This window comes from Puccinia triticina, chromosome 17A (genome assembly GCF_026914185.1).
Source record: "Puccinia triticina chromosome 17A, complete sequence".
NCBI classification, from domain to species: domain Eukaryota; kingdom Fungi; phylum Basidiomycota; class Pucciniomycetes; order Pucciniales; family Pucciniaceae; genus Puccinia; species Puccinia triticina.
The window spans coordinates 2,556,581-2,627,370 of record NC_070574.1 but is presented as its reverse complement, the minus strand read 5'-3'; the positions used below and the strand labels follow the sequence as shown (position 1 = coordinate 2,627,370).

At 46.7% G+C, this 70,790-nt stretch overlaps 9 protein-coding genes across 9 annotated transcripts; 3 read left to right on the top strand and 6 right to left on the bottom strand.

Moving 5' to 3' along the window:
- Positions 1-2,717: 2,717 nt before the first annotated feature.
- On the bottom strand, positions 2,718-3,219 carry PtA15_17A224 (uncharacterized protein; the record flags this gene model as incomplete). The annotated part of the gene is made up of 3 exons (XM_053164318.1): positions 2,718-2,768; positions 2,838-2,947; positions 3,018-3,219. 3 exons carry the CDS (start codon positions 3,217-3,219, stop codon positions 2,718-2,720), a joined length of 363 nt encoding a protein of 120 aa, XP_053028297.1.
- Positions 3,220-4,222: 1,003 nt separating this feature from the next.
- PtA15_17A223 (uncharacterized protein) lies at positions 4,223-6,372 on the bottom strand (the record flags this gene model as incomplete). The annotated part of the gene is made up of 9 exons (XM_053164317.1): positions 4,223-4,448; positions 4,582-4,856; positions 4,931-5,153; positions 5,236-5,508; positions 5,606-5,701; positions 5,776-5,847; positions 5,961-6,064; positions 6,127-6,152; positions 6,303-6,372. The coding sequence occupies 9 exons, from the start codon at positions 6,370-6,372 to the stop codon at positions 4,223-4,225; spliced, it is 1,365 nt and encodes a 454-aa protein (XP_053028296.1).
- Positions 6,373-7,802: 1,430 nt separating this feature from the next.
- Positions 7,803-9,174, bottom strand: PtA15_17A222 (uncharacterized protein; the record flags this gene model as incomplete). The annotated part of the gene is made up of 8 exons (XM_053164316.1): positions 7,803-7,935; positions 8,043-8,155; positions 8,251-8,345; positions 8,446-8,554; positions 8,630-8,682; positions 8,793-8,870; positions 8,966-8,993; positions 9,145-9,174. The coding sequence occupies 8 exons, from the start codon at positions 9,172-9,174 to the stop codon at positions 7,803-7,805; spliced, it is 639 nt and encodes a 212-aa protein (XP_053028295.1).
- An 11,740-nt stretch (positions 9,175-20,914) lies between these two features.
- Positions 20,915-21,583, bottom strand: PtA15_17A221 (uncharacterized protein; the record flags this gene model as incomplete). Its single annotated transcript, XM_053164315.1, has 2 exons — positions 20,915-21,083; positions 21,396-21,583. The coding sequence occupies 2 exons, from the start codon at positions 21,581-21,583 to the stop codon at positions 20,915-20,917; spliced, it is 357 nt and encodes a 118-aa protein (XP_053028294.1).
- A 4,800-nt stretch (positions 21,584-26,383) lies between these two features.
- Positions 26,384-26,758, top strand: PtA15_17A220 (uncharacterized protein; the record flags this gene model as incomplete). The annotated part of the gene is made up of 1 exon (XM_053164314.1): positions 26,384-26,758. The coding sequence occupies one exon, from the start codon at positions 26,384-26,386 to the stop codon at positions 26,756-26,758; it is 375 nt and encodes a 124-aa protein (XP_053028293.1).
- Positions 26,759-29,008: 2,250 nt separating this feature from the next.
- PtA15_17A219 (uncharacterized protein) lies at positions 29,009-31,494 on the top strand (the record flags this gene model as incomplete). The annotated part of the gene is made up of 5 exons (XM_053164312.1): positions 29,009-30,155; positions 30,218-30,468; positions 30,547-30,898; positions 30,969-31,022; positions 31,097-31,494. 5 exons carry the CDS (start codon positions 29,009-29,011, stop codon positions 31,492-31,494), a joined length of 2,202 nt encoding a protein of 733 aa, XP_053028292.1.
- Positions 31,495-43,627: 12,133 nt separating this feature from the next.
- Positions 43,628-45,641, top strand: PtA15_17A218 (uncharacterized protein; the record flags this gene model as incomplete). The annotated part of the gene is made up of 4 exons (XM_053164311.1): positions 43,628-43,697; positions 43,802-44,537; positions 44,640-45,164; positions 45,236-45,641. 4 exons carry the CDS (start codon positions 43,628-43,630, stop codon positions 45,639-45,641), a joined length of 1,737 nt encoding a protein of 578 aa, XP_053028291.1.
- A 9,420-nt stretch (positions 45,642-55,061) lies between these two features.
- PtA15_17A217 (uncharacterized protein) lies at positions 55,062-57,848 on the bottom strand (the record flags this gene model as incomplete). Its single annotated transcript, XM_053164310.1, has 2 exons — positions 55,062-55,138; positions 57,734-57,848. 2 exons carry the CDS (start codon positions 57,846-57,848, stop codon positions 55,062-55,064), a joined length of 192 nt encoding a protein of 63 aa, XP_053028290.1.
- Positions 57,849-67,222: 9,374 nt separating this feature from the next.
- PtA15_17A216 (uncharacterized protein) lies at positions 67,223-70,588 on the bottom strand (the record flags this gene model as incomplete). The annotated part of the gene is made up of 8 exons (XM_053164309.1): positions 67,223-67,268; positions 67,368-67,570; positions 67,668-67,840; positions 67,936-68,403; positions 68,478-69,508; positions 69,643-69,964; positions 70,025-70,165; positions 70,243-70,588. The coding sequence occupies 8 exons, from the start codon at positions 70,586-70,588 to the stop codon at positions 67,223-67,225; spliced, it is 2,730 nt and encodes a 909-aa protein (XP_053028289.1).
- Between the last annotated feature and the right edge of the window lie 202 nt (positions 70,589-70,790).

The window sequence follows — 70,790 nt, the reverse complement described above, 5'->3', positions numbered from 1 at the left end:
ACGTAGCTCTTGGCGAAGATGGGGGTTTGGCTGGCGACCAGGCAGGTACTACATCCCCAGACAAGGCCATCAATTTTCATCATGGACTGGTTGGCGCGGCTGAGGAACCAACTCTCAATGGCGCCCTTGAGGCCTACCTGAAGCTTCTGCTGGAGCGAGAGGAGTGGGGCGAGGAGGGCAGCGCGGACCCCCTTCCAAGCCATCCGTCCATCCCAACGCAGGACCATCTGAACATCCGTATCCTTGGCTTGCAAGACCCAACTCACCTCAAAAGTCCCCTTCTCCTCAATTACTGTCAGGTTGTGGTTCTGCTACTCTTAGCTTTATCATACCTGCTGGTGTCACTCATTCATGACCTGTCATTTACGGGTCTTCCCCTCAATTAGGGATCTTCATGTGACACCAGTGGATGTTCTTTCACCCACCTGCAGCCATTCATATCCAAGCGTCCTTAGTACAGTGGTTAGTACACTTGACATGGATATAAGAGACATGGGTTCAACTCCCATAGGACACATAATATTTTATGGAGTTTCACAGGTTATGAGCCCAGCGCTACCGCGTGATACCTAGGATATTATGGAGTCTTGGTATGATAAACCCCTTTCATAGCACGGGGGGCTGTCAGGTTGTGGTTCTGCTACTCTTAGCTTTATCATACCTGCTGGTGTCACTCATTCATGACCTGTCATTTACGGGTCTTCCCCTCAATTAGGGATCTTCATGTGACACCAGTGGATGTTCTTTCACCCACCTGCAGCCATTCATATCCAAGCGTCCTTAGTACAGTGGTTAGTACACTTGACGTATAAAGGCCTCCTCGTCGATCCCGCAGTGGGATTTCTGTCCACCCCTCCATATTCCATCTTGCCTAAATCAGAGAAGATGAGACCCAGCCACCCCGATTCAGTATCTCTCACAACAGGATTTTCTTGCTGTTCATTTGATGCCCCATTGCAATACATATACTCCCCCAGGGTTCCAAGTAGAGTCCCCATAGATACATTGTGTAAAGTAGCAAAATAACAGTATCTGCAAAAAAACTCACAAGGCTTTTCTTAACCACTAAATTTCACCAACATATCCTTCAGCTGTATTTATCTGAGTTAATTAAGATATTTCCTCCTCCATGGTATTTCAACAAATTATGTTTGTCAATAGCAAATTCATTGAAACACAATCAAACATAATTCCAGATGAATCTGCCAAGACATAATTTTCTTTTTATTTTCAGGTCATCCACCAGGACAGGTTTTTTTTTTGCTATATTATAGGCCCTGTTTGGCTGCCGTGTTATACGTGATAAATGGGCTTATTTATCATGTGCAACCCCTGGGGGGTCAAAGTTTTTGGTGGAGACGGGGGGAGTGATGTTTATGGTTTGAAAATGCATTCTTTTTTTCAACTTTACATGTCCACCTGTGAACTTGGGGTTGCTCCATGATTAATTTGTCCCAACTCAGTGGTTTGACCAAGAATGCTGAATTTCCTCTTTTGTTACAATTTTCATTACACCAAAATAAGAAAGTAACAAGAACTGTTTGTTTATTATTCTGTGCCAGTTTCATCTTTTGCGGCAGACATGATGAGTTAATTTTCTGCGGCGCAGCCGCAAGTTCCCTAGTCATTATATAACTTTACAGACTCAGTTTGTGCACTGCAAGAAACTCTTCACTCACTGTGCAGTGTGCACAGTTCCAAACACTTTGCACACTGCAGGTGAAGGAAGAAACTTTTTCAAGATTTTTTTTACAGATCAATAAATTAGAAACCAGTCAATTAGCCAAAAATCAAATTCATCACCAATGGATCATGAACAATGAAATGGGGTAAATGAAGGAAAAACATGTTATACAAATGGTGGGTTTTTTCAAACCTGCCAATTACATAATGGTGTATTTGGTCATATTTGATACCCCCTAATAGACAGGTATTTTGTTTTCCTCTCTGAAATTTATGGGAGTTTTTTGAAGCTTTCTTGTATGCTAAAACAACCCATGAAGAAGCAAAGCCAGCACAGTCATTTGTGGACCTGTTCACCTGGAATTCAAGTTCCTGAATTCCAAAATCTCTAAATAATTTAATGTGTATATATGCAGCCCCTTCAGAGTTTTTTTTTGCTTAAGAATAACACTTTCAAAAAACAGGAAGTCACACATGAAATCTGCCAGTGTGCCAGTAGGTGGTAAAATTTCCTAATTTTTCAAAGTGTTATTCTTGCAAAAAGTGGCCAAAACTGAAACAGTTAGATATATATCTATCATGATCATCTAAATTTATTACATTTTTTGGCATGTGGGAATGTGAATTCCAGGTCCCCAACTGACTGTACTTCTTTTGCTTCTTAATGGGTTTTTTAAGCATACATGAAAGCTTCAAACAACTCACAAAAAGTTCAGAGGACAATAAAATACCTGTCTAATTGATTTGTAAAAAACAATCTTGAAAAAGTTGCTTCCTTCACCGCAGTGCACAAAGTGTTTGGAACTGTGCGCACTAGAAAGTGCGCAAAATAAGTCCGTAAATTTATGGTGTCTGGCTAGTAGACCTTGCTCCGCGTCAAACATAATCATTGCTTAAATAATATATTTCTGAAGTTTTTCAATGTCTTATGCATCTATCAAATTGTAATCTTCAATACGTTGCTCGTGTATGCTAGTAGCAAATGGTTACACATGGCATGCTATGTAGATGGTAAATCCAGCCACGCTTTTGAGTCAGGCAGGATAGCAATTTTGAGTAACCTCTTGATCGGTAAAGGCCACGTACTGTGCAGAGTCAAAAGTTCATCAGTGATTGTGATCACTCGCAGCAAGCGGTCCAAGTCCAAAACGCACGTTAAGTGGGGGAATTTTGAGGTTGCAACAAAATAGTGCCTGCCCAAAAGGGCTGCCAAACTTCACTCCTTGACAGGTGTAGCCTCGGGCGCTAGGTTTGGCAGAATAAGCTAGATTAAAACGGAGGCATTGTCAGCTTAGCTGTTGCTCTGAAGGCGAAAGGGGGTGCGGAACACTTACCAATCCAATCACTATTACGCAAAAACTTTGGATCGCTGTATTTTATAAGGTCATTTTTATTGATCCTCGCCATACAGACGCCCTTGGCGTTTGGTTTGGAGGGTCTGTTGCAGAGGAATTTCCGGTTTATGCCCAAAGCATGGGCAACTTCACTTTGGATGTATAGCAGCGCGATGAGGAAAAATAAGCTGGAGTTTCGCATAGTTGGTTGAATGAATTTGTGACTCGATTGATGGTGTGGATGAACTTTTCTGAGAGGATGTGGCGAGTGAAGAGGACTGGTCATCATTTGTCTTATATCCACCTCGAATTCTTCATGCACACGTGATCCTGTCTGGTCCTGTGCACATACAGTAAATTATTCTTCAGCCACACATCGTGTCTGAATTCATCCAGGCGCCATGATCATTGTGGCTATGTATACATAGGTCGATCGAAGCGAAGAAACCCAAGTACATATGTAGATATTTGGATGGGAAGTCAAGGAAACTCAAGGAAACCGCTCCAGAGCCATGCTTGTTCATTGTTTGTTCTTCATTGGAAGAATACAAGGGCGCAAAGGTTGGGTGTTTTTGGCGCTGCCCCGCGGGAGTGGCATCTGCCGCGCACGTGTTACCGAGTCGGGCGCCGTCCGTCCGCCCCTGCCGCGCATTCTCAAGCGGGAGCGAGCAGCGGGGCCGTCCACCACAGTGGAGGCTTACCTGGTATCCGGGCAGCTTTTCAGAATTGGCCTGGACATGTGTTTTTTCTACTCCACACTTGCTGAGCTTGCCGATGCTTGGACCATGAGTCATTTAGCGGGATGGGGTGTTTTTTTTTTGAGGGGGGTGACGACATCATGGGGTGTAAACGAAGAACGCGAACTAATCATAACAACATCAGGTGACCAGAAGACGACGAGTGTAGGAAGTAAGCAGTCATTAAAAAAAAACAGCGTTAATTGTTTTTGTTATGGAAGTAAGAGAAGATCAGGATCAAACAAAAGAGAATGGTACAATTGTCAACATACACGCACAACCAACTGATTTAGAATGCGCCTCGAATCTTAGATGAAAAAGAAAGATGTTCCCCTATAACGTTTCTATATATATGTGTATATATATATATATATGTATATATATGTAAATGCATATATTTCTTGAAAGGACAAAGAAGAAGAGGAAGACACAAAGAAAAAGGAAGTGATGATGGGGTGTGAGAGGAGATCAACCGGACGCAGACTGGTCCAGATTTTTAGCGGCAGCCGGAGGAGGGGAGCTGGCGGTTGTAGAGCTGCGTCGATCGGGCTTGGGGCAATGTGTCTGGGTGGGGGATGTGGGGGGCGGGGCTGAGGAGGCTTGGTCGGTCGGGTTGTCTGGTGGCGGTGTCGAATGGTAGTCGAAGATAAACTTCTCGACCGCTTTGATTCTTTCTTGCTTGTCTTCAGGCAATCTGTATCGGGGTTGTTTTGGAGATCCAATCAGCATTTTCATCTCCCAACGAGCTACACTTCTCTAGGGCCCCATCCATATCCATCCCTGGATTTCTGGCGCGGAAGTGAGTGAGTGTATGGGTAAACACTCACGTGAATTTCGGTTTCCATTCGTCTTCATCTCTCAACTCAAAAAACACCGGTTCCCATTTCTCTTCCTTTTCCTCGCGCAGCCGGGCGCGGTCTCTCTGAAAGTCTTCGATAGCGGTCTTCGCCAGGGTAGCCGCATCAAGGTCCTTCTTCTTGATCGCCCGGGTGACTTTCGACCAGAGTCTTCGGGACTCGTTCCAGTCCTGATCTTGCTCGGGCTGGACGATCTTTTGAGTTACTGTTGCTTTCGAGGCATCAAAGATTGTTTCTGTCTTGCCCTATCAATCAACGTCAACCCATCATGACACGCACAAAGAAAAAGATCGTCGAAATATGCTAATTTTATTCGTACCTTGGTCCTCTTCAGCTCCATCACCTCATTCCACTTGCCAGAGATCTCACCAACTATCCCAGTCTGATCTCGAACTCGGCCCCCGATCGCATTATAATCTCCGCCGAAAAAACCTTTGGTCTTGAACTCCACATCGCAATAAATGTCATTAGCCGCGGTTTGAACACGCGACTCGTCTCCTAGTTCCAAGATCATCTTCCCAAACAAAATCCCGCGTGCATACCTGTATGGTGTTTCCCAAATCGATCATCAATGCACTGGCGAATGAAAGCAAAGACAGAAAAGGGTGGGATGATGAGACAAACATGTTGGGCATCGTGATTTGGTAATGTCCGTCTTCCTCCCGGTCGACAAACCTTAGGTGACTGACGCCCTCCATGATCGTCGCCGCGCTGTTCCCGAGGAATTTACTTTTGGGTCGTAAATCCCCCCAAATTTCGATTTGATTGGTCGGAGAGACGTAATAGAATGCTGAGATTGGGGGGTGATGGGAGACTTGTTCTGCGATGTAAAAACCTTGACTTCCGTCTGGGTATTCATATCTACATCTAAAAAATTCTCCTAGGATCGGATTATATCTTTTTGTTTTACAAAAGGCAAACAAAAATAATGATGGTTGATGTTAATGATCAGTTTAACCCGGGCAGACTAAAAATCATGAATGACTGCTCGTACGGTTTTTTGACGCCTTTGGGTTTGATGTGCCATCCAGCGAGATAGTAGCGCAAGACCTGGATGAATCTTTCGGTGGGATCTTCTTGCTGACTGACACTGTTTGTTACGAGCGAAATGTGGAGAGGTGATGGGTCGATCTGATCTGGGGAGGCAAAAGAGCCCGGACATACCCGAAGATGAGATCAGGATGACTTAAGAAATCTGTAATCCGTTCGAGCATGCTTCTGGGCTCCAATACAAACCTAGAAAAAAGGACCCAACAGAATTTGCGTCCGTCAGCATCCAGGTTTGAAGTACCATCATTATGATTATTAGTTTGCTTTCATTGAATTTTGGGCGAGAAGGGCGTTCTTACGTGGGAAGGGTGACTTTGTGAAGGTCCATTCCGACTCTGAGCTGTGAGATCAATGCCAGGAGCATGTGTTTTGGCTCCTCGTCTAAAACCTCTTCGTCGCTGGCCTACAAGAACAGAAAACACGGTCAGTCTGTATATGGGAAAATTGGTGACATCATATGCTGACCTCTTCATTTTCTTCCTGGGTTCCTGCTGACGGAGACGGGGCATGTGGGTGACCAGTTGGTGTTTGGGGTGGAGGGTGGGTGAGATAATTGTCAGTATATGTATGTAGGGTTGAGAGGCTTATCAGGATATGTAGGAAGAGAGATTGCGCGAATGGAATCAGAGGTAGAGACTTACGATCGTTTGGTTGGGTGGTTGGGTCCTTGATTCCAGCCCTGGCCGCAACGGCTGAGAAAACGCCCATCATCTCGTCGACTGGTGAGGGGGAGGGTGTGACTTGAGTCTAGCTTGTGGACTGGCGAAGGCGAGGATGGAGTGGTGGGCCCGTTTCCGCTTTTGGTGGTTTCCGGTGGATCCGAGTGGCTACATGCAAATGCGATGGTGTGTGAAGTGTAGGAAGGTGGCTTTTATTGGGCCAGCCTCCAGCCGGGTCTTGTTTGGCTCTCCCACCCTTTTGGGTATTCAATTCGATTCCCCGAATCTCCGACGTCTCCCTCCGCCCTCCCAGTCAGCTGCCTGCCTGTCCGCCTGCTCTTGTTTGGCTCCAGGCCTCGGCGGGGATGTATGGCGGTCCAGACTTCGCCGCTCAAACCCAGATCCAATTCTTCAACCCGCCACAACACCGCCGGCCCCAGCCGCCCAGCGACTCTGGCCGGACGGCAAGCTACGCCCTCTGACGTCATGCAGAGCCCGAACTGATCAGCATGCAGACCCGAGCAGGGGGGCCGTCCCGCAGGGCCGCTCCGAGGAGCGGCGTCCCCCGTCCACCAACAGAGGCACTTCGCCGACATACAAGATAAGGTGCTGACTGCTGTTTATGATTGGCTGCAGAAGACCCCGTTTGTTGCGTCATCAACATGTTTAGTTGACAGGTGATCAAACTTTTCACCGCAATCGTTGAGGTTTCAGCAAGCTTTCGCTTGACTTCATCATGCTCAATTCATGACGCTATCTAACCTGGCTTCATAAAACACAAGGTCAAAGATGATGTGAGCTGGGACCCCAGCCAATATTCAATCACGATTTTCATGAATTTAGGCATCAACTGCCAATACCCCTTCTGTGCCACATTCATTTTCAGCGCAAAAGTATGCTCCGCCAACTCAATACATAATGGACTTTCCTATCATAGGAGCTTGAGAGCGGGATGTTGGACAACGATGATGGAACACATGGCCTTTCTTTTTTTGTTTACATGGACTACATCTATGTGGAGATGAAAACAGTTATTTTTCGGTCAATTTTGTCTGCAAATGCATGGACATGATATATTGATAGTGAACAGGACACACAAGAGTTAATCACCCTTACACAACATGATAAAAAGCAGGAGTAGAAACACAAAACAAGAGAACAACTACACAGAGATATGTGAAGAGGAAGAAGATGTGTTGATTCAAAAACATTTTATCTTTCTATGTATCATATCCAGCCTTGAATTCCCTCTTGTCTTCGATAATCAGCTTTTTTACTGGTTCTTTTGTGTACGAATTTGATGAGAGAGATAGAAGGAGGAAGAGAAGTGGAAAGAAATGTGAAACCACCATCGATCGAATTACAACCAAATCGACAAAAAGGGAAACCTAATATACGGAGTAATACTGGGGAAGAAAAAAATTAAACGGATGGGGGCAAAGTGAAAAGAGATATGGCATATGCAATTACAAAGAAGAAGAGTCAGCAGCATCCTTTCGAGTTTTGAAAGCCAGGTTGAGCGACTGAAATCGAGCCATTTGGGCCTGCTTGAGAAGACCCCGATCCACCGCCTGTGCCCTCATCGGTATTATCGATCAACCGCGTCTTAATATCACTGTTTATTTTCGAGCGGTGTGGGATTCGGTTTTTTGTTTTGTTTTAGACGCTAGGTTAATAACACTCCAGAAATACAGGAAGCCTGGCATTTTTGTGGGGACCTACCGGGCAAGTGAGAAAAAGGCTTCTTCGACGTTCGTGTTGGCTTTCGCGGATGTTTCCATAAACGAAATCCCCAATTCAGCTGCCAATTCCCGTCCTTGATTTTCTTGAATGATCTAACAATACGTAGACAAGGTATCAAGATCAGTCTCACGTGGGTCTTCTTGAAGAAGTCTCGCAGATTTGGAGTGTAAGAAAACAAACGAATAACCTTTTTGTCTACTGAATCTGATTTGTTTCCGATCAAGATTTTGTTGACTCCCTCGGAAGCATGTTGATCGATGTTTGAATGCCAGTTCCGAATATCTTCATATGTGTAAATAGAAAAGTCGGCACAAGATCGAGGATGGCGTTTGTAGTGAGAGCTGATGTGATTGTAAGAGGAGGAGAAAATATAGGAACACACTTTCGAAAGATTTCTCGTCTGTGACATCGTACACGAGTAATATCCCCATCGCTCCCCGATAATAAGCCGTAGTAATCGTCCTGAACCTTTCTTGTCCAGCAGTATCCCACTGTCAAGGTTTTATTTTTGCAAGGCTTCAGTCAAACTGCTACGAGAGGAATGAATAATCGTGAACAGGCCCAACTATTTGTAACTTTATTCTCTTCCCATCTAGTTCAATCGTCCGGATCTTGAAATCTACAACAAATTTTTCGCAACGAAGGATATTCATTCAGTTGATTTCATCCGAGAGTATCATAGGACAAGCGATGACTTTCAGGCGAGGAAAGAGGAAAGGACCAACACACCAATTCCAATTGTGGTAATAAAGCTGGGCGTGTAAGCATCGTCGCAGAACCTCAAAAGTAAGCAAGACTTTCCAACGCCTACACATACAAAACAGACAGACATCAACCTGCGTATAAGGGAGCATGAGAAAGTCCGTAACATCTGCGATATCCGGAGGGGGCTGCAGACTGACCCGAATCACCAATGAGCAATAGCTTGATCTGCAAGACACGTTTCGAATGGCCGGCGGATTACAGAGGTAGGAATAAGATGGGTTTCGGTTAGTGATTTCTGGTCTCATTCGACCGACTGATTGAGCTGGACCTCTAGAAGTAAAGCTCGAGATGGAGTGGCGGACGGCTGTGTACCCACCAGGAAGTCATAATGTGGATTGGCCGGCATGATCTCGTGTCGATGGGTGCTCCTATGTGTTCTTGTTCTTCTAGGGGCTTGCTTGGTTGGATAGATCAACCCGTGACCAGATATCCCGTGCGGGATATCCGGTAGGCACTCGGGCTATCCGGAGGAGGTATGCGCATCAGGGCAGATATTTGCGGTCCGAAGATCATGCCTGGCGGATTTCGGCGGATCTCCGCTTGATGTTTGTGGATCCTGTTGTGACATAGATGTCACACGCATCTCCCGGACTCGCCGCAGCACGACCAGTACTCCTCATCCCGGGACAATCCCGGGTTGAGGAGAGATACTACGTGGAATACACAGACTTAGTTAGCCATACCCTGAATAGGTTATGAGCCTCTAATCTCGACTACAAGGCACACGAATCTCGACCAAACAATCTATCTACCTCCTCACCTCATAAGCCGGCGATTCGACCCGACGGTTTTATTTTCTCGACCGGTAGTCCAGTCTAGGGCGTAATCGACCGTCATCGGGAAGATCTGCGTTACTTTGCCGTAACGCTGTGGGGTGCTCCGGGATAAGTAGATCCGATTTTTCCCTTCTTCCTCTCTGAGCAGTGACAAAAAGCCTACCTAATTAAGCTAAGCGGACTAGCCATCCTGCTTATTAAGGTGTGGTGGCCCCATTTACCTGTGCAGAAAAGGGAAAGCTTGGAGTCGCTGTTCTACTCCCTCTTTTCTCTTCCTCTCTTATACTGTGGGCATCCTGTAGCGTTGCGGTGAGTAATCCATTTCTTCGTCCCTCGCCTTACGATCCCAGATTTTTTCCTTCTTTACCTTCTTTTTTGATCTACAAAAATGTCTCGACAAAACTCGACTTCCGACAATGGACTGGACGATTTTGTACCGGACGGCGGACTGCGGATGAGTAATTTGTTCGACTTGGTTACAGGATCTACGGCCGGGAACAGGGGAGCCGACGACACCATCCGAGCGTCGACATCTGGACCTCGGCCGCCCATTGTGCCTCCGACAACTGGCCCGGCAATCAATCAACCGAGGAACGTACCTCCTCACATCAACCAAGTCCAGCCAGCTGGAACGAACAATCAAGCGATTGCAGGGCTAGGAGGCGATCTGAATTGAGCGCAGCAAGATTTTCTGGCCGCCAAACTTCAGCTCGAGCAAGCTAAGCTGGTCAGTCAGACGGCCAAGCTCATCAACGACCGCTGGACCGACGACAAACACTTGGCAGCCAACGGCAACAACATGGCGCAGTGGCTTCATGAATTGCAAGAAGTTGGAAACAGGCATATGTTGAGCGGGGACTTCTTTTTCAAACCGATCGACAATGTCATTTTCGAAAAGATTGCGCGGATGGTCGTTCTCGAAGGGGTGCATCAATCGCTAGTGTCAGATCTACAACAGATGAAGACCGCCATTGAAATGCTCTCGTACCTCAAGAAGAAGTTTTCGGTCGTGTCTCGGGCGGCCCAGTACAATGTCTGGAACAAATTCTTAAACTTCTCGGTTGACGACTTGGACGGCGTCGGCATGTCCTCTACGATGAGAAATCTCTATACGGAGTGGAACAACCTGAACGTCAGAATTCACTCCGATGTTTTCTTTGGCTTTATTTTTCAACGAGCCGTCATGCGGTCGTCTGTCCCGTTCAAGAAAGATTTCGAGCAACGAATCGAGAATGCGATGCAAAATGACGAATCGAAGAGTGTTCCAAAATTCAACGCGCTGGTCAACACTTTTGACATCTGTAAGAAACAACATACAGACTCAACAGCGTTGGAAGCCTCTTTGACAACTGCCGCGGCACCGTCGGTCCTACTGGCGGCGAACGGAGATGGAGACTTCGATTTCGAAGCTTTCTTGGCCGATGTACCTGAAGAAAATTGGCCGGATGCTTTAGATTTCTACGCGGCAACTGCTCATCGCTGTTGGCAATGTGGAGCCGCCGATCACTATCTTCGAGACTGTCCTCAACGCCCGAAACCGAATCAGATCAACAAACGCCTCCGTGGACTGGGTGTCTTGCCTTTTCCCATGCCAGCAAATCGCACTCAAGCCACTTTTGTGGGTTTGCTCTACACCCAACCGACTCAACAGACAGCAAACGGCCCTCCAGTCTCCAGAGCCCTCCCCCCCATGTCTCAACATCAAGTCCAGGCGAAAAGGTTAGCCGATCTCTACCGCCCAAGGTATGCCAGCTCCAAAAATCGGCAACAACATCCTCCCAACTCAAATGCTCACTCCGCCAACTCAGCCGGGGGGGGAGAGGCATCGGCTCAGCTCCTGGAAATTGGGGACGTCCCAGACGATCTGGATCAGATTGATTTCAGAAACATGGCTTTGGGAGAAGATCTGGTAAGTCCTCCTGCCATATTTGATACTGGTGCATCCCATCATTTCACTGGGACGCGCCAGCTTCTCCACAATTTCAAATATCTGTCTAAGCCAATGCCACTGTTGGTAGCTACCGCCGCCAACCGATCCTTCATCACGGTGTGGTGTTCTGTGCCTGTTGCAATGCCAAAAGGACATATGCAAAGGTATTGGGATAGTACAGTTACATACTTACATACATACACCCTTTGGTCACCGCAGCGGATTGGACGGAAGAATACACGACGTGGATACGAGGACGAGGGAGGAGGAAGGAAGGAGGACCAGAGAGAGGCTTTGACCCCCAAATCGTGGAAAGGAGGAGTATTCTAGTTGGGTGCAGCGTGCATGGAAGGTGGCTTGGTTACATAGCAACATATTCTGAAGGATATGGAAGGTGGCTTGGGTACATAGCAACGCATGACATCAGGCAGCGCAATATATGCAGGCAGATAAGGTGTACGAATAGTGTCACTGCAGCATAATTCCCTCATTGTTTGGGAGGCTGTGCAGTACAGGTGTACATATGCTGTGCAACTGAGATCCCCTGCAGCTAAATTCCCTCAAACACATTCCCCTGGAGCTAAAATCCCTCACTCTTCAATATAAAAGGAGCTCTTCTCCCCCCCATAATTTCTCTTTTTCACCATCAACCTACAGAGGTCTGGTCACATAAGATAGTTTAGCAGTAGTAGTTTAGCAGTAGTAGTCTTGAGTAGCGTAGAGTCAGTCAGTCAGTAGAGTGTTAGTGCAGTAGTAGAACCCACAATCAACAACCAACCAACCAACCAACAACAAACCAACAACCAACCAACAAACCAACAACCAACCAACCAACCAACCAACAACCCATTCTCCTTATTAGCATATTAGGAGTAGTAGTAGTAGTAGAAGTAGTAGTACAAATTATAACAGCAACAACAGTAGAGGAACTTCACCATAACAAACCACGTTATCCTTAGTTATAACCGGTCTAAAAACACATTGAATTAGATATTTAGGTCTGATAGAGATTACTATATAAAAGTAAGAGCTATCTTGGAATCTGCCACATTTTCTTAAATATTGATTACAAGACTCTTGGTTATTTGCATAGTACTATTAGAGGGGCAGGTCTTTCAAACCACCCGTAGATTGTAATAGCCTTTCAACCTATTCATACAATTTATTTCCCCCTCAAAAGGAACTTCGATTACCCATCCATCCCTGGAGTCCTACATCTGGTGTCCCAACAGTGGCCGAAACCTTCATCAATATCATCAATTCAATCAATTTTTTTTTAGAACAACTATAACTTCAACCAATCGTGGAAAACATACCAGGTGTGAATCAAAGTGCAAACGGCGAGGATAGGATTACGAGCGGCAAGGATAGGATTACGGACGGCAAAGATAGGATTGCGGACGGCGAGGATAGGGTTGCGGACGGCGAGGATAGGATTGCGGACGGCGAGGATAGGATTGCGGACGGCGAGGATAGGATTTTGAGTGACAAGGAGAGGACTTTTGAGGAACGACGGCTGCGGGAAAGAGAACTGATCAGCAAGGTCTTTCAGAAGCACTTCCCAAACATCTGGAATAAAGGAACACAAGACAACTCAAGTTCAGTAGTCATCATGGATCCACCAATCGAAGATCAGTCAGCAATAATTCAACAACAGCGAGCGGAGATGTCAGAAATGAAGGATGCAATGAAGGAAATGAGGGAGATGATGGCCACACTATTAGGACAGAAGAAATCACCACAAGACGTACCAATACCTGAAACTCCAGTTCAACAAGGACCATCGCCTCAATTTGCAACATCAACACCATTCACAGGAAGAACAGTTGGCTGGGACACGACCATTCAAGGAATCACGGATAGCTTGGGGGAAACACCTGGATCAACACCAAATTCAAGTCAGTTCAGATCACGAGCCGAAATCAAGTTACAGGATGAAGAAAAAGGTGTTGTCTTAGATACAAAGAAAATGAACTTACACTTTGATGGTACTGAAGTAGAGTTGTTCATCCAACGAGTGGAGAAGATAGCATCAGTACAAAAGGCTGGCGGGCAAGATGTGGCGTTACAGCTACCATTTCTTATCAGGGATCAGAAGATTAGTGAATGCATCGAGAACATGGAAGGCCATGAGAATCGGGACTGGGAGTTACTGAAAACGGAGCTTATTCGTAAATGGGGACGGGCTACTCCACGGAGACGATTTAACAAGGATTCAATACCAACATTGGTTGACCGGCACGTGAGTAAGGGCGGAATTCAGACAAAAGAGGAATACCGGAAATTTGTTGGCGAACTTGAGGAGATACTGGCGTACTTGAAGAAGATGGGATACGAGAATTTGAACGCGGAGAGCGGGGAACCACTTTGGAAAGCAATTTCGATGGAAATACGACGGGACGTGGCACGGGATCTGGCGCACAAAAAGGAGTTACGGAAAACGAAGGACGGAAAGGCGTTGGTACCTAAGCTGGAACAGTTGAAGGAATACATGGAGGCTTCGTTATCGGTACTGGATCTGGATGTAGGAGCTGTAAAAGGAAAGAGTATAAGCAAGGATCCAGAAATCAAGAAGGAAGTTCAAGTCAAACCCAGGGATGATGCTTCCACAGACAAGGTCAAATTACTGGAAGAGGAAATAAAGAAATTACGTACCGATTTGAATACCAATCTGAACATCAATCCAAATTCTAGACCATTTCCACCTCACTTATCACCACCAAGACCGCCAAGCTCAGGATATAGACCGCCAGGACCAGGAGGACCACCATTTCCACGACCTCAGATTCAATGTTATTATTGTAAGGAACTGGAACATACAGTAATGTTCTGTAAGCATCTTAACGAGGATATTACTAATAGGAGGGTTTTCAAGTCTGGCCCAAATTATTATTATCCTAATAGAGAAATGATCCCATCAGATACTGGCGATTCAATTCGAGAACTGGTTAGGCGGTATGCGGAGAGGGCTGAATTGAATGTCAAGGAAGCAGAAAAGCAGGTGAATATGGCGGTTGGAGATGGCGAAATGGAACCTCGACAAGAACCAACGGCAACCGTGATATCGACAAATCGATGGGAAGCTTGGAGTCCACCAACGGTACACTACGGCGAAGACGATGAGGAAAACTTGATTGGTTTTGGGTTGAGAAGATCCCAGCGTATTGGCGACAAAGAAAAGGATAAATCACCGCCGCAATCACAACCTAACCCAGAAGCAGGGAAACCGGCAGAGAAAAGTAGCAAAGCACCACCAGCAAATCAGGAAGCCAATAAAAAGCCGGCGGAGGGACGAAAAAGACGATCAAGTTATCCTGGAGCTTGGGTAGAAGGTGAATCGGACGACGAGAGCAAAACTGGAGAAATACCGCAGCCAACAAGCAGTAAATCCAAGGAACCTGAGAAAAGCAAGGAAGACGAGTTAGCTAAGGAAATGGAAGTTAAAACGGTTGACAAAACCAAAGTTGGGGGGGGATTGAAAAGGAAGATTCTGAAACAAAGCTTTACACTCACCTTGGAAGAGCTTCTCCTCATTGCGCCTAAGTTTTTACAGGAATTACAGAACCTGGCGGACGAAGAGAGTAAACCGGTGGCCCGGAGTCAGAACTCGGGAAGGTGCGACCATGAAGATTTCGTGATAAACAAGCATCAAAATTTCAACTTCAAGGATACCGTCAGGCCTTCATTAACGTATGCGTGCCCATTAGGATTTGTCGATATCTGGATTGGAGGACAAAAGGTTAAAGCGTTAGTCGACACGGGAGCGGAGATGAACATTATGCTGGAAACCTTGTCAATCAAATTGCAGTTAACTACCAGGGAAATCAGCATGAACATCACGGGAATAGGCGGACATTCAACTCCAATTGTAGGATTAGCGGAAGGTATTCAATTTTGCATTGACGAAGAGGACGAGAAAGCAGCAAATTTCTTCATAGCTCGCGGAAAAGTCTACACCGTCTTGGGTAGTCCATTTTTGGCCGATCATAAGGTTCGTTTGGAGTTATCAAAATCACAAGGAGAAATTCTGAGCTACGAGCTTGGGGACGGCGAACGATTATGTATACCAATTTGCTCTCCAAAGGTTCCAGGATGGGAAATGGCGCCACCACGGAGAATTGTGGATCGATGTTTTAGCATACATACGGGAAACTACGGGGATACCTTGGGCACTTCAGCAGGTAAGGAGGAGGTTTTAAACCAGGACGTAACTGACAGTGGCAAGTGGACGGATGACGACGGCACGACTTTGGACAGTAACAACGGAACGGACGCGGGGGGCTATTTGGCAAACGAGAATCTAGCTAAAAATGGAAGAAATCAAAATTTAGAATTCGGATCAGTTTCAGCATTAGTTACCTCTGACAAGGAGATTCAGAAAACAGATAACTGTGAAATTTATACGGACATCTCTTTCCAGGATAAAATCACACCTTGGTCGGACAAAGATGGCTGGAACACACCTGCAAGACAGATACCAATAGATGGTTGGAATGACGAATGGACCAAGTTGGACGATTCAGGACCAGCGGAAATTGGGTACGGCTGGTGTATGAGTGTGGCGGTGAACGCGGATTATGTCGACCAAGGATGGCCAGTTGCGGAATTTCTGATTAAATACCCCGAGAATTAATTATGGCTCGCTGGCTGAAGGATTGTGGGCGGAAATTCCAGGGTACACGGCCGGTCGGATAGGATTCATGAAGCTCTTGGACTGGGGCGGTACACTCGGATACATAAATAATGATACGATCTGGCCGGAAGATTGGTGGATTTGGAAGGATCAGCGGTTGGGCTTATATTTAGGCACTGAAAAAGGAAAAGACTTGGTCAAAGAGGAGAAAAGGTGGGAGGAAGTTAGAGAAAGAGATATAGAAGAGGAGGAATTCCTAGCTAGTGTGGTGTCAAAAATGGTCCTCACCTTTGGGAAGCTTGATTGGACTACCTTCCAATGGGCTCTGAAAGACGAGCAAAATCGATTAGGCTGGGAATATTGGACATTCTGGAAAGACTGGGAGTATTCAGCATTTCTTTGAAAAAAAGAGGCACACTATGTGTGGCTATGTAGGTATAGAAGAAGAAAAAAAAAAAAAAGAACCCTTGCTCTACTGATGGATTTTTTTTATGTTTGCTCTTTTAGGGTCCAGGTTTTTTCTTTTACTCTCACTCATATTTCATCATTTTTTTTGGGCAAGTCAATTTCAGGTGGAATCTCAAAGGATAGGCATTTATAAAAAAAAAAAAAACAACAAGGAAAACAAAACAAGAATAAAGAGGTGGGAAGAAAGGGTCAATAATTAAAACAAAACAAAAACAAAAAAAACAGAAAAAAAAATAAATAAATAAATAAAGCTGGAGTCAGTCGTGGAAGTGTATCACCAAGAGTCAGCAAGAATAGGGAAGCTTGGTGTAGGACAGGAGAGTCGGAAAAATGGGGGGAGGATCATCGTCAAAGATAGTGGAGGTAGCCGGCGGTTGTTTTTTTGTATAGCAGAAGAAGCAATCACAGGAGGAAGGATATAATATCCCAGCTTGGGAGGTAGCCTTGAATGAGGAAGCAAAGCAAAGCGGCCGCTAGAAGATTCGTCAGATTTTCAGATCGGGAATACTAGGATGGGTAGTGGATTGATCGCCGTTGGACAACAGCTTCATCAGAGTTATCCAGTTCTTTTTTCCTTCAGTTATCAGCGTTGGAGGCGAGAAGATCAGGAGGAAATAGAGGTCACTATTCTTCTGTACAGGCCTATAGCAGCGAATGGAGGTCGGTGATGGAATGACTATAACCACAGGCATCATTAGCTCAGGTGAATCTGCGGTAGTGGCTCCTCGAGTTTATCAACCCCATCAAAAGGAAGGGTGGCAAGGACTAATTCAAATGACAAGAGAAGAAGCAAGAATCAGTCCTCAAACAAAATACAACGGAAAAGCGAGCAATAGTAAACGAAAAGAAAAGAAACTGAAGCTCACTTCGGCAATCAAAATCAACAAGCATCAACTCATTGGATCAGCGGATCGGCGAGGGCGGCAGCGGCTACCGGTTTTTTTCTATTTCTCTCTTCAAATGATGTCGCGATGGGAGGAACTAGCGAAGGCAGCGCGGGCAAGTTGAAAGGAATCAGGCATCGCCACGGGGAGACGGCAACGACGACGGAAATTAACAACAGCAAGGGCGACGAATTAGCAGCGGTTTTATTTATTTATTTTCGTGATCGATCGGTAGGACAGGCAGACGATAAAGACTAGGAGGTTCAAAACAGGGAGCTTGCAATATTCAAAAAGGGGCCAACTTCAACAGCAAAGTAGAAGAGGAAAGCGGAATAACTCACTTGAATAGGCTTGTTTTTTGGCCCAAATTGGGTACCTAGTACCGCACCTGGTACCGCCTGGCGGGTGCGAGGGGGGTGCAAGCGGTATCCCCCAGGTGGTACTTGGTACCCGCCACAGGTGGTATTTGTGGGTGGTACCTGGGTACCACACCGCTTTTGGGCCAAACCCAAGTACCTAGTACCACACCCGGCACCGCTGCGCGGGTGCAAGGAGGGTGCAAGCGGTACCTGCCAAGCGGTACTAGGTACCCGCCACGGGTACCGATCCACAATCCCTAACCGGGAGGGACTCCTCCCGGTCGGCTAGTTCATATTGGGGTTGACCGGGAGGGACTCCTCCCGGTTGACTGCTCGATATGGCTGTTGACCGGGAGGGACTCCTCCCGGTCGGCTAGTTCATATTGGGGTCGACCGGGAGGGACTCCTCCCGATCGACTGATTTATGTGACTGTCGACCGGGAGGAGTCTCTCCCGGTCGACCACAATATAAACCTGTCAACCGGGAGAGTCCCTCCTGGTCGACAACTATATACAGCAGTTGACCGGGAGGGACTCCTCCCATCCTCCCAGTCGGCTGCTCGACATGGCAGTCGACCGGGAGGGACTCCTCCCAGTCAACTGCTTGATATGGCAGTCAACCGGGAGAGTCCCTCCTGGTTGACAACTATATACAGCAGTCGACCGGGAGGGACTCCTCCCAGTCGACTGCTGTGTATGGCAGTCGACCAGGAGGGACTCCTCCCAGATGACTGCTCAATATGGCAGTCGACCGGGAGGGACTCCTCCCGGTAACGTATTGACTGGGAGGGATTGATTCCTCCCGGTCAAAGTTGTTTTATATAGCTTTTGACCGGGTGGGATTCTTCTTTGTCAACAAGGGCGCTTACTCTTGTTGACCCGGAGGGATGGGGAGGTCAAGCATGTACCCGTGACCTCCAATGCGGGGGACTTTGGATGAGTCAGGGGCAGCTGAGCATTTGCCTTAGGGATTGTGGATCGGTACCCGTGGCGGGTACCTAGTACCGCTTGCACCCTCCTTGCACCCGCGCAGCGGTGCCGGGTGTGGTACTAGGTACTTGGGTTTGGCCCAAAAGCGGTGTGGTACCCAGGTACCACCCGTGGCGGGTACCAAGTACCACCTGGGGGGTACCGCTTGCACCCCCCTCGCACCCGCCAGGCGGTACCAGGTGCGGTACTAGGTACCCAATTTGGGCCAAAAAACAAGGGGGTACCCAGGTACCAGTTGGTACCAGGGTCTAGATCAACAATCCCTAATTTGCCTCAGGACTGAGTCTGTGCACCTCAGACCAAGCTTCCTGTACCTCAGTCTAGTGCATTTTGCACTATAGACTTAAGCTGAGGAAATTCCAAACTTTCCAGGGTGTACCACCCTGGGATTCATTTGTATGGGCCTGGTCTCAACTAGGAATGAACTCAGGTATGCTGCATGTCAACTGACAGCACTTTCTTGAGTTTTTTTCATAGTGAATGACACCCCAGTGGAGATACTACTCGTAGTCCTACTAGGTTGTGTCAAATATCTCATGGCTGAACTTACGACAAATAGGATACCCAAGAGCAAATTGAAAGAAGTGGAGGCCCGCTTGCAATCATTCAACACCGACGCCCTCAATTTTCCACAACTTCAGGCAACTTACATGATGGCCCACTATTGATCCTTCATTGGTAAAGATTTCAGAATCATCTTGCAGGTTGCAGCATTTGTGTTGTTTCCTTACATGACCAAAGACATGAAAAATGTTTGGTATTCAATGTGCTTTATGTCAAGTATGATTTTTCAGACAGTCATTCCTGACATGGACACCTATATCCAACAACTGGAAGGGGTTAAACAGGAGCTCATGTATCACATATCAAAAATGTCTGGCAGGTGGTCAAATAAACCCAAACTCATTGTTGTCTGAGAGAGGGGCCGGAACCTCATTGCGGCAAGGCTGCGATTGGGCCTGAGCTGGGTGCTGCAAGCCATCAGTGGAGGGTGTGTCAGGGCCCAAAAGGATACAAGTGGTGAGGGGAGGGACTCACCTTTTTGGAGTCACCACTCTGCTCCTCCCCTTCTTGGTTGTCATGGTGCAAGCTGGGTTCCTGGTTTTCCATAACGTGTGAGGTGTCCATAATGTGTGAGGTAACTTGCAAGGTGGGTTGGAGTCTGCAAGCTGGGAGGCCAAGTTTGGGATGGGGAGGCGAATCACAATGACTGGGTTGATATCCATGTCGGTGATGTTTGACTTCTGATTGAATATTGCTGGCAATGATTGAATTTTGTTCGAAAATTGCTGGCAATGTTTGATCTCTGTTCGAAAATTGCTGGTGATGTTTGATTTCTGTTTGATTATCGGTGGCTGGGGAAGAAAGTCGAAGTGAAATCAAATTGATTTCAAAAGCACTTGGGAGGGCAATCCAATGATATTCGAATGGCACTCGAACAAGGATTTCACCGGAGTTTGTGCGGCAACTCCCTCGGATATTTGCCGGATTGGGCTTTCACTCGAGTATTCCTCGAGTTATTTCCCAATTATTGGGAAACAAATCAAGGAGTATTCGAAATCCCAATGAGTGGGGCCACTTCCAAGTTTTTTCGACAATTTTCCTTCACTTCGAACGGCATTCGGAAACGATGCAAGGAGGTGCGTCCGTGGTGTAGCTTCGGGGTCCCCTCGCAGAGACTCGGATAAGTTCGTGCTGGAGTGCACACCTTTTTTGGTGTTCGCAGGGGATTTTAATGGGTGCAAAAAGGCAGACCATTTTCATTTTACTGCTGGAGGGGAAAAACAGCGCGATGGATAAGGAAAGGAGGGGTACAACAGGTGAAGTCCGGAGACATCAGAAACGATCGGGCACAACACAGGTCGGAGAAGGTCAACCGATGAATCCCTACGATCCATGGGTATCAATTTTCCGTGTCTGAGAAGTGAGCCGATGATCATCAGTTGACTCCGACACATCGACACAACGATACCAGGACAAGAAGAAGTTGAGTGGCAACCAAATAGGTTGTTCAAGGAGAAAAGGAGCAATCATCAATCAAGCTGATCACCCAGACCACTCTCCGAGGAGGCTTTGCCAGACCAAGAGTAGTCCGAATTGAGTTGAGCGAGCAGTAACTCGCTCACCGCGGATTGCACTAAATCGAAGGCTGTCGGCCAACAGACAGCCCTCGCTATCCCCACCCATCGTTCCCAATCTCGCCTCGTGGAGCTGACTGGAGGATCGTAGCCAGAACGGGCAGTCAACTAGTATGTTGCAACAAATCGACCGGGAAACTTGTAGGAGCGAAAGGTCCTCGTCGAGGCGGCTCGATGTCTTCGGACCGATCTGTTTGATCTACGAGTCCGGTCAAGAGTAGCATGACAATCCATATGAAGCCGTTCCAACACGATCGATCCAGTCAGACAACTCGAGAGGAGAGTGATTTCTGATGATGAGCCCTGCTCGAATGTTTACAAGAGCAAACCCCTTGAGAGTTTAAGGAAGGCCAAGAAACACGTTCCTGAGGGGATTGAAAGACTCGGACCTTAACCCAGTCACGAAAGAAAGGACGACCACAGCGAGTGTGGGACCTGAAAGTATGAATGACGAGCCGCGGTCTTCAGTCTGGCAAGAGTACGCCTGACTCGGAGGGTGGTCTGGGTGATCAGGATGATCGAGGATGGCTGAGGGAAGGAGTGCGGGTGGAGGCAAGAGCAGAGTTTCATAGTCCATGAAGCTCGGTTGGACTTGTGGGTTAGGGCTACATCGAGCTTAACAAAGCCTCTCTGGAGGAGGGCCCCGCAGGGTCTCTGTCTCACAGAGAGGCTTGCCCCCAAGCGGCGAGGTTTGGCGTGAATCCAACGGGCCCGAGGCTCGGCCAACCCCCAAATTTCATTAAATCCTTTGTTACACATCAACCACTGCCGGGATAGGCCCATGAGTGGCATGGCCTTGAAGCCTAGCTTCTTGCGCAGGCAGCCAGCCAGCCACCATCCATCAAGCCCCTTGGAGAGCTGCTGGACATGCTTTCAAAAACCATGCCGAGCTTGTCCCAGCGAGCAGAGCGTGTTTTTTTCAACTCCTGTACACATTTTATGTGTGGCCTGCATACCAAATGTAGTTCATTGTTCAATTCAAACAATAAACATACTTCATGTACTTATTAGAAGTAATTGAAACTTTCATGTACTTATCCAATAGTATGGTGTAAGATCAATCCTGGAATCATGATTCCATGACTTCACATCCTTGTAGTTTTAAGGCCATTCAAGGCATCAAAATGTGGCCTATGTAATGTAGTCTTGAAGGCCAGATGCAGACCTTCAATTTGGCACCTGGGCGGCCCATTTGGCCACCAGGATGCTATAGAAAAGTGGTGCCAAACTTTCACACCAGCCAAATGGGTGAAAGCTGTACTCAGGACTCACGCCAAATTTTGCCGCTTAGTCCCAAGTCCCTCCTTTGGAGGCTTGCGCTTCGCGCGAGGGGCCCCTGCCCGCCCCTCAGAAGAGGGACTGACTAAGTTTGGGGCTACACAGCCAGCTTTGCGGGTGGTCCGGGTTGCTTGCTAGCTCCCGCTGTTTCAGTGGCCGGGGGACCCGGCGTGCCAAAGTCGCCTCGCAAAGCGAACCTCAAAAGGCCATGCTTAACCAAGCCTCTCTGGAGGAGAGCCCCGCAGCAGAGAGAGGCTTCAGAGCAGTGCTAGACATCCTTTCAAAAAACACAATGAGCTGTTTTCCTTTTGTCAAACTCTTGTTTTTTTCACTCCTGTACACTCCACTATCCAATAAACTTGCTGCATCCTACCTGTCAGGCTGTACCGTGACAAAAACATAGTACAGAAGCCACCATAACTGTACACTTTGGCATGTGTATTCAGCTCTTATGTACTTGCCTATTGTACAAATGTATGGACAATCCAAGAATCTTGGTAAGATGATGTTACAAGCTTTGTAACTTCAAGACCGCTCGAGTTAATGACATGTGCATGATGTGATCTATGTAGGATTTAAGGCGAGATGCAGGCCTTCAATCTGGCACCAGGGCGGCCTGATTGGCCCGCAGGAGGCAATTTTAGTTTGGTGTCAAAGTTTGACACCAGCCAAATGGTTGGAGGCGGTCCTCAGCGCTCACAGCAAATTTCCCGGCTTACTCCCAAGCTCCTCCTTCTGAGGGTTGCGCTTTGCGCAAGGGGCGCCAGCCTGCCAACTTGGAAGGAAGGACTGACTAAGTTTGCCAAAAGGCAGGCTTGTGAGTAATGTCCCAGCCATGGCAGGAGAGCTTGGGCTTTTTATGGATTCTTTGGCCTCTTTGCACTTATAGTTCACAAACCATCCGGCCAATCAACATGGCATCCACTTTTTCATGTAGGCAATAATCTTGGATTTGGGGCCATTTTTCTTTTCACAGAAATTTCCAAGGATGGGTATCCCTTCTCTCAGGTGGTGACAGAGTCTCTCTTGGAGCTTGGATTTTGCACCAACTTGGATAATTCCCTCCTCCTCAGGGGAGCAAAGCCGTCTCCAAAGGAGGGACTTACACGCTATGTTGACTCCATGGCCTGAGAGAATTTCAACTTTTGGTGGTCACTTTTTTATAGGGCGGGTCTGTGACGGCGATCAAGGGCTCAGAGGCTTGACTGTAAGTCAAAAAAAAAGTATATATATATAAGTATGTGAGGGATCTTCTCTGTTACTTTAATTCAGTAAACTCCAAGGTTTGGTTGACTTTGATAATTTATTTAACTTTGAAGAAATGATGTAACATAAATCAGATTGTGTGGGATGACGCGCAAGAAGAAAGGCTTTGTGCCAAGCAAATTTTTAAGGTATAAGGTTTTGAGGGCAAGGAACTGTGATGGTTTGAAAAACCCACCCAGCCAAACTCAAATTCTAGGCTCTGCAAAAGGGGGTGATAGCGCCCAATTCCTTCCTGCCAAGGGCTATTGGAGACTTGCTTTGCAAGACCAGAGGCCCACAGCAGCCAGGGACTTGAATTAAGTTTGACCCAAGCTGTCCCTATCTCCCCCCATCCCTTTTCTTTAATCTCCCCCCTCCACAAAGAGAGGGACTTGGTTAATTTAGGATTTTGCAGGTATCTCATAATCAGTGGTTTCCATTTTACTATGGGTTGTACCACACAGATTGAGCATTTGCAGGTGCCTTGTTCAATTTTTACAGTGTATGTATCAAACAAGTAGTAGCTACTAGAGGGCAGTATGGTTATGGCTTAGGCCTTGTTTGGCTGCCGCGTTATACGTCATAAATGGTAAAATTTATGACGCGCGACCCCCAGGGGTTTCAAAGTTTTGGTGGCAATGGGGGGCAAAATTTGGGTCGCGTGTCATAAACTCTACCATTTATGATGTATAAAATGGCAGACAAACAGGGCCTTACCTATGTGTTTGATAATGTTTAAATATAGGATCTATATTTGGCATAGATTTTGAGCTAGTCACTTTGTTTCCTTTTTGTTCTGTGTGCTAAACACAAAAAAGGGTAGTTATGCTACACATAACATGTAGATAATTGTAATGTAACAGAATTTGAGTTGTTATCAACACATTACACGTAAAGGTGGTGCAATTACGTTATTGCACCACATGATGGCCCTTCTTTACATGTTTGTTGCATTATTGGGGCACGCAGGGCCCCTGATAAAAAGCAAGTATTGAGGCTAAAACAGCCTTAAATGGTCTGTTATTGTGTTATCCAGGGGATAACACAATAACAGGCCTCTTCTTTGAGGCCCGTTACATTAGGCACGGGGTTTAAAATGAACCCATTATTAGTAAAGTAACAGGGAGCCCTGGTTAACAAGGGTAGTTACGTTACCCACATTGCGTGGATAAAACAATGTAATGTAACTACCCTTTGTTGCTACATGCATTTCACTCCATCTTTTCTTGTGTTTCACATACCTTTCAGACTCCACCTTGTATACCTGGTATCAGCGGACGTGGAAGGATCTTCTCCTCATCCTTCCACAACCACTCTTCCCAGATTGCATTGTGTCTGCTGCTCCCAAGGACAGTTCCACCTGTTTTATTTTTCCTTTTCCTTCCTTTCTTTCATCTCTTCCCTGTTGTGAAATGATATACTGATTCTTCCACAACAACTCTGCCCAGACTGCATCATTCCCGCTGCTCCTAGGCCTAGTACATCTTATCAATAGGAGGAAAGATTGTGAAAGAAGAAAGAAGAACCCTTGGGTCCTCTCTTCAACAATTGCAAATTTCAATATTTGACTGAAGGAAAAGTAAGCAACCCCTGGCTGTCTGTCTACTGCAGAAAGATGAAGAAAAATAAAGCCTTTCAGTCGGTTCATTCATTGGCATGACAATGCCAAAATCACATTGCAGAGGTATTGGGACAGCATAGATACAGCTATCATTCATTATAAGAGGAGGAAGGTATATATAATACAAGCAGGGTATGTGTACATAGGAGGGATGGTGTCATTACAGAGGGAGGTAGGGCGGATGGATGATGGATGGTGTTATCACGGATGGAACCACAGACTAGGATTATGTAGGATGGCTGGCGTGACCAGGGATGGAATGGAGGACCAGGACTAGGTAGGATGGCAGGGAGGTGGAGGGATGTTATCAACAGAAGAGGTGGAAGGTATTGGGAGCACATGTATCAACCAGGAATTAAAAGGAGGATGGTGTGGTGTATCAAGGAAGGTAGTGTTATAAGGGTATATTACTGGTATAATGGTATATTATCTTTACTAGAGGCCAAGGCGGCTTCGCCGCTGCAGATCTTATGTTTAGTTCCTTCAGTCCTGTTTTGAATCCCCCCTTCTAGCCAGATTTCACAGCTCACATTCTGGCCCATGCCTACCTGAAATCTCTCACAAAGACTTCCCATTATTTCTTTAGACAACTCCTTTGGTTTTCCTCCCTGGGGAAAGCCCTCCTCTCCACCCACCTACTTAAACCAAGTTCAATAAAAATAAATTTCTCCATTTAGCCTCTTGATGTCTTTTAATCCTTTTAGATTAGTCTCTGGGAACTTCCTACTGTCATCAACTCTTAATCTACAAGTAGTTTTCATCCAGCTATGCATGACATGAGGGCTTATCAGGATTAAATTATGTGTTGGTAGCTTATTTTTACTCAGCTGCTGAGATATGTATATTCCAACTTCACATAAAGTTTTGCTGGTTTACGGAAAATTAATGCTTTATCCTGACTGCTATCCTCTTAAGTAAGTTGTGCTAAATTAAATAAGAGTAGTTCTTAAACTACCAAAAGACTTGTAATTTTTCTTTATGATTCACAGGCTATTGATTTATATTTATTCTATTTCATTTTCTTAAATATTGATATTTGATAGCTATGGATGATGGGCTTGTGCTGCAATTCTTCGGCATTGCTGCAAGGTGGGGGGTGATCACGGAGGGAAGGGAGAGAGACACGGGGGCTGGCTTTGCGGGCCCGACCGGGAGAGGGACTTGCTCGCCAAGAGGAGCCATTGAGAGATTGGCAAGAGGCCAACGCAACGGAAGATAGACGGAATCCAAGAGATGGTGACGTATCTCCTTGCGCTGCGGCTTTTGACGGTCCCCGTCCACAACATCGAACAGCCGGTCGCGTACCAGCGGCAGGAGCAACAGCAGGCGGCGGCTGATGTGGGGGCAATGGGGGACAACGAGCCGGGCGCGGACGGGGCGCCGCAGAGGTTGACAACCATGACCGCCGAGCAATGGCTCCCTTTGGCCGCCTCGCTGTCCTTGCTCGGCCCTATCGTCCTCCCCCGCGCCGCCAAAGGCCTCTTCTCTACCGGTCTATTTCTTCTCCAACCCTCTTCCCCCCCGGCAATCGCTTATCCTCCTTCCCCATACTCTCATTGTCGGAAATATCGTGGATCAGCTTCGCGACAACAAGCAGCGGAGGCCTAGAAAGTTGCCTGGGAGCCGGAGTCCTGGGAGAACGTCGATGACAACGCCAAGCTGGCATAATTCTAGTTGGTGTTGGGGGCGTCTCAACGGTAGTTCTGGCCGCGGGCGTCTCGTAGGCAATAGGGGGTTTCAAAGTTGAAATCAGGTCGCGCAGGACCCCAATCAGGTCTGATTTCCAGGAAAAAAAATCACTGCCAAAAACACCAACCTGGGGGCTCTACTTTGAACACCCCCAAATGCAAGAATCTCCTGATCTTGCACCCAGAAGTTCTTGACCTGCAAAAATTTGGGCACAAATCCCTTTTGTCCCTTGCCACCGGGGTCCCGGAAGGACTTTGATCCGTCCAGTTCCCTGTGTGAAACGTTGTTGGAATACCACATGCCACTGTCACCGTGTGTGACAAGCTTCCTCCAACTCGGAGACATATTCAAATCAAACTCAATTGCCCTCGCAAGGCCGGTCCAGGCCCAACCGGCCATCAAGTGTTGTGTCACTCGATGGCCGGCACAGACCTGATCAGCCATCGAGTGTTGCGTCACTCAATGGCCGGTACAACCCCACCCGGCCATTGAGTGACACATCAATCGATGGCAGGTACAGACCCGACTGGCCATCAAGTGTGGTGTCACTCGATGGCCAGTGCAGACCCGAACGCCATCAAGTGTTGTCTCACTTGATGGCCGGTACAGACCCAAACGGCCATTGAGTGTTGTGTCACTTGATGGTTGGTTCAGACCCAACTGGTCATTGAGTTCGGGTCTGAACCAACCATTGAGTTGCGTGCGTGGTAGTGTGTGCTGTCTCAAACTTGATGGCCAGTATGCGGGTGTGATCGGGGATAGGTCAAAACACCCTTGAGGGGGTGTTTCTGACCTTTTTCCTGCTCCTGGACCTGATCTCCTGGAGCCTTTTTCAAAGAAGGAAATCAGGTCCGCAGGAGAGGTTCCAGGTCCATTTTTTTTCCTGATTCCTGGGACCTGCGCGACCTGATTTTTAACTTTGAAACCCCCTAATGGTGAAGGCGAGGGGGTGTGGCGGGGAATTATATGGGTCTGATACTCGGGCGAAGAGCTGTGGCGTGGTGCGGTTGGTGGGGTGGCGGTCGTTGGGCGGCGGGCGGTGTTGTGTATGATGAGATAATGGGAGTGGGGGTTTGGTGAACGTCGGGTATAAAAGGGGGGGGTGGGAGGGATTTAGCTTCAGGCGACCTGCCGGGCTGTATTTCCAGTCAGGTGGTCACCTCACCCCCGTCCGCTGTTGCAATTGCGCAGTCCGGCGGGGGATATTCGGGGACCCCCCTGTGCTTTTTGGCTGGGGGTCCTCTTCCCAACGCTTTTTAACCCTGCTAGACAGGGATAGGCGTTGGGCCACAATGTGCCAGCTTGCTGCGCTGGGTGGCAGGGAGCGGGATTTGTTTGTGTCCATTTTTTTTTTGTATTTATTATTTGTGTTGTCCCCTCACGCCCTGGTGTCCCATGTTTTGTAGGAGGCAAAACCTTTGATTTTCTTTTGTATTTTCTACGAACCTGAGACTTTAATATACTTGGATAAGGGTGGTATACTACTGTATAAGGGTCTAGGATTCAGTATGATGGGATATGGAGGGAAGAATTAATTAGGTGAGGAGGAAGGAGGAAGGAAGGAGCAAGGTGGGAGGAGAGGCTTTGACCCCCAATAATCTGAAGGGGCAGGCTAAATGCACTACCAAAATTTACTACATGTACTTCAAAAATTGAGTGCACAATTGTGTACTCCAAAAATATTGGAGTGTACAATGGTCCACTTCATGAATTGCTGGAGTAAACATACGGCTACTCCAAAAAATGTTCAATTTTTGGAGTGCACAATCCTTGCACTACTAATATTTTGGAGTGCACTATTGTGCACTACTTTTTCAACTTTTTCAACTTTTTTTTTTTTTTTTATTCTTTGCTCTGGGAAATGGAGTGCAACACAACACCTGAGGACCCTATGCCTACACAGTACCTAGCCTGCATGTCATGCACCTGTCAGGTAGGCTAGAAGCCCACGCCCCCCTGCAAAGTTCGGGCCACTCTGACCACTCAACCACTCAGCCACTCGGTGTTTTTTTCCCCGCCAAGTCCCCTGACTTGTTTTAAAATTTACCCAACCGCACCAAGTCGCCACACCATTTTTTATCCTTCATTCACACCCTTCACCTCAACAGAAAACCAACACCCTCATCGATCCAAACAATCCAAATTGTCTCAAATCAACCCGCGACCAGCATGAACCCCAACCACGAACTACACCTTCAAAGAGCGCAAAATTTCACCCCAGCACACAACTCGCGCAACCCTCAATATGGCCTACCCAACCCTAAATTCCAGCCTACTGGAAACTTTTATTCGCAGAATGCCACCAACCACAACCAGTCACATAACCTCGACGAGCTAGGAAGCGAACCTCAACAGATATACTTTATTGACAGTCGGGGTGAGATTGTTTGCGCCCCCGTCAACCGACAAGCCCAAGGCCACCACCCAACTTTAGAGCCCAATAACCCAGCACTTGGCCCCCATCGCAATCTTTATCATCAGGACGGTACTTTTGGAAGAACTCCTTACCTCCCTCGTCACAACGCACAACCAAATTCCTATCCAGGTCCTTTTCACCGCGCGCCTTTTGGAACCACTCCCGTCCCGCCTAACTATACACGAGCAAATCTTTATCAAGATCATACCGCCAGCACCGAATCTTTTGACTCTCCCGTTGGTACTACCCCTGTTACTCGCCGGGCTCCTCAAGAGAACCAAGTTCCCCCTGTCACTCGCAGCGCTCCTCAAGAGAACCAAGTTCCCGCGGACAACAGCAGAGCTCTTCCCAAGAAGAATCATGCTGAAATCAACAAGATCCTCCGTAATCTCACCAAAGATCGTTGCCCTTCAAACACCCAACCCACTAGCGGTTCCAATCCTCCCCCATGCCCGGAAGATGAAGTCGAATCGGACAAAGATGCCAGTGAAAATGCCGCTGACAGCAGGAAGAAAGACATCGAATCAGAAAACACCTGCGTTCCTGGAAACGTGAATAAACCAGGGCAGTCACCTGCAGATGATGGAGAAAATGCTAAAAACCGTATCACCGAGCTTCCAGAAGAAATTATGGAGGAGATCGTTGGTATGGAGCTTGATGAGCTACGAGAATACGAGGCCCTGCATGCCACATCAAAATGTCTGCCGTCGTACCTCAAAGCAGAGGTCGATGAATTATATTACGAATTCGAGCGGCAACTCTACATTTTTGCCATCCGTTACCAACTTCACGTAGCATTGCTGTACATGCACATTGGCCAGATCAACCGCATGCGGGGTCCAACCAGCTATAACAACTTCTGCCGATATGATCCGGAGGCACGGGAAATCTTCTCTCAGAGTAAGTCACCCGCAGATTATTCTGAATAGATTCAACAAACTAATCCATTCTCTGAGCTGTAGCCGTCTTAAAACTTAAAGAAAGGTGCACCGCCGTTGCTCAGGTATGGAAGACCTTTGATCCTGCCACCAAGCTCAAGTACAAGGATCCGGCCTTTCTCAAATCCATATGTGGAGACAAGCCGCTCGAAATCACTAATGGCGTAGTCCAGACCGCCAGAGATGTTCACATCTCAAACACAAAACTAACCCTTGGCTCGAACCAAAAGAGTATCACCTTTTTCAGGCGATGGGTGAAAGAAACGGTCAGAAGGGTATGTCACTTTTGTTTGAGGCTGCTTGTTCAGGCCTGTGGTGAATACTAGCTAAGCTGTTACATGCAAATGGATTAGATGAACGAGATTGCCGCCTGTCATCGAATTCAAGGAATGCTTGTTGTTGCCTCGGCTAAATCTTTGGGTGATCTGTTCATCCAAGAAGGTACAAAGATGGGCAACGCGTTCCTAAACATACTCACAAACAACGGTGATCCCTTGCGCAAGTTTCACACATATGTCGCAGGTATGTCAGTTGTTGCCGAACTCACCAACAAAGATCCAAACGAGCTCGCATGCGCAAATGAAATCCATCCGAGAGACTCGGCCTCTGTGAGCAAAAGCAAGCCAGCTCAAAAGAAACGGAAGCTTGCCGAGCTCACCAACAATGACGAGCAAGAAGATCATCAGAAGGACAAATATTGCCAAGGTGAGTATTTAGCGATCTATTCCCACAGCCCTGTGCACAGATACTCACACCAATCAAATTGGGCGCACAGGCACACTAAAAGATAATAAAAAGCTTATCAGCCAAAAATTGCTTGCCCTTCTCAGTAAGTCGACATTTTTGCATAAATTGTTCCATAATCTGATCAAAGACAAAATATTGCGGTTCAAGATAATGCAGGCGGGAAGAAATTTCGAGGCTGGCCCGGAAAAAATGCTGCCCGCGATCTGAAAGCGGCGCATATCTCAGTAAAGGTCAAACGAAACAATCCTGATAGATTTATTGCAGACGAGCTTTGTCAGCCAATCAACGCTATCTCAATTGAAACTTCAGAAAGGATATTGCGAGCCCTTGGTGAAGGGTGGGTTCAAGTTAAATTCAAGGAAGATGCTAGTTCCGATGAAGAAGAAAACGAGGGCCACCTTCCTTCTCATAACAAACGTGCTCGTCTTTCTCGTTGCAAAGCTCCGCGCAAGATCTCTGTGGTTAATAGCAGTGAGGAAGATGAAGCTTCTGATCAAGAAAGCCGTGGTTGTCGTGATCAAGATGGTGAGGATGAGGATGAGGAAAACGACTGACGTGACTGCAGACCATGTCAGTTTTTCAATAACTTGTATTTGCATTTGTGTCCACATCATCGTTTTTTTTTTCTAATTAACTTACACTCCACCTCTTCTCTTCTTAGATTTCCCCATCGTTCTTCTTATCACTCAAGATTGAATTGTTTTTCTTATTCCCCAAGTCTTGTTGTGTTTAACCTTTCCGCCAGTTCTTTAGCTTGGGTTCCGTCACAGCCATACTCATTTTGGAAGGATGGATAATATTGTAATGATGGTTAATATCATGAGAGCTCTGGTTTATATTACTTAATACGACAAGCATTGACGCCTCGGCTCCTGCTCAGCTGTGAATGCATCCTCGTCGCGGTAGTCATCTTAGACATATTGATGAAAGTTATCATGAAACCCAGCATCCTCCGCTGTAGTTATGTTGTATTGCACTGAGGCGCGCGCGCTAGGACTGTCTCAGCGCTCGTACTGTCGGATTACACGCTGAAGCGCGCGCTAGTACTGCCTCAGCGCTCGTACTGTCGGATTACGTGTAATCCGACAGCACGAGCGCTGAAGCACGCGCGCTAGTACTGTCTCAGCGCTCGTACTGTCGGATTGCGTGTAATCCGACAGTACGAGCGCTGAAGCACGCGCGCTAGTACTGTCTCAGCGCTCGTACTGTCGGATTGCGTGTAATCCGACAGTACGAGCGCTGAAGCGCGCGCGCTTACTGTCTCAGCGTTCGCGCGCGGAGCCTAGCCCCCACTTGCAACGGGGGCAATTAGAACTTGATTGATCCATAGCTCCGCTCACTTATGGTGTTCAAAGTTGGTTTGCATAATTTTATGCATGCATAAATCATAAAATCATAAAAATATTTTGGTGAGGAAATTTTGTATTACATAATCAGACAGTCATATCCCCTGCAAAAAAGATTTTATGATTTTATGATTTATGCATGCATAAAATTATGCAAACCAACTTTGAACACCATAACTGTATTTTGCAAACAAGTTTATATTTTGATTTCCAAGAGATACAAATCTTGATCACAGCAGGATCTTATTCTTTCATTTATTTTCCAACTATTTATCTAACTGTATGCAAGAGCTGAAAATATCTATGGTTCATTGAGTTACTAATAAAAAGAAGAGATGTTTAGGTTACAACTGAGGATATATATCCACAAGAAAGAGAACTATGAGAGGTGTTCTTCTGAACACAACAAATCTTCACAAAATATACATTACAAAGTTTAATACTACAGCTAAACCACAGATGTCCATTAAGATAAGTAGAGAGAAGAAAGGAACAATATTGACAATTGGGTTGGGGGACTTGGAAGTCAGCAAAGGCCATGTTGGCATAGGCGCTGAGGTTACAATTCAGGTTATAGCCACATTCAGGGCAAGGCCAAATGCATGCTGGCTCCCTGACCCCCCAACACAATCAGGGCAAGCCTCTCAAAGTTGCTTTACCATGCAAGTTGGCCAACACAGGGATGGCCTTGAGTTGTTACTCATGAGTGAAGAAACTTGAAATTTTGGGTTCAAATCAAGTATATTATTTTATTTATACTTGTGAACAAATTATTAAGTATATTATTTTGTTTAGACTAGTGAATAAATTTTTATTCTTTTTTACCCTTCTATTCTAAATATCAGTCACAATATTTAAAGTGCATATTATTTTGCAGTGAATTAACAGAAAATTTCAACTTCAAACACAGAATATTATGACATTATGATAAGCCAGAAATAATCCATGCTTTGGATTCAACATTCTATGTTGGTTTGCTTCAGAATGACATGGAGTCATTCTCAATATCAGTATCACAATTCTAAAGTGACCACCTGTCATTATGGAGAGAAGAAAAATAGAAGTTCAATGAAAAAACTTTGTCATATATTCTTTGGATCATATAAATCAATGATACATGATTTTGATTGAACCTTCTATGTCACTTCACTCCAGAGTAACATGTGGACATTGCAAATATTGATATATCAACAATAAAAAAATTACAGGCTGTCAGTGTGGAATGAAGCAACATGGAAGGTTCAATTAAAATCATGTATCATTGATTAATTATAAGATCCAAGAATAAAAAAAAGCTTTGGATTAACCCTCCTATATTGCTCCAATCTAAATGAACATGGGATTGCAAATATCAGTTGCAATAATTCCAAGTGACCTGTTACTCAGGGGTGAATTACCAACATAGAAGTACAATGCAAGGATTAGTTATTGATTACCATGATGGTTGAACAATCTATGTTTTGGATTGAAAATTTTATGTTTCTTCACTTCAACATTTAGAATGACCACATTACTCTGGAGTGAAATTTGAATGAACATAGAAGGGTAAATCCAAGGAACAGAACAATCATTTGAAAGGATAAATCTGTTTTTCCTTACAGAAACTTGCCCTAGACATGCTACTCTTGAATCATGCCTAAGCTATTGCTATGAAGTGGGATATGATAGTTTCTACCCTTTTTATTTAAAAAATTGGTGCCCATGCAATAACCATCCTCCCTCTGCTGCGGGCAAGCCTGACGTGCTTGCTCCAGCTTTATGCGCATATGTTTTAATTTTCCTTCTCGAAGAACGACAGGAATTCCTCTTATACATACCACCAGCTCAACACACTTTCAGCTTTATTGCCTATGCTACAATCATCATCATGCCTCCAAGATCCAGCCAGAATACGAGATCAACTCCTGCAAGAACCCCAAGAACCAATCAAACGAGACACCCAAGATCTTCCCCTCCCGCTGCTCGGCCAAGGACCAACAGGATCAATCCCTTCCGACACGAAACTCAGTTGAACCGAGCTTTGCGAAACAGAACTCATGCACGCACCATGCGATCCCTTCAGCGATTGGAAGCCTTGCATCGGGGAGAATTGCCAATGCCGTCGTCCACTCGAGCGCTTCAAGCACACCTACAAGCTGAACAGTCAGGCCCTGGCAATGAACTTGTGGATCCTCCCTTCGACGATCAGCTCAACAACGACCCATCTTCAAACCAACCCGAGCCCTTTCCCCAAACAGACCTCTGGGACAACTTTGACGAAAACGAGTGGGAGGATTTACATACAGTGGCCCCAGCTCAACAACAATCCTCCCTTTCGCAGAGAATTAATCAATTCAATGCTCTTCAGACCCGGCAACGACTTGTGGACAACTGGAACCGCAACATCCCTCAACTTCACGGTATGTATATGTGGCTCAAAGCCAAAACAGGGAATTGGACGTTTGAAAATGCATTTGATTCTTGGGAAGATCACATTTGCAGCTGTACAAGTTTCACCTATCGTACCATTGATCTATTTGACTTGATGTGTATGCAACCCCAACCTAACCTGGCAATTCCAATAATGATTCTGATAAATGAATTGGTGCTCTTAGGGCAGAAACGCATACAGAAGCGGTTTTGTAAATGCGTGCCAGATGTCGTTCGATTGCTCGCCACCGGTTACATTGCAAGCTCGCCCGTCCGGCCTACGACCGCCTTTTCAGTACGACTGCTTCACTTTCACAATTTAGCCTGGCAGTGGTGTAACGTGGCCACCCTTCCCTTCACCGAGATGCTGTCGCGTTGGCTAGAAGAAAGGTCTCCTAAAATACTTAATGCTAAGGGCACTGAAGTAGGTTATTGCCTTGATTTATCCAAAATTGAAACATCATTGTTGAAATACAAAACTCCTCAGCGCCGCGAGCTACGCAAGTGCTTCTCTGCCGCGGTAGATATATTCCGACTCATGCTACTCAAAACCAGTGAGACCGTCGACAGTGCCCTTCAGCTCAGTACAACACAGAAGCTAGCTAGATCGTGCTGTCCAGGTTGCTTTGGAAAAAAATCTTCGGACGACGAATACCGCGCAAGATCATCTGTCAAAGACTCACTGATTGTATGCCTTGATGGCAACTTTCAACACCGTCATAATGCCAAGGCAGGGCTGGACGCACCATTAACCACTCCACCCATCTTTTTGGACCCGGAAAGAATCCAGTCCATGCAAAACAACATTAGCAATTTGGCTGCATGCAATGAACAGGTTGGCTCTCACTGGTTCATCCCGACAAAACGTGTTATACTTGCCAACTGAAAAGACTGACTTAAACTTTACATAGCCGGATCCTTGTTCAGAGTCCCACAAGGCAGCAAACGACACCCGATCCGAAACAACGTGGAAAGGCTGTGATGATACGGGACTCATGGGGTGTTGTTGCCGCCATGATCAGGTAGTTTCATTAGCTAACATATATCGTTCTGGAGAGCAGAGGTGTCTCCCATTAGCTATGTTGAAGAAACTCTTTGAAGAAATAGAACCCGAGCGACCAGTTGGGGTACTTTACGATATTGGCTGCTCTTTGGATAAATTTTTAGAACGGGTCAGTGTGAACTCAAGTGGCAGCAAAATTATCTTTCCTTGACATGGTATTTGACCTGATGATTTTGGAAATTGTACAGCGTGATTTTTTTGCTTTTGCATCTAAGAAAGACAAAATTAAATTTGGTACATCAGTTTTTCATTAATATGTGCATGAATGGAAATGCCAGGTCAAATACAATCCACGCTACAATATAGGGTGGGGTTTGTCGGATGGTGAAGGTATGGAACGACTGTGGTCAGGATTGTCCCCACTGGTACGGACTTTGCGGTACTCGGCCCGGAACCATCGCTTGGGATCTCTGTTGCATCGTTGCCAATTCCACAATACTGAGGGTCGGAGGACTCTGAGTAAGTGTAGCATTTTTATCTCAATTCATTGTGTACACCTCGGTAGTTTCTTGACAGATGATTGGGATTAGTTGTGTGGTTACGGAAGAAGCATGGTGCAGCCAAGTGGCGCCGGAGGTGTGCTAAAGAAACCCTTTCGAAATTGCTCCAAAAGGAAAATCCATTCTTGGATAATGGTAACAAATACACGAGAGAATTCTTCAAGTTGCAGTGGCAAAATCAAGTTGGCCATCTGGCACAAGTTGCCGAAGAAGACACACAACGCCGAAAGGATCTCACCAAACTTTTGGAAAAGGAGGATGCACTGAAGAAACTTCGGTCAGTTCATTGAGGTTGATTTGGGTAATTATTACATTGCTGATAGTGATTACAGAGAAGTATTAGAGACAAGGGAGTGGGATATACCTTCAAATCTCATTGAACGGATCACAGGTGAGATACACAACACCGAAATATGTCAGAGAGAGTTGGCCGAGCAGGTGGGAATTATGTATGATAGCAATAGCACAGACAGTGGGCAGTTTTTGTTTGTAGTGACAATTCCTTGCCTGATGTTGAGAACTTATTTACTCTGTTTTCCTCGGTTTATTTAGTTGAAAAGGAAAAGAAGTCTCTTCTCTTGTGGAGCTCGAGACGCGAGCTCTATGCAAAGGCTGTAGAGATCATGGGTGTCCGGCAGCCAATCTCTGAATCGCAAACACGAGGTCGGCGAGTCGGAACCAAAATGAAGGAGAGGATTTATGAATCCATCAAGAAACGCAAGGGACCGGTACTTCGGGCAATTGCCAAGTTTAACGAGCGGCACCAATCTTATCTGACTGCCTACGACCCTGGTGCGCTGGCTAGTGATTTGTATCAACCTTTGACGTGGGATTTGTTTGTCAAAATGAAGCTGGACGACCCTTTCTGGAATGAAGCGCATCACTTTCACTCACAGGCGCCATGGGCTGTATCGTCAGATGTACGTGAGGGCATAGGAGCTTCGCTGATGGTTGATCGAGCGGAGGAGGAACTTGATTTGATTGCACAAGAATTGGGCCGGGCAATGTCTTGGGCGGTGGAGATTCATTCAATGTTAGACGGACTTGCGGGACAAATTGGTGGGTTTCATTTTGATCATGTTGTTTGTCAACAATGTCTGACTTCTTATTTGCTAGACGTCCTTCCTCCCAACTCCGAAGCAGTAGTGACACCGACCCAAGTGGGTACTCTAGATGCGCAAACAGGACAACAAGTCCTTAAAATTGAGCTTTACTCACAGCGCGCTGAGCATCATGAAATGATGCAGAAATGGGCAGGCGACGTTGAGTGGTTGTGGTGCAAGACTCGTGTATCAGGTGCTCAACACCCGTGGTTCAGATTGATTGGACAAATAACTGTGGATCCCAATCTGACTGCCAACGAGGTTCAATTGGAGCTGAGGCCAGAGGAGATGGATGAGGCGCTGCAGGAACAAATTTTCTTGAATGAAGCGGAGGATGGGGAATTTGCCCATGATAGTTTGGTGGAGGAGACGTTGGACGCGGATACTGCAGGATGGGAAACAGATCCAGAATGATGTTGTTCTCTTTATTTACTGTATCCTCATCAATGATGTTTAGAGTGTGATTACATTGATCTTCTTCACTCAAGCAATCCTTACTCGCCAAATTCTGTTATCCTCCTTTTTTCTCTCTTCAATTAAAGATCAATGTTTATCAAAAATGTGATCGCACTTTATTGAACATTTAATGTGTATATATGCAAGGATTAGATTCTTTTGTTATTGAACAATTAAGACAATTCAGCAAGAAAACGCACTAGGAGTGAGGACAAGACAAGTGAAAGACACAAAATAAGTGGTTGAAAGAAGCAAAAAAAGGCAAAGTCCGGGGAACGTTTTGAACACTTTGAGCTGCAATGGTTATCAGAGTTGATGCGAATGGGTTGTCTTGCCGGGTGCTGCTGGGATGGTTTGGTGGAGCACAGAGGAGTGGTGAGAACAAGGTTTGCTTGGTGCGGCTGGGGTCGGGCGACTTGGCGGGGGAAAAAACACAGAGTGGCTGAGTGGTTGAGTGGTCAGAGTGGCCCGAACTTTGCAGGGGGGCGTGGGCTTCTAACCTACCTGACAGGTGCATGACATGCAGGCTAGGTACTGTGTAGACATAGGGTCCTCAGGTGCAACACAATGCAAAAAATTTCAAATTGAAAAATTCATTTTCAAATTTTTCTGGATCTTATTTGATGAACTCCAAGTTCTTGAGATGTAAAGTTGTACAATCCAAAAATTTTGGAGTGCACAGGATCAACATTGGAGTGCATAAATTGTGCACTCCAACATTTTGGAGTTTGCACATGTGGTGCACTCCAGATTTTTGGAGTGCACAGGTAGTCCACTCCAAAATTTACCACATCTTTGGATTGAACATTGGTCTACTCCAATAATTTTGGAGTGGACTGATTTTCACTCCAAAATTATTGTAATGTCCACTAATGTCCACTCCAATATCTTGGAGTACATGCAGTAAAAGTTGGCAGTGCATTTAGCCTGCCCCTATTCTGAATGGAAGAAGGCAACAGCTGGACAGGCAGGCATATGGTAGGTTACGGAAGGTTGTTTGGGCCACCTAGCAACACATGATATCATGCAGTGAAGCATATGCAGGCAGATAAGGTGTTCAAGGTGTTTTCCTCCAGAATCAATTACATCATTGTTTGGTTAGTTTAGTTAGTATCAGCCTACAGAGGTTTGGTCACGTTGGTTAGTTTAGTTATTATCAGCATAGGAAGGTTTGGTCACAGTGATTAATTTAGTTATAGTTACAGCGGTGGGTAGTTATGTTACCAATAATGGTAAAGTAACGGTAACATAACGGTTTTTAAGCCGTTATTGTTACAGTTAATTGTAATGGTGGTGCGCTATGTTATGTAAACCCCCCGTGCCGCGGTCGCTATGGAGTTCAAAAACATGTCACCAGAACAACAACAGTCCCTTATATTCCCGCCGTCATTGCCCCTCCTAGCTCAGCAGAGACCCGACCCCTGACTGACTGTCTCTCTGAGCTGAGTAAGTTTCTCTTGTTTCCATTCTCCTCTTCCCTTCCCTTGAGATCAATTGTATATAGCAGAGACCCAACCCCTGACTGACTGTCTCTCTGAGCTAGTTCCCCATTTGCAATCAAGCCCGACGTTGGTATCAGGAACTAAGGAGAACGGTGTCTCCCCTGTGCCAACGCCATAGCTCAGTGAAGAGCTCCGGCTCTTACACTTTTTTTTTCTGATTCCGACAACGGCAATCAAAAGAAATTTTTTTCCAAACTTGATCGCAGCGGACCAACTTGACTGAAGCTTGGATCTGACTATTCCGCTGCGTGGACTTACCTTACGAACTCACGGACTCTCCGAACTTAACTTGCCAACTCGACGGACTCTTGGACTCTATTACTCGGACTACCCTTACTTCTCCCTAACTTCCTTGCCCACCCAACCTCCTCCTATTTGTTGATGTCAACCCGGCAAACGACCTCCTCCAACCAACTCTTCCCTTTCACTGACCCTGAAGAAATTTTATGCCGCGCGCGAGCGGAACAACATCGATTGCAACAGGCTGCCCTAACGGCCCAAAGGACCGAGGCCACACCGACCGCATACCATCCGGACCCAACTGAACCTTCTGAGACCCTTCCAAACCCTGCCCCCCCTCTTGTTGTCGGCTTGGCTCCAGCTTCTATTCCATCCCCTCTCCAAGACTCTCTACTTGCTAGGACCCACATTGAAGCCTCTGAGTCAACACCCCTGACAATCTCCCCGTCCAAACATCCTCTCCCACCCGAAGCCCACCCTCAACCACTTGTACAGCACTCATGGACAGCTCCTCCCTCGCACCCGGTTTGGCTGGAGACGTAAAACAGCCCACACCAATGGACCACACTGGGTTGCCAAACGCGGGAAGTACCGCCACCCCAGCCGGATCCTCGGCCCCAGCCCCTTTGTTGACGACCTCCAATCTCTCAACGAAGGATTACATGAAGATGATGATGGCGGCACAGCAGGCTAGCATTGTGCAGGTACAAGCGGAACGCGCAGAATATACTACCCGTCTGGCCCGCAGCGACAAAGTAAACAAAGGCCGCATGGGTCAACTTGAGGAAGCGTTCATCAATCTTCTTAACTGACCCTCTCAACAACCATCAGGCCAGGTGGACCTTTGGAAAGTCGACACTACTGACGCCCCTAAATACACGGGCCCGTACATGGAGATTGAACCTTTTCTCGTCTGGATCAACGGCATGGAAATCTTTTACACATCCAAAGAAATCACGGAGGATTGGCATAAAACTCTCCTCATTGGCCGGTTGATCTTGGAGACAAACCTTCTCTCGTTTTATCAGTCAGCGGCCCCCCGTCTCCTCACCCTCTCATGGACAGACGTCAAAGACAAACTATTTGACACTGCGCTCCCGTCTGATTGGACCAGAGTTCTGGGGAGGCAGGTGCGCAATCTGAGTATGACGGATGCAGAGTCGTTTAATCAATTTACAACACAAGCGCGCACTCTTCAGCGTATGATCAACTTCAAGGGTGAATCTCTCACCGACTACAAGCTCGCGGAGGGGATGACCTTTGGGCTCCCAAACAAACTCAAACAGGAGGTCTACAAACTGGACCTCCTCAAACAGAAGGATTTCAAATTTAAAGAGTTCGTCCAACGGGTTGGCGCGTGTTATGAGGCTCTCCCCAAGAAAACCGCCAAGAATTGCTTTGGCCAGTCATCCGGTAATTCCCAACAAACCGCGAACACCTTGGCCGTTCCAAATCTGCCCAAGGAATCTTACATGTTATCACGCCACTGCTTGTACCTTTTTTTTCTTTTTGTTATGTTATCCAAGCCTGTGGCGCGCCAGATAATGAGCTGATTTCAGCGCCAAAACGGCCCTTGAAAGTTGAGGGCTCTTTATTGTGTTATCCAAGCAATAATGTAGCGTAATAGTTTTGGAAAAAGACCCATTACGCTATCCATATGCCACTCAAATGGGGCGCGGTGGATAAAACAGGTAGTTATGTTACAAAAATAGCGTGGATAACACAATGTAATGTAACTACCCACTGTTGACTGAGTTACAGTGGTATTTTAGGGGTAGTGTTAGTGTCAACTTTGAGTCAGTATTAGAAGTAGTAGTCAAGAGCTCTAGTAGTAATTAAAGTGCCTTATCAAGAGATTGTTAAGGAAGAGATTATTACCAACTTCATCAACAAGAATTATAACAAATTAGTAGTAGTATTAGTAACAACCAGGAGCTCTAGTATTGATTAAAGTGCCTTATCAAGAGATTGTTTAAGGAAGAGATCATTACCAACCTTCTCATCAGCAAAAATGGTATCTTACATAATGAATCCCACTGGATTATATTATCCCCCATCATCACAAGTTGTAACTCAGGGTGCAAATGGGTAGGGTTTGGGTTGAAAAACAGCACCCAAACCCAACCCAATGTTTAGCGCGGGTCGGGACAGATTTTAAAATATGCTGCCCAAACCCAACCCAATGTCATACTTTTTTGGGTTGGGTCAACCCAACCTATTAGGCGCCAAAACCCCCAACTTGACTGTTGGAGGCGCTATAGTTGGGTTGCAGGCTGACCCAATTAGGAAATAGGCTGCCCGGACCCAACCCAACAATCTTACAAGACGGGTTGGGTTGGGTTTGGGTCATGCCATTTTCTTTAAGAACGTGCCCGAACCCAACCTGAAAACCAACAGGTCTTGGGTTGTTTTTGGGTCGGCCCGACCCATTTACACCCTGAGTTGTAACAGATATGCATAATTAGTGATCTGAGGTATCTAGGTCTGATAGAGATTACTATACAAAATTAAGATCTATCTTGGAATCAGCCACATCTTTATAAATATTGATTACAAGACTCTTAGGCCCCGTTTGGAGCCAATATAATTGCACAATATAATCTGGAATTTTGTGACATCTGATCAAGTTTTGGCAGACCTGATCAGATGTCACATAGGATGTCTGGCAAAGAAACTCATATATCACCCAGATTATATTGGCTCCAAATGGGGTCTTAGTTATTTGCATAGTACTATTAGAGGGGCAGGTCTTTCAAACCACCAGTAAGGTGTAATAGCTTTTCAACCTATTAGCAATTTATTTCCCCCTCAGATGATATTTTCACCAAATAAACATTTAGTGTCCCACAAGAGTCCCTACACTGGTCACCAAGAAGGCATTGAGAGGCATGTACTCTCTTGGTGACCGGTCAGTTCCGGTCATTGAGAGGGTGGTGTTCTCTCAATGACTGGTCTGTAGCGGTCATTGAGAGGATGTATCTCAATTACCACTACAGACCAGTAATCAAGAGGACACCACCCTCTTGGTGACCAGAAATGACCGGTCACCAAGAGGAATCAATCCTCTGGATGACCGGTGCAGACTGGTCATCAAGGTGGTGATGCTCTCACCCTCTCAATGATTGGTGCGGGCATTGAAAGGAATTCATCCTCTTGATGACCGTAACAGATTGATCATTGAGAGGATTGAATCTTCAAGATGAACGGAATAGACAGCCATTGAGAGGGTACATGCCTCTTGATTCCCTCTTGGTGACCTGTCTGTTCCAGTCATTGAGAGGGTAGTGTCCTTTTGATGACCAGTCTATACCAGTCATTGAGAGGGTGGTGTCCTTTTGATGACCGGTCTATACCAGTCATTGAGAGGGTGATGTCCTTTTTGATGACCGGTCTATACCGCCGACCGGTAATTGAGAGGATTGATGCCTCTTGATGCCCTTTTGATGACCAGAATAGAGCGGTCATCAAGAGGGCACATGACCCTTGATGCCCTCTGGATGACTGGTCTGCACATCCCTCTCAATGACCAGCACATTTGCCTAAATATGTACAACATCTCAACTGACACCAAGAATCAGCAACCATCAAAGCACTCCTTCAGGTCAGAATTCATAATTTTATACTCCTGTTAAACCGGTCTGTGCCGGTCATTGAGATTTTGCCTGGTATACCCGCGGGATGGCAGGGTGTACCCGTGTCCAGTATGACATACCCGTGTCCTGTGCCCGATACCCGCGCAACGGTACCCGAGCAGCGGGTATACCCGCGGGTATGATGACGGGCGGGAAGGAGATCGTCGGGCAGATGTCGTGTTTTGCATATTCCATTTTGCATACACGCAACTGTGGACAGGGCCCATCGGCGCAGCCTCCTTCGGGTCACGACTACGAGTGGTGCCGGACCGGATGTCGTTCTGCTCAAGTCGTTTGGCAAGAAAGCCTTGAGGTATGGTGAGCAGCATTCTGACCATCCAGTTCGCCGTCTAATTCGTGCATTTTTTGTTTTCCAGGTCGTCTGCTCGAACGAACTTGCAATCTGGCCTCCTCCTCGTTTGGATTCCTCGCTGTCATGGATCGATCATTATCTCGCAATATTTGCGTGTGTGTCCGGGGAGGAATGTTGGCCAGGAGGAGGAAAGGTATAACCGAAATGAAATCCAAGTTGACCTTCACAAAATTGGACTGTCTCCGGATGTGTTTACTCACCAGTTTTTCAATTGTAATTTCCTCCGGTGTATATTAGCTTTCATGATCGATCATACACCGATTCGTAAATTCCTTTCCACAAGAACGCCTCTAAAGACTCAAGAAACCTTCGCAAAAGATTCGGAAGCATCCCCTTCCTCCCTCACAGAAGCTGAATTTCTATACCAACGGCCCAATCGGATTCGGCCTCCAAGTAAGAACACTTCGAACGTCTACCTGCATCGAATCCACTCCCTCCTCTATCCACCACCCCCATCGGAAATAGCAGCATTAGCATACCGGATACCCAACCTACCTAAAACTCTAGTCTCCCAACCAGATTCATTGAAATGGGTCGAAAGGTGTTTGGTCTCTCCAAGCTTTTGGCAGGGTATTGAAGAAGGGGATGTGAGAATTGATGACTTGAAGAAATCTATCTCGAAATGGGTCGTCAATCGATCGTCAGCTGGACAGTCTAAAGGTCCCCAACCAATGTATTTGCCCGGGAAAGTCACGGCAACAATCGCACCCGATCAGTCGATGGACGCTAATGTCAAAATGCACCCCTTCGGTTCGAAAAGAAGGAGTGAACTGCGCGCCCAGCAGGCTGGTATTGATCCAGATGTCGATCTACTGGACCCAGAACCCAATTGGAGAGACAACTACCCCAAATTCACCAATTTCCTCGACGAGGAAAAACTCCACAACGAGGAGCTGGCGACACTGGGCAATAGCATTCTCGGTATGCTTGGATCGGAGTGGCTGGACAGACGGTATCCTTACCTTCCCACAAAGTCAGCACCTGGCTCGAGCTACCACGTCCACTCTTTGCCTTGAGATGAGCTTCGACGACTAATTCAGTGCTTCTGAACCTTCTACTTCCTTTTTTTATTCAGAGCTTTTCAGGCCGCCCTGACCATGTATGTGGGACCTCGGACGTGCGCTGATGTCGCAAGACTCTGGGGTGTTTCATCAGGAACTGGACTCTCAAACTTGACGGTCGAAGGCAAACCAAAGATCGAAAGTGCGGGAGTTTATGCAGGAGGAATCTTCGATCTCGACGGAAAACCTAAAAACAAAGGTCAAAAGCATAAGCAAGACGGTAGCAAGGGAGAAGAAGTCTCACATCCTGGCCTTCTACGATGGCGGCGGGCCGATGCATTCGCTAAAGATAAAGAGATCGGCTTGAGAGCGTCGGCGTTCAAACAAGGTGTCCTATACGAAGATGCGATGGCCAGTGTTTCTAGGGCTTTTGTCGGGATGGTCTACTCTTTACATGGGATGAAAGCTGCCAGACAATTCGTTCGGGCAAACTGGTTCAGTCGCAGAGCGCAAGTAGGCGATTTGCTGAAGTTTACCAATCCATTTCTGGTACTCAAGTATACTTTGGCCAAGTATCATCGCGAGCCGCCTGTTGCAAGGTTTGCTGAAATTTACCACCACTGTTTCAAGTCTTGTTATTGCGTTTACTGATGCATCCAGTTGTCCGCAGACTGTTACGTGAAAGTGGAAGCGCCTCAGCCACTGCGATTTTCGTTGTTGGTTCTTACTCTGGATCTCTGAAGTTGGGGGAAGCGTTTGGTACCTCGAAGAAAATGGCTGAATACCGAGCACACGAGGATGCCCTACGCAGGATTTACCTATCGCCAGGGCTTGAGGACCAACCGCTCGGATCGGACTTCCCGCCTCTACCGAGTGACACGTTGATTGAATCGGAGGGATACGTGTATCAAGCGCCCAGAACCCTGGCCGATTTGGAGGTCGACGAGGGTAGTGCAGTCAACCGATCCGGCCGTATGGCTGACGAGTCTTTCGAGGATATCATGTTGGCTTCTCGGCAAGATAGCATGGCTAAGTTTGAGAAAGCTTTGGCCTCCCGCTCCGCCTCATCTGCCTAACCAATCCTTTGATATCTTTGTCCCACTCGTTTCCCCTCGATTGGGCCATACCCTATGTCTCCTATCTTCTGCATTAATCCATACGCATACTCTCAATCCTGGTGCCTCATTGATAGCAGTGTCTCATTTCTAAACAATCCTGCTCATCTGAGACAAATGTGGGATGTACTCAGTCAGACATTGCCCGCAATGTTGGGATGAAGTCGCGAGGTGCTTTACACGAACAACCATACCTGTGTACTCGAAGTAGAATAGATTGGTAGAGAAGCAGCAATAAGCATTTGTAGAAAAAGTTGCAAATATTATATTTCCCTTGTTCAACCCCGCACAAAGGGTCACCAAAATACATATCAAAGGGCCACTAAAATACATACTTCCATTTAGGCATGGCAATCGGGCGGGCCGCTGGGTTCGGGTCGGCTTTTTGGGGAAATTTGTGCAGTCGGGCCGACCAACAGCCCCAAGACTGATTCCGGGCGCCCGTGGGCCGTCGGGCCGACCCGCGGTATGCCCTGGATTGGGCGGGTCCCTGGGCACGAGTGTGTTTCCATGGGTGATCTGCCCAAAAATGTTGCTGGCCGGTGTGGTAGAAGAAAGTGGTACTCCGTCACATAATGAACACAGCGCCATTCCTCCCACCAGATTCCCAAGTGTATTGACCACCCAGAGTATTAGCAGCCAGCGCTATGCTATATTTTTAGCGCCTCTAGCTACTTTTAGCGTAATAGTTCCATCATTGCTTGTAGGCATGGCTGTCAGCAGCGGCAACACCAAGACAATAGTCTTCTAGCTACACCGGCTGCAAGATGAGAGATATAGTATTATAGTGAATGGGAGTAGCACGGATTCTAAGTCTGAATACCTGCAATATATTTTTTACACAGAGGGGCTTAACTCTAGGAGCCAAGGGTATTTAAGTGCCCTCCATAAATATTCAGGGCCTGCTAAGCAGGGGTAGTGAAGTGCCTGATGCAGCGGGGGCCTGGTAAGCAGGTTTGGTTCACTGGGATTACCCCAATAGAAGTCTTCAGAGAAGAAATCTTGAAAAGGAAAGAAACACGCGGACTCACTATGGGTTTGATTCCTAAGTTACCTATAGAGAGATTTGCTGAGTGTCTTGGATCTGGATAGCGGATAGGAGGGTTAGTGCATCAAAAAGGCGCACTGGGAAGCTTTGAACTTCAAACTGAATTGGGCACAGGAACTGTAGCCGCTTTTTTTGAGGAAGGTATCAAAGAGAAGGTACAATGTTGGGTGTTGGTTTGGATCAAGATTCTACCTTCTTCCTTAGTGGAGAGGAGTCACACTTTTTATATCTTTAAGTAAGGATCTTTTTTTACTGCTAAGCTGAAATTTTCCTATGGTAAATCTTACTTTGTTGTGATCTCATCATCTGTCAAGGAAAATAATTACATATTCCTTTGTCAACAGTGAGCGCTTTACCTAAGGTTGCTGTAGACAAGGATTAGCCTTTGTTATTTGCGGTTGTAGTTGCAGACTCTTTGCGGCAATTAGTTACACTGGACATCTGTGGACAAGGATGAGCCTTTGTCTCTTATTTGCGGTGATAGTCGCAGACTCTTTCACCAGGAAAAAAAGTAGTCACTTGATGGCAAGTGACATGACACAGCTTTGTTTTCAGCTCCAAAACTGCCCCAATGCTGCTCCTCTCCAACAGCACATCCAGGGCTTGCATGACAGGTGTCAGGATCAAAGCACTCAATGTGAGAAAACCAGCTGATGCTCAGCTTTGGCCCTGGCCCAGCTGATGCTCAGCTTTGGCCCTGGCCCAGCTGATGCTCAGCTTTGGCCCTGGCCCAGCTGATGCTCAGCTTTGGCCCTGGCCCAGCTGATGCTCAGCTTTGGCCCTGGCCCAGCTGATGCTCAGCTTTGGCCCTGGCCCAGCTGATGCTCAGCTTTGGCCCTGGCCCAGCTGATGCTCAGCTTTGGCCCTGGCCCAGCTGATGCTCAGCTTTGGCCCTGGCCCAGCTGATGCTCAGCTTTGGCCCTGGCCCAGCTGATGCTCAGCTTTGGCCCTGGCCCAGCTGATGCTCAGCTTTGGCCCTGGCCCAGCTGATGCTCAGCTTTGGCCCTGGCCCAGCTGATGCTCAGCTTTGGCCCTGGCCCAGCTGATGCTCAGCTTTGGCCCTGGCCCAGCTGATGCTCAGCTTTGGCCCTGGCCCAGCTGATGCTCAGCTTTTACCCTGGCTCAGCTGATGCTCAGTTTTTGCCCTGGCCCAGCTGATGCTCAGCTTTGGCACCGGCCACCCGATCAACGGTGGGCCAGCTACGCTAACCGTAGCGTTAGCGTGGCGTAGCGTAGCGGAATTCCGCTAAATTTTAGCGTAGCGTTAGCGGAATTGCGCCTTTCTGCGCTAACGCTACGCGCAAAGGGTGCGCAGCTAATTTAGCTGTTAGCGTAGCGTTAGCGCAGATGCGCGCAATTGCGCTAACGCTACACACGCAGGGCGCAAAAGAGCGCGCGCTACGGTGCGCCACAGTGCTTTTAGCTGAAAAAAAGGCCTTTTTTTCCGCTAAAAGCGCTGTAGCGCAGCGTAGCGTAGCGTAGTGACTGTAGCGGCGCGCTAACACTAACAAACAATTGGCGCGCTGTTAGCGCCGCTGAAACGTAGCGCAGCGTAGCGGCGCTAACAGCGCGCTAACGCTACTCAAAATGGGCGGGCACTTTTTGCCGCTACGCTAACGCTAAGTGGCCCTGTAGCGTAGTGTAGCGTAGCGGCCCACCATTGACCTGATGATCATCTTTGAACCTGGCACAGCTGATGCTCAGCCTTGGACGTGGCTCAGCTGATGCTCAGCTTTGGCCCTAGCCTAGCTGATTTTCAGCTCGGGTCCTGTCCAAGCTAATTCCCATGTTTTTCCCTGGCCTGGCTCAGCTGACACTCAGCAAGCTGAGCATCAGCTGGCCAGCCGGCCCAGTACTGGATCAAAGCTGATCATCAGCTGAGACAGAACTAGGAAAAGGCTGAGCAAGGACTGGTACAAAGCTGAGCATCAGCTGTACCAGGACTAGTACAAAGCTGAGCAGCAGCTGGGCAAGGACTGTTAAAAATGTTTATTCCAATTCTGAGAGTGAGCTGCGTGAAAAAGCTGAGTATGAGCAGAGCAAAAAAGCTGAGTATGAGCTGGGTACCAAAGCTGAGTATCAGCTGGACAGAACTGAAAATCATTTGGGCTCATCAAAAACTGAACAGGACCTCCTTGGTAAATTTTGGAAGGTGAGGAGACAGTTGGGAGATTGGGGTAGATAGTGGATAGATAGTGGATAGATATTGGATAGATGTTGGGTAGCTGGCTGGAGCTGGTGTGATGTCACTTGTCATCAACTGACTATTTTATTTTCCTGGTGTTTGCAGCAATATTTTAGATTTCCTGGGTATTTTCACCCGCGCGTCCGAGCGCAGAGTTATTGCTGCATATACACGCTAGTTACACTGGACATTGAGCTCTTCTTATGTCTGATGTTTCTCTATTACTGCACATCCTTGCTTTGTCAAGCTAAGGAGGCACTTTTTTATTATTTTATACTTAGATTTCTTCATCCGTGCTCCATTAGGGGGGTTCACAATTGAAATTCCCAAAAATTTGGGACACATTTTAAGGTGTTTACAAACATTTTTTTAAAAAATTGATAAATTGCAATGATTGATCTGTATCACCTGCTGCTGTGCATTCTCCCAAAATTTTAAAATTTTGTTCATAAGAGCATCCACCACCGTCTAGGTAAATCTTTAGGTAGCCAGCAAGTCCCACAAGGCTCGGTTGCTTAGCTAAAGAAATAATCCACCCTCGCCAGCCGGTATCGGCTTGGTAGGCAACGTGAATTTAGATAACAACACCAAGGAGTAGCAACTCCACCCTTGTGTATATGTATGCATATACATATACCCCTCGGTAAGTAATATAACACCGCTGATGGCACCCTACCATTCATGGCCAGTAATTCTAGGATGGACAATGACTGGCCATCCTATTGATGGTCTGACCAGTCATACATATTGGTGGCCGGTCAATTTATTGACTGACCGGGCATACTATTGGTGACCGGTATTATCGAATGACCGGCCATCCAGTTGTATGACCGGCCATCAAATTGTATGAGCAGTCATCCAGTTGGCTGACCAGTCATCCAGTTGGCTGACCAGTCATCCAGTTGGCTGACCAGTCATCCAGTTGGCTGACCAGTCATCCAGTTGGCTGACCAGTCATCCATTTGGCTGACCAGTCATCCAGTTGGCTGACCAGTCATCCAGTTGGCTGACCAGTCATCCAGTTGGCTGACCAGTCATCCAGTTGGCTGACCAGTCATCCAGTTGGCTGACCAGTCATCCAGTTGGCTGACCAGTCATCCAGTTGGCTGACCAGTCATCCAGTTGGCTGACCAGTCATCCAGTTGGCTGACCAGTCATCCAGTTGGCTGACCAGTCATCCAGTTGGCTGACCAGTCATCCAGTTGGCTGACCAGTCATCCAGTTGGCTGACCAGTCATCCAGTTGGCTGACCAGTCATCCAGTTGGCTGACCAGTCATCCAGTTGGCTGACCAGTCATCCAGTTGGCTGACCAGTCATCCAGTTGGCTGACCAGTCATCCAGTTGGCTGACCAGTCATCCAGTTGGCTGACCAGTCATCCAGTCGACTGACTGGTCATCCAATTGAATGACCAGCCATCCAATCGGAGGACCCGCCATCAAATCGGATGACCGGCCATCAAAGCAGATGACCGGTCATCCAGTTCATGACTGACCAGTCATCCAATCAAAGGTCATACTATCAATACCGGTCAGTCTATTGAATGACCGGTCATGACTGGCCGTTATGAGAACTGGCATCCTATCATGACCGGTTGATCAATGAACGGTTGATTGATGACCGGTCAATCAATATGATGACCGGTTGATTGATGACCGGTCAATCAATATGATGACCGGTTGAGGGGTGGAGAGCTACTGACATGTACATATGTATTTATCTGCTGTGTACATGTGCTGGGGGTCTTGTGATTTGGCGAGGGCAGTTGGCAGGCTTGCTAGAATGGTCTTATAGAGGCTCTGTAGCCGTTGGTAAATCTAGCGAGCCTTAAAGATTTACCGAACAAATATTTAGCTAAAGAGCCCTAAAGAGGGCACAGGGGTAGAAAATTGCTTACATAGTTGGTAAATATGCCTTACCAAGCGGGTTTACAGAGACGGTGGTGGATGCTCTAAAGGCCTTGAATTTGGCTCCAAAGTTTAGTAAAATTCAATCCTGAACCCCCCTATTCAGTAAAGGATACACTTTCTTTTTACTTTATATTTAGATTTTTATTTTTTCAGCTAGCTCTCATACAGTAGCTAGCTGACAATGGCAATTGGGCGGGTTTGGGCTGCCTGTGGGGTGCCTAGTTGGGTTGCTGGATAAACAGGCAGGTCAGGCCGGGTCAATTTATCTCAAATTGCTGCCTTCCCAAAACCCGTTGTGGAACTACTCTTGGGATGAATAGAGCTGGAGAGGGAATGGTGCTTTAATGGGCTGCCTCTCTGGGAACAAGAAAAAGATATAAGAGTGTGGACTCTAATGGAAAGGTGTGGCTATAGAGGATTCTTGAGGTATGTATTGAGGGTTACTTTTCTACTAATCTAATATTTTGTACACAGATAACAAGCTTGTCCAATCTGATTTATTGGAATAAGCAAGGATAATGATGGGTGACCAGTGATCTGAATTACTTTGACAGGATCTGATGGGGAACAAATGAAGAGGAAAACAACCCAGTTTATATACACAAGAAAGAGGAGCCATGAGGAAACAAGGATAACCTGAAGGGTAAGCATAGAACATTCTACTTCTATAGGATGAAACAGCCATGTGGTCAGAGTAGTGGTTCAAGGAGTCACATGATGGTGTAATAGTGGGTGGGGATGATGCCATCTTCTGGGGGCTATGGTGCAATCTTCCTAGTTGGAGGAGGGGATGTGTGAGAAATAAAAGGGGTAGAATATTCTATGATCTAAGATAGGAGGATTTAGGAGTTTCAGGCAGTGTTTCAGGAAGAAGTAATCTAGAGAACTAAGATGGGAGGAGTTAGGTGTTTCAGGAAGTGTTTCAGGAAGTAGCAATCTAAGGATCTAAAATAGGAGGAGTCAGGTGTTTCATGAAGTGTTTCAGGAAGAAATAATCTAGGTGGGGTTTGGGGCTGTGTCTATTATAATGTGTATCATGTTGGGTTTGGAGGGTGAAGGGTTTCAAGGGTGCTTATACATCTTTGAGCACATGGTTCTAAGGAAAAACTAGAAGAAGGGGGTAACATGTGATCTGGGTAGATGTTTGAGACTAGGGAAAGGGTTTATCCAAGAGAGGAAGAGTGTGGGAAGAGGGAATACTATTATCCAGGGTATGACCATTGAGTGGGGATGTTGAGGGCCTTGGGCTTTGCTGACAAGGGGGCCAGAGGTATGGGATTTAGTCTTGAGGTGTGACAGCCTTGTGATTGATGGTTGCTGGCTTTCTGGGTAGATCAGGATTGGCTTACCACACCGTTTAGCTCGCGGGAAGCCTGTGGGCCTGCAAACCCAATTAGCCCGTGGGTCGTAACCAAATAACCAATAAACTACATAAAAGTATTTGAGGATTAATGCCAATGCCAATATCCCCGGTGTTGGACTGTGCCCTGTCCACAGGCACCAAGAGACTTTGCAGTCAGATTGTGGATGCCAGAGGGTGGTTTTTATGCTCTGTTCTATGGAGAGGAAGATAGAGTCTGGGGTCTGGGGTTCTGGGGATTCTGGATCCAAGATGGTAGATTGCAGGATGAGGAAGAGGCTTGATTCTCCAGCCTCTCAAACCTTGAGTATGGTCTGTGACATGTACGTGTAGTCTATGTACATGTGAGTCTGCACTGCAGAGCTTGCACCATGGCTCATAAAATTATCCCCCCTTTAATGCCTAAGCCACCCCCTTTTCTGGTTGATTAATGAGAATTAAAAATAAAAAAAATCCCTCCTCTTTTGGCTCTGCATTCTGTCCCTGGGCAGCATTAAAAAAACCAGTGGGAAAAAGCTTGCCCTCTCACTCTCTTCTCCGTGTCCTCCAATGCCTGGCCGCTGTGGTGAGTGCAATCAACGCACACAGCGTGCAAAATAGCCAAAAAACTTAACATTTTTAACATAAACAGGTGTAAATATACTTTATATCACTTTCACAAAGATGTTACATAGTTTTCTCATAAATTTAAGCGCTTTAAAAAGGTATTTTCTGGCTATAAATATAAGAAACACTCAATATATGTAATCCTTCTGAAATAGCCACTTATATATACAAAAGTAGTATAGAAAGAGATTTACAGTAATTTTCTTTACACTTCAATCTAGTATTCACTTCTGAGAATTGTTTAACATCTTTGAGAAGTATTCCAGACTAAAAATCATTCACATATAGAAAAGCCAAGGCTCATATGTAACTACAATTTCATTACATAGTTGTAAATCTTCTAAGATTAAAAGCTAGTCTGCTATTGGTTCTTTTGTCTATAAAAGAAGGTCATTTTGGATACTATTTCTCCTCATGCTTGCATTAGATAGTAATATTATAAATTACTAGCATTCATCACACTGATAATTTGAAATTGATAATTTAACTGATAAATTAAAGATAAATTGAAATTGAACCCCCTTGAAAACTTGTAATCCTCAATTCTCTTCAAGCTGCGCCATAAGAGCTCATTGATCAAAGGTATTCAGAAGTAGCAACACCAAGAAAGTTAAGAAAGTGCCACATCTTTATTTTTCTTTGTGTTACATTCTCCCAGAGTTATTCCGGAAGGCAGCCCTTCAAGCATTTTATTCCCTTCCAAGCTCATCTCCCCGCCGTGAGAAGTTCCACACCGCCGCCTCCGGAAATTTTGAGTTGAACTCCATCAATAGGTCTCCGCTGTTCTTCAGGTTTGCCTCCGGTTCCCACAAATTCTCCACCGGTCCAAATCCGCACCAGCTGACAAAGTATTGAGTTGTACGCCCTCTCCGCCGGCTGTCCAGTATGCCATTGACCTCCCACTCATCTCCTTGGTTGACTGTTACCGGCTCCAGGGTCCGCCACTGTTGGTGAGCAATTTCTTTGGGCTTGTGTTTGCGGAGTACTGACATGTGGAAAACTGGGTGGACTCCTTGAATGGAGAGCGGAAGGGTCAGTTTGTAAGCGGAGTTTGGAATTCTGCTAGCTATTAGAAATGGTCCAAGCCAGCAGTGTTCAAATTTGGGGCTAGGGCAGGTTTTTGAGATATTGCGTCCATCTAGCCAAATCTCATCTCCGCTGTTCCATTCCAGTGTTTTCCGCACTCCACTGTTGAACTGGCTTTTTATGGCCTCTTGCGCCGCCTCCAGACAGTGCTTAAGCTTTTCCTGTACCTCCGCCAGCTGGCGGAGCCGTTCCTTCACTGCCGGTACGCACTGCTCCGCCGATGGAACTCCACTGTACAATGGGTTGAAACCGTAATTTTCCTTGAATGGGGACACACCTGTTATCACGTGGTTGTTGTTTCTGTGAGGAAACTCCGCCGTTGCCAGGAGCGGATCCCAATTGTCCTGTCAATAGCTCACAAAGTGGCGGAGATATTTCTCCACCGCTTTGTTTGCAATTTCTGACTGTCCACCTGTCCTTGGGTGGTACGCCGTAGATGGTTGGAGGCGGATGCCGAGTCGGTTGTCCAGTTTGCGGGTGATTTGAGACATAAAAATGCTCCCTCGGTTGGAGACAATAGTCTTTGGAGGGCTGTGGAGTTTCCAAACGTGCTCCGCCATCAGGTCTGCTAACTGCTCCGCATTCATGGACTTCCTGCAGGGGATAAAGTGCACCATCTTTATCAGGCGGTCAACAACAGTCAGTATGCTGTTGTAGGAGCGGGATTCAGGAAGGTCTGTGATGAGATCATAGCTGATGTCCGTCCACGGCCCCTCCGGAATTGGCAGCAGCTCCAGTGTCCGGAATGGCTGTTGCGTCAAGGCTTCAACCCTTTGGCAAGAGTTGCATCCATCCACGTATTGATTGATGAACTTCTTCCGGCCTTTCCACACAAAACTCCGCCGGACCAGAGCAAGGGTGCGGGGTCGGCCTGGGTGGCCCGCGGCTTTGCTGTCATGTTGGCTCTTCAATATCTCTGTCCGCAGTGCTGGGTCCGCTGGTAGGACTATCCGTCCTTTGTTGTACAAAATGCCATCTGCCTCCGCATATCTGTTCCGGTTTCCCGCGGAGGTTCTCAAGGATTCCATCCATCTGGTCAGTTGTGCGTCATGCGGAGTCAATTCCCTGATTCTGGTGATGAGCTTTGCATCCAACATGGCCGGTCCGTCCTCTGCTGTAAATGTTTAAATAATCCCGCAAGCAGTTGTGGGAAAATACCTGAGAGAAGATATCATTGATATCTTCTCTCAGGTATTTTCCCACAACTGCTTGCGGTATAAGGTGTTGTTGGTGCTGTTGCTCAACAGGATCATTGATATTATCACTGATCCACCAGGGGGGATGTGTTGCACTCTCTAGAGAGTGCCAGACCGTAATTTCTATCTAGAACTCTGGCAGATATGTTCCATTGCCTCATGTGTAACTGAATTGTGGGTTGGTTGTATGTTTATAATCAAATCATACTGATCTTATCTGTATCTAATCTTGTTGTGTCTGGCAAGTTAAACTGAACCAATGGGTATTTCCACTCAGTGGCAAGTGCGCAAAAAGGGATTCTCCGCCAACCAATTTGTACCCGCCATCAAGTGGAGACATCCTCTGCTTGATTACTTGGTTGGATGCCCATCAAGTGGAGAAACCCTCCACTTGATGACTGGTTTATATGATCATCAAGTTGATAAATCCTCCATTCTATGATCTTTGCTATTGACCATTGAGTGGAGAAATCCTCCACTTGCTGACCACGTATAAAGCCCATCAAGTGGAGAAATCCTCCACTGCATGGACAGTTTCTATGTTCATTGAGTGGAGAGCATCTTATCTCAATTACTTGTGTATACCCACCATTTGGTGCAGGAATCCTTCACTTGATTACAGGTGACTGGGCTGTGAAAAGACCAGCTCAACAACCAGTACATGTAGGTAATTGAGGAGTCTCTTTACCAGCTTGATGAACCAGCCATTACTGTACATTGAGCTGTGCAAGTCCCAGCTAAAAGGCCAGTAAATTCTGGCCATTCGGCGGCGCTTTTGCAAGCTGGGGCGCCACTTTATACTGCCTACAGAGCTTGGGAATGTCGGCTTGATGACCAGTATGTGCTGGTCATCGCGCTAGGGTTTCGCCCATGTAATGACCAATAGGTACTGGTCATTGGTTTTGAGCTTGGATAGGCGGCGGATTGGTGTCCATGGCACTTGTCCACCACAACACTCGGGCGAACCTTGCAGTGGACAAATGACAGGGGTCCCCGAGTCAGGGAAGCCCTATCCCAATAACCAGCAGATACTGGACATTGCACCGGCCTTTCCGAGCTTGTTTGACAGCACATACTGTCCAAAGAGCTCGGGAAAGCCCAGCTATAAGACCAGCATGTGGTGGTCAACAAGCCAGGAATTTCCCAGCGCGATGGACAGCACCACCTGTTCATTGAGTCTGGGTACAGGTGTTAGCTGCTGGCCAATGTCCACCCTGACGTTCAGGCGAACATGAGGGTGGACATTACAGAAGTAAAAAAACCCTCCCGAGTGAATAAGGGCCATGCTGAGCCAATCAAAATTTCCTCACCCGGCCATAGTTCACTTGTGCCAACCTTCAAACACCCAGAGACAATTTTTTTAATACTTGTCCTCACATGATTATGCTGCTCCTGCTATCCTAAGGCCAATGATTTTGAGTGGTCTTGATACAGCAGGTCCACAGTGCAGAATTAATAATTAAAAGCCAGTGCTACGTAAGCACCTGTATGTGATAAGAGCTTTCAGTACTATTTTTTTGAACCATGCACATGGAAATAAAGGTACATGTGATGAAATAATGCTTCAAATAGGAGAAAATTTGTGGAAAACATTTGTGGAGAAGATGTGAAGATGGTCAATCCACAAGACAAAAGGTGTTACCCACACTGGGAATGGATGTGCGTGAAAATTTAAGAATTGACTGCTCACTGTGGAGTTCTCAGACCAGCTGTTGAATTATTTCTCCAGCTGGTTCCAGGAGCAAGGGAATATTGGTGCGCCCGTCAATATCCACAAATATACCCCCCTTCCCTTTATAAGCTTTATTTTGGCCTCTAGGCCGTGCGTTTTCCAGTCAGTTGTAGGTAAAGTTTCAGAAATTGTACCAAGTGTAGTCATGTACTAGGCAAGATGTAGATTCCCAAATGAACAGCTATTCACACTTCCAACTTGAAAATTATTTTATGGCTCATACCTTGGGAAAAATGGTAAGGAAAACCAACTCTGGTATTTTCACATTTCATATTGCTTGGAGTGCAAGCCCACATTACGCAGGTCTTCCTAGCTTTGACACTGTTTGATACTTGAAGAATACAAATTGATTTCAAACTAATTTCTGCCCAATCTGATATGGGAATTCGCATGACATAAATACGCTCAAAGGATTCATCTTGCAGCTGACTGATCCTCTGAATTTGCTATATTTTACAAGAACTTTTCATAATTTGATGTTATGTTTGTTTTGAATGAAAAATTCTGCAATGCAAAATATTCCCTGTCACTTGGCTGAGGATATATTTGAGCATAAGGATACGGGAATTATTGGAAAAAATTGTGTGCATTGAAGCTCAATTCCACAATTGTGATAATGATGAACCCAGCACAAAACTTCAGCAGAGATATATTCATGCGTTGGAATTGTGTGAAATATTAATCCAAAAAAACTTGAACTAAAGTTACGCCTGTGTTGGAAATAAAGTGAACAAAGATTCAAAGTTAACATTGAACTCACATCAGACCTAATTCAATATAAAGTTACGGCTTGGCACTTTCTAGAGAGTGCAACACATCCCCCCTGGTGTGGCGTAGCAATCTCCGCAGTTGCTTTAGATTGCAGTGATAAATTCCATGAGAGATGTGGCTTGACTGTCAACCTCTGTTGCTGAAATTTGAGCCCGCGTACAGTCAACACAATTGGTAGAGGTAGAAGCCAGCTGGCCAGCGGATCCATTGGGTATTGCTTGTAGTCTTTCTTCTTCACAAAGCCGAGTGATTTTGCGCCTATCTGAATCCTCCATCCCTTCAAGTCTACTTGTACTGAGGTTGCGGTCGGGGGAGCGGGGTCTCTTGACTCTTGCAAATACTGGTGGGGCAGGGAGAATGGTTGATGTGTGGCTGTTTGTTGCAGGCGGAAGATTATTGCCTGCGCTAGAAACTATTGTGGTACCAGTCGGCGGCTGGACTTCCTTGAACACGGGTGCTAGGTCTAGTAAGGTGGTCTGCCCGAGGGCTCTGCTATGGTTATCACAGGCAGTACAGTTGGAAAATTGGGGGTAGTTCCTGCATGATCTGATCTCCGTGTCCAGAACCTCCAAAAAAACTTTGGCGGCGCAGTTGGAGGGGTTGAGAAGAGCCCTCTTGAAGTTGTCAATTTTCCCTTGATTGCAGCTGTCCGCTGCTGTGGCAGTGTGGCTGCTGCGCTAACAGCGTTATCGAGGTGTGGTATGTCGAAAAAACTAGGGATTATCTCAATTCGTGCCTGCTTTCCATCTCTACCTGCACGTCCTACTTGTTGATAGATCTTGTTGGCCTCTGAAAGTGTGGGAAGGCCTTAAATAATTACCAGTCGTACGTGGGCATAATTGATCCCTGCACCAAAGCCGCAAGTCACCACCATGACCCCCGCATCAATCTTCAACCAGTTGTTGGAGTTATCCAGCCGCTGTTTTTCCTTCAAGCTGGAGTGGTGTCTGGAATTGCCTAGTTCAGAAGCAAATGTGTCAACTGTTTTGTTGCAATCAATGAAGATCATGGCACGGTCTGACTTTTGTACAATGTGGTGTGATATCATAGCCTTGCACAGGGGAAACAACTGCTTTTTGCTGAGGGGAGTGCGGTGAACTTCAATTCACAATTTGTGCCGGAAAGTCACCTCTCTCTTGACCATAATTCTACTCCTTGCACAATTATCAGACACGAGATTGACTTCTTGGGGTGGTTGAAGCGAAGCGGTCATGAAGACAAATTGTGTACAGATCTGACCAAGGCCAAGGAGACCTGGACAGTATGTTTGGTAACCATCTTCAAGAATAGTGTGGGCTTTGTCTACAATGATCTGTGTTGGTAGCCAATGGCGTAGTAGGTTTTCGAATTTGATGGTGGTGGCGTGGTTGGCAGACGTGACAAGTAGCTTTGTTTTTGGATCTATTTTCATCTTTGGCAAGAAGAGTTCCAATGTTACTTTTTTGAGCGTGTAGACATTCTGTTATTAGGAGTGTGCCAAAGCACACTCCGTTATTAGGAGTGTGCCAAAGCACACTCTGTTATTAGGAGTGTGCCAAAGCACACTCCGTTATTAGGAGTGTGCCAAAGCACACTCCGTTATTAGGAGTGTGCCAAAGCACACTCCGTTATTAGGAGTGTGCCAAAGCACACTCCGTTATTAGGAGTGTGCCAAAGCACACTCCGTTATTAGGAGTGTGCCAAAGCACACTCCGTTATTAGGAGTGTGCCAAAGCACACTCCGTTATTAGGAGTGTGCCAAAGCACACTCCGTTATTAGGAGTGTGCCAAAGCACACTCCGTTATTAGGAGTGTGCCAAAGCACACTCCGTTATTAGGAGTGTGCCAAAGCACACTCTGTTATTAGGAGTGTGCCAAAGCACACTCCGTTATTAGGAGTGTGCCAAAGCACACTCTGTTATTAGGAGTGTGCCAAAGCACACTCCGTTATTAGGAGTGTGCCAAAGCACACTCCGTTATTAGGAGTGTGCCAAAGCACACTCCGTTATTAGGAGTGTGCCAAAGCACACTCCGTTATTAGGAGTGTGCCAAAGCACACTCCGTTATTAGGAGTGTGCCAAAGCACACTCCGTTATTAGGAGTGTGCCAAAGCACACTCCGTTATTAGGAGTGTGCCAAAGCACACTCCGTTATTAGGAGTGTGCCAAAGCACACTCCGTTATTAGGAGTGTGCCAAAGCACACTCCGTTATTAGGAGTGTGCCAAAGCACACTCCGTTATTAGGAGTGTGCCAAAGCACACTCCGTTATTAGGAGTGTGCCAAAGCACACTCCGTTATTAGGAGTGTGCCAAAGCACACTCCGTTATTAGGAGTGTGCCAAAGCACACTCCGTTATTAGGAGTGTGCCAAAGCACACTCCGTTATTAGGAGTGTGCCAAAGCACACTCCGTTATTAGGAGTGTGCCAAAGCACACTCCGTTATTAGGAGTGTGCCAAAGCACACTCCGTTATTAGGAGTGTGCCAAAGCACACTCCGTTATTAGGAGTGTGCCAAAGCACACTCCGTTATTAGGAGTGTGCCAAAGCACACTCCGTTATTAGGAGTGTGCCAAAGCACACTCCGTTATTAGGAGTGTGCCAAAGCACACTCCGTTATTAGGAGTGTGCCAAAGCACACTCCGTTATTAGGAGTGTGCCAAAGCACACTCCGTTATTAGGAGTGTGCCAAAGCACACTCCGTTATTAGGAGTGTGCCAAAGCACACTCCGTTATTAGGAGTGTGCCAAAGCACACTCCGTTATTAGGAGTGTGCCAAAGCACACTCCGTTATTAGGAGTGTGCCAAAGCACACTCCGTTATTAGGAGTGTGCCAAAGCACACTCCGTTATTAGGAGTGTGCCAAAGCACACTCCGTTATTAGGAGTGTGCCAAAGCACACTCCGTTATTAGGAGTGTGCCAAAGCACACTCCGTTATTAGGAGTGTGCCAAAGCACACTCCGTTATTAGGAGTGTGCCAAAGCACACTCCGTTATTAGGAGTGTGCCAAAGCACACTCCGTTATTAGGAGTGTGCCAAAGCACACTCCGTTATTAGGAGTGTGCCAAAGCACACTCCGTTATTAGGAGTGTGCCAAAGCACACTCCGTTATTAGGAGTGTGCCAAAGCACACTCCGTTATTAGGAGTGTGCCAAAGCACACTCCGTTATTAGGAGTGTGCCAAAGCACACTCCGTTATTAGGAGTGTGCCAAAGCACACTCCGTTATTAGGAGTGTGCCAAAGCACACTCCGTTATTAGGAGTGTGCCAAAGCACACTCCGTTATTAGGAGTGTGCCAAAGCACACTCCGTTATTAGGAGTGTGCCAAAGCACACTCCGTTATTAGGAGTGTGCCAAAGCACACTCCGTTATTAGGAGTGTGCCAAAGCACACTCCGTTATTAGGAGTGTGCCAAAGCACACTCCGTTATTAGGAGTGTGCCAAAGCACACTCCGTTATTAGGAGTGTGCCAAAGCACACTCCGTTATTAGGAGTGTGCCAAAGCACACTCCGTTATTAGGAGTGTGCCAAAGCACACTCCGTTATTAGGAGTGTGCCAAAGCACACTCCGTTATTAGGAGTGTGCCAAAGCACACTCCGTTATTAGGAGTGTGCCAAAGCACACTCCGTTATTAGGAGTGTGCCAAAGCACACTCCGTTATTAGGAGTGTGCCAAAGCACACTCCGTTATTAGGAGTGTGCCAAAGCACACTCCGTTATTAGGAGTGTGCCAAAGCACACTCCGTTATTAGGAGTGTGCCAAAGCACACTCCGTTATTAGGAGTGTGCCAAAGCACACTCCGTTATTAGGAGTGTGCCAAAGCACACTCCGTTATTAGGAGTGTGCCAAAGCACACTCCGTTATTAGGAGTGTGCCAAAGCACACTCCGTTATTAGGAGTGTGCCAAAGCACACTCCGTTATTAGGAGTGTGCCAAAGCACACTCCGTTATTAGGAGTGTGCCAAAGCACACTCCGTTATTAGGAGTGTGCCAAAGCACACTCCGTTATTAGGAGTGTGCCAAAGCACACTCCGTTATTAGGAGTGTGCCAAAGCACACTCCGTTATTAGGAGTGTGCCAAAGCACACTCCGTTATTAGGAGTGTGCCAAAGCACACTCCGTTATTAGGAGTGTGCCAAAGCACACTCCGTTATTAGGAGTGTGCCAAAGCACACTCCGTTATTAGGAGTGTGCCAAAGCACACTCCGTTATTAGGAGTGTGCCAAAGCACACTCCGTTATTAGGAGTGTGCCAAAGCACACTCCGTTATTAGGAGTGTGCCAAAGCACACTCCGTTATTAGGAGTGTGCCAAAGCACACTCCGTTATTAGGAGTGTGCCAAAGCACACTCCGTTATTAGGAGTGTGCCAAAGCACACTCCGTTATTAGGAGTGTGCCAAAGCACACTCCGTTATTAGGAGTGTGCCAAAGCACACTCCGTTTGTAGGAGTGTGCATTAGGCAATGGAGGGTATGATGCTCTGGGATGGGGGGGGGGGGGGGGGTTGACAAATGTATCACAACAAAAGAAATCAAATTAAGAGATGTACCTCTGGTGGGGTCAACAGTGGGTCAGCTACGCTAACATAGCTGTTAGCGTAGCGTAGCGCAGCGCAAATGCGCTATTTTTTAGCGTAGCGTTAGCGCAATTGCGCGCATCTGCGCTAACGTTACGCGCAAAGGGTGCAAAGCTATTTTAGCTTTTAGCGTAGCGTTAGCGCAGATGCGCGCAATTGCGCTAACGCTAAGCACGCAGGGCGCAAAAGAGCGCGCGCTATGCTGCGCTAAAGCTTTTTTTGCGGCTAAAAAGTGCCTTTTTTCCGCTAAAAGCGCCTTAGCGCAACGTAGCGTAGCGTAGCGGCTGGAGCGGAGCGCTAACGCTAAACAAAAACTGGTATGCTGTTAGCGCCACTAAAAATTAGCGAAGCGTAGCGGCGCTAACGCTATTCAAAAAAGGTTGGCGCTTTTTGCCGCTACACTAAACTTTAGGGCTAAAATAGCGTAGTTTAGCGTAGCGACCCACTGTTGGTGGGGTGCTGGGGTAGGGTAGTGAAGCCCCTCCTTTTATAAGCAAGCACTTAACAGACGGTCTGCAGAGCGGTTACCCAGACCCCCTAGCGTTTGAGTGTGGGGGGCTATGTTTGGCCGGGTGGGTGCATGGGCTAGCAGGGGGGGGGGGGGGGTCCATGCCCACTCCCCTTTTGTCCGCTAGGCAGCCAACCAACTTGGAAGGTTGGAGACTTGCCAATACTCACCAGGACCAAGCTCAAAACTCACCAGGACTAAGCTCAACACTCACCAGGACTAAGCTCAACACTCACCAGGACCAAGCTCAACACTCACCAGGACCAAGTGTTGGATTTCTTTCTTCTTCCTTCTACCTCATGTCCCTGATGTCCCTGTCCTACTGTCCTCACTCATCCTTATAGCTTTTATATTAGGTCATGCTTCTTTTCTTCCTGATCATGTTGAATTTGATCCCTGCTCAAACTTGACTGATAGCTTTCCTCTATACTTCTCTGTGTTGTGTGTGCGCTGGTTCTGACTGTGACAGATAGTAAACATGTTGTGCTGTCTTCCCCAAGGTTCTATTGTGTTCTATTCATTATTTTCATATTCACTATAGCTCTCAACCACAAGTTGATGTCATGTACTTAGTCTATATATACATAGCCTAGTACACTGAAATCAAATCATTGTTTCTTCCTTCTTTTTACTCATGCCCCTCCAGAGCCGTATCCGGTGAGCTTTCCTCCTCACTTCCCCCCCTTCTCTCCAGCAGGACATCATTGCTCATTCTTGTGTGTAGTCAGTTTGAGTTCAAAGTCCAAAACCAAGCTTGACACTCACCAGGACCAAGCTCAAAACTCACCAGGACAGAGCCCAACACTCAGGGGCTTCCCAGTACAAAGGACAGGATCACCAATGGTCATTCCACTTGTTTCCTATTAGACTTGGACCGTTGCTATATTGCCATCAATACTGATCATCTCACTGATCAGCTCAACATGTCCAACACAAACTAAATTGGACATGGCAGCGCCCAGGTCACATGATGTAATGATGAGGGAATTTAGCTAGCTGAGCTGTCAACTGATGTCATGTGCAAGCTGCATGAGGGGTTTTTGCTAGCTTGATACCTGCATTAACTGCAGCCCCTATTACACTAGTCTGCATGCACCTGCATAAGACTGCATTAGTGTGCATAAGACTGCATACAACACTGGATCAATACGATTTGATACAATATTGAAGCCGATTTCATATTGAATTGATAGGTTTTACCTACTTGCGCCGTTACCTTTGTTAGTAACGGGTCTAGCTGTGGTTGGCTTACACCGTACCAAGGCTAATTGATGTTGTCTTATTAACTTCGGGTAACGCAATGCGTGGTAACGTGCCATAACGCCCAGTAACGCGCCATAATGCCCTGTTTATGCCTGAATTTGCCTTGCATGCGCCAGAATGCCCTGTATCCTGTTTCATCCCTGTGTTTCATTTATGTACCCCTGATTAGTTTTTAATAGAATTCCATTTCAATTTGTATTTGCTTCCATCCAGTCTTTTTGTTGCTCCAGCACTGCACCACCCTCCAGACCTCTCAAAAAATCAAAATGCCACCAAAAACTCAATCGGCAATGCCAAAGGGCGCTGCAGAACCTGTTGATGCAAGTGGATACGCGACGGACCAGTCTCAACTCCGCCGCTCAACAAGAGCTTCGTTGGGGCCGTGGAACTAGGCATGGTCTCGACCCCGTTGGACTCCCGGGTCAGATTGACCAAACAAGATAAGGCGCCGACTGCGCCTTCTTCTGAATCTGGCCGCTTGATGACCCCGTCCCGAGCTAAGCCAAAGAAAAAACGCATCGTTGAAGCGGAGTTGTCCTTGACTGAAGAAAGCCCCGCGGTTGTTATCAAAAAGAAGAAGAAAAAGTCAAAAAAGGCTTCACAGGTTCAGGTGGGTGTAAACATTCAAAGAGGGGGGTTGGGACCTTTTGATCCAAGAGCTGATATTGGAGAGAGATAGATAACTTGAACAGGGAACTCAAGGTAAGATTCTGTTTCCTACATAACTCCTTGTAATGCTATGTATCTGACTGACAATTTCAATACAAACATAAACAGGTTTTTTTACCCTCACCTCCCATATGGAAGGGAACCAGGCCACCAGAGCCCATGTGATCCCAAAGTATCTTGAGCTGAAGGAACAGCTCTCGGCAAAACTAGACCGCACAAGCGATACCGAGATGTTATATCCCATGTTTCACGCAATGCTGAAGTGTGTCAAAAAGTATCTGGCCAAAGCAATGAGCTGCGAGACCCTTGTGCTTGCCACAATCCTTCATCCGTGCTACCGGATGCATGTCTCCGAGCTCTTCTTTGGCTCTGAAAGCTCTCAGGTCAAGCGGTGTCTTGAAGTCTTCAATTGCCGATACCGCGACTTCAAGCCAGCCCTCGCAACGATGGATATTCCGGAGTCCGAGCTAGCTGTCATAGAAAAATTACCGGAGCCAACGGCTGAACCAGACTCCCTCATGGCTCGATGGCTTGGCTTGCATCCCATATGACTCAGCAACAGCAAACCACTCCGCACGAAGACCAAGTCAATACCTATCTCAAGGCAAACCTTTCCTTCACCCTCAAGCACATTCAAGACATATCCACCCCCTTAAAGTGGTGGAAAGAAAACTGCGCGGCGTATCCGACACTCTCTCAAATGGCCCACGCATACCTCAGTTCCTGCGCGAGCTCTTGCGTAGTCGAGAGGCTTTTCTCGGCAGCTTCTGATGTCCGCAGCAGCAGAAGGGGTGGCTTGCTCCCATCGACCATGTCTCACTGTGTCAGCAGCTTGATGTGGTTACGGGAGCAGGTTCCTCTTACAGATGATTTCAAAGAAGCGGGGGACGCTTTAGCAGCTCTGGCACCTGCTTCGTTGTAAATACACAATCTTTGTTACCAGTAACAAGTAACGGGCCTTGAGCCCTTTATCGTAACGTAATATAAACTCTCCTCTGCTGTAATGAAGAAAAATGTAACGCGCGCAAAATAAAAAGCTGAGAAAATGTGACTAGCGGCAACGCACTGCCGTTACTGGTAACGCCAGCGGTAACAATGAAAAAATCAATACGTTACCGGTACGATACCGTTACTGGCATCGTACCGGTCCAGTGTTGCTGCATAAGCCTGTATCTAGCCTGCATAAGCCTACATCTAGTCTGCATGAGCCTGCATCTAGTGTGCATGACACTGCATGACACTGCATGACATGTGCATAGCACAATGTAATGAGTGCAGCTGATGAGGTAAAGCAAAGGGTAGACAAGTGTCAGAGTGGCCCATGTAACGGATTACATGGTCCTGGGTAAGGGTGGTTCATGTAATGGATTACATGACCTGAGTATGGTGTTTGTGTGTATGTAACTGACTGATGGTGTCTTGACGGGGTTGTATCTTCTAATCCAGAGGGGTGTAAGGTGTGTTGTCCATGGTGTCCTGCGTAGTCTTGGCCGTAGAATCCAGTGGTGCCGCCATAATGGTTGATACGTGAGTGTACATATGAGAAAGAAGGAAATTTTGAAATGGGCTAGATGGGTAACCATAAAGCATACCACAACAAAGCTTTGACATTCTTATGTAATTTTACCTATTCCTCAATACGTATATTCAGTTCTTACAGTCAGGTATTATAACTGCCACAAGTGTCAGGGAACAACATCAATCTCAAGGTGGAGCATAAGCATATCTGGAAGAAGATCCAAGAAAGCCAAGCAGTGGGGGACACCATCCTTAGCAAGCATTTAATGAATAGTTGGACGGGGATGGATGACCAACCAACCAGGCCACGACCCTTGAGGACTGTCTCAGCGACGCCGGTGTTAGTGACTGTAGACAAGAGAATGATCTCCAATTCAGTGGACACCGAGCAAGAGCATGGCTTGATACATGTGATTGGTGCGGTATCCTCTCATCAAGATGTGGGCTTCACCCCGTACTTTGATGAAAACATTAAAGCGCTAAGAGCGCCGATACCGTTGACAATTTTCAATCTTGGTAAGCCTTATTTCTTTGGGGCTATCTTTATATTCTCTGTACGGACTGTTTATCCATCTTCCTTATTTGTTTGTGTTTAGCCTGGAAGAGGAAGGCAAACCTGGTGTGCTGAGTCTGTTACAATGACAGAAGCACATTAAAGAGGTAATGTGGCAGCACAGTCATATTTATTTGACATCCATCACACTTCACAGGATTAAGGAGGAAAGAGAGGGATGAGTGAACTTCTCCAAACCTCCAAGTGGTTCACATGATGATGTGTTGCAATTTTGAATATCATGGACCACCATTACATCAATTTCATCATCTCTTTGTAATAACTTATGATAGGTATACAACAAGCAGCTGAAAAAAGAGGAATATTTAGATGTACATTTTATGTGACGAGCCAGTTGTGTTCGCGACAGATCAGAGAACAAGACAACAATTAAAGTGATTAGATGATAATGATAATAGTAGCAAGGGTATTAGCAGACAACAAGTGGGATATAAATAGACGCTGGGTGTACGCAGCATGAGGACATCCCTCAAACGGAAAAACTCCATGGGCCTTGGGACTACGCTCCTCCTTCTGGCATCGTCCGTTTATTTTTTGGGGGGCAAAGCAGTGACGAAAAGTTTAGGCTAAATATTGGAATTCATCGACACTGACTCTCTCCAAATAACTAGAAAAAAAGAGACGGCAAGTCAGCCAAAAAATAAAAACAGAGGAAACGGGTTCAGAAGGACATATGGAAGAAAAAAAAAAATAAGGGGGACTGAACTCTCTGGAAATAAGGTTTTCGATAGCCAATTTGACATCCTTGACGTCGACCTGAAACCTGCTCTTCAAGTGCTCGACTACTTCAAAGACCAACGGATTAAACTTAGACTTTTTGCGAGCTTTCATGATCCTGACAATCGATAATTGGATCAATGTCGAGCGGTCAGTGACTACTTTTTCCCGTGTCGAACTTCTTTCTTCGACCTAAGCCATTGGTTTTTTGGTTGAGGAAAAAGAGCAAGAGGAAAAATCGTTAATGACAAGCGGATGATGATAGGTAGAGGAGGTAGGGGGGACGGACAGTCTCTTTGGATTGGATCTGGTTGATCTTGATCTTGAAATGCTCGTCCTTAAAGTTTGCATTAAACACGAATCGGTCGGTATTCGAGACCTCTTTGGACTTGGGAGTCTTCACCAACACCCGAACTTTTCCGCACGCCAAAGACTGCAAAGTCCTAGCTGCCGTCTTCTCATCTGCTTGCGGATGCAAACAATATTTGGAAGATAAGAAAAATGTTAGAGATAGCGATGAATAATGAAGGCACAAAGAAAATGGGACCAGGACTGACCGATTCCAGTTCTTTGAACAACAGATTGAAAATCAATAGATTCGTCATCGGGGTCGTCGTTGAAAAGCATGAGGACCAAAGCCTGGATAGTCGAGACGGTGAGTTCCTTACGAGTGGGTTTGGCGAGAGGTTGGGGTGTGCTGGGAAAATTGGCAGCAAGGACAACCTGGCCCAATGAGTGGGCCCAAGACAAGCGTCTACCGAGATGTTTAGACGCATAAAACCTCTCGAACCGGGTCAGGTGGGAATGTAAACGGGTGGGCAGTAGGAATTTCGGCTCGTTTGACTGGCTCATCGGCCAGCTCCCTGACGTCAATACTGTCACCGTCAGCTCTACTCCGTCGTCATCGCCGCCTTCTTGCCGCATGGCTTCCGCCTCCACCTTCTCATACAAGCCGTTCAAATCACTCGACGTCTCTAAATCCCGGAACATTACTTCTAACTTCGCCGTAAAACCTGGCCCACATTCTTGTGTCCAAACCAAAAACAATCAGTTGCCAGGAAATCAATCAAAATACTATCAAGCTTTGGTTACCACATACCTTTTTTCAGCTTCATCACCATGTTCCGTTCCAGATCAATTGAGCTAGACTTGGACAATAAAAGCCGCTTAGCGAGGTCGCGTTTATAGAACTCTTCGAAAATATCCTTAGCCTGAGAGTAACGAAAGAGGACGAGGACATGATTGAGACAGGTATCGATTTCCGCCTCATTCATCGACCGACTAGCTGTTCGCATCTTCTGGTCGAGAAACTTGGCCAGAAGTTCGGCGGGTTTATTGCGACGTTCGTTGATGAACTTCTCGAATGCCTCCTTGATCGCATAGAACATCTCTCGATCTTCCGCGAAGCAGTCGACAACGATCCGGTCCAGCTTGGTCTTAAACTCGATCAGTCGTTCGACCATCCCCGCGTCTCGTTTCGCCTCCGCCTCCTCGCCCCCGCTGGCTTTTTCAACCAGTGTTGCCCCCGTCAGCTTGATCCACTGCGAAAAACTTGTCCGGAGTTGTTGCAATGGTCGCTCGCCGAGTCTGGTCAACAGCTTGTAGAACGTTCCCAGCGAAGTAGCCGCGGCCGGGTCAGGGAAGCTTTCCAGGAGCCTGACAAGCCCATGGGCGAGTAAGGTGTCGAGATGAACAAGGATCAAATTTGACTCGACCAGCTGAAGGACGCTCTTGAGGAGTTGGCTATTCAGGGTTCGGTCGGGAGTGGTAAAGACCCTGTTGAATAGCTCGACCTCCGACTCAAGTCGGTTCTTGATGTGGTTCAAGTATCCCATCGGTCCGCCAACGCTCAAGACGTTCGATTCGACGTCATGGGTCAGTCGCTTGCCTTCCTGACAGTAGAAGAACTCGGTTGTTTGTTCCAGAGACGAGCCGATCAGACTGGAAAATCCCGTAGCCCCGAAGGCCGTAAACACCAGCTGAGTCAACGACTGAAGAAGCACAAGCGGAATCGTCTGGCCTGTTCGTTCAAGAGTGATCTGCTGACAAATGACAACTGATAGCGAAAGGGAAATTGGATTCCATGGTCGTCCAATCACGTTCTTGCGGAACAAATCCAAACCAAGTTCCCTATCAAAAAAATCGAAACAACGAAACAAAGAAAATGATAGTAAACACTTGAGTCAAAACCGCAAGATCAGTTTGTTTTGGTAAGTTGGAAAGAATGCAAGGTTTATTATCATTTTTTGTGCATGAAAACTGACCAGATGGGGAGCATGTCTTGAGATCGAGCGAGAATGAAGCGATCGAGATGAACGAGCATACTTCGGATGAGACGTAATTGGTTGTACCAATCGAGCCACACGGCGTGAGCTTTTTCCAACCAAGAGTGACAACGGGGCTGATCGAAGAGTGCGATAGCCGCCATGATATCGACAGAGTTGGAGGAGAGCAAGGAGTCGACGACTGGGTCGGTGGGCACGCCGTCCAACAGATGGTTTCTGATCTCGAGAGTCTTGTTCTCTAGTTGATGTTTGACTTGCTCGTAAAGACTTTCACAGCACCTCGGTCCAGCAAGCACGAGCGCTGTTGTGGGATGACCGGTGAGTGTTTGAGGGCATTCTTGGTACTAACTCATGGGCTAACCTTGACAGGCCCCTGATAGAGTGGTAAGACTCGTCGCCGTAGCTTTGGGCGGAACATGGAGGATGTCGTCAAGGGCATTGCGCAGGTTGGAGAGCGCATTCTGATGAATGCCATCCAGTGGGGTATCGCAGGGGTCTTGTGCTGTTACGGATGATTTTCAGATCGAGGATAATGATTAGTTCTAGGATTGATTGATTGTATGCATGAGGGTGACTGACTTTTCCTTAAATTTCTGATCGAGATTTTACTTATTTCGAAGATCGACTTGATTTGAGGCATGGTTGAGATGGGCGGATGATCGGTGGAAATTCCGAGAACAAAGGCGGTAGGTCGCTGGGTCTTGACCGGATTGAATGTGTTGGGGAGGGTGGTTGTTGGTGGTAGGCCTACTTCGATTGAGCTTGCTGGTGTGTTGTGAGTCCGGTTCCTCTTGGAGGCAGCTGCAGCTCGGAAGGTCTGGATGGAGGCTTGGATGTCCTGCTGGTTGTTCTGGTTGTCTTGGTCGTCATTAGTTGCCTGATTTTGACCGAACGAAGGTCTTGATTCTGGGTTAGTTCGCTTCATGGTGGTTGCTGCTTGCTCTTATGTAAAGGCTTGATGACTTGCCTTGGGCCCACTCTCGGGGACCCCTCGAGCTTAACTAAGCCAACACTGGATGACTTCCCGTCGAGATCTGGGAGTCTCCCAGAAACAATCTAGAGCCCAAAAAGCTAGATTTCCCTGCAAAAATCTAGACTTTTCGGGTCTAAAGCGGCATCTGGGAGGG